The sequence below is a fragment of the Diplotaxodon limnothrissa genome, linkage group LG8, assembly GCF_057381915.1.
Source record: "Diplotaxodon limnothrissa isolate DT_005_m linkage group LG8, D_limnothrissa_male_GT1.1, whole genome shotgun sequence".
NCBI classification, from domain to species: domain Eukaryota; kingdom Metazoa; phylum Chordata; class Actinopteri; order Cichliformes; family Cichlidae; genus Diplotaxodon; species Diplotaxodon limnothrissa.
In genome coordinates this window covers 32,701,819-32,773,907 of record NC_140603.1, presented here as the reverse complement: position 1 = coordinate 32,773,907, position 72,089 = coordinate 32,701,819, and the positions used below count along the sequence as shown (strand labels likewise).

Below are 72,089 nucleotides of genomic sequence, written 5' to 3'. Positions count from 1 at the left end.
AAATGTCAAATATCTGCTCGGTTTATCAAGACATCAAATATTTGCAAAAGTGCTCTGACTTTTTCGGAGACGTCTGTTACCCACCAGCTCCATAGCTGTGTCCGGTGTTGTAGGGAGTTATGAAGTCAGGAAGGCTGTACTGTTTTGCGAGTACTCTCTATATCAGGCATATGGCGGGGGAGTACTAAGCACTTAACCTAGCTCAGCTTTCTCACAGTGACAGAAGGGCAATTTCTTGTTGCTTTAGCTGATTTTATGCTAGCCACTGCTAACTGCTACTCTTTGGTTCTTCTGGTAGGTGAGCGTACTGCTTGTCCACTGGCGTAACTCAAACCTTTCTAAAAGAAGTTAGATTTTATTTAATTTACACTGTGCCAAATCAAAACAACAGTTGCTTTAAGGCTCTTTATATTGTAAGGTAATGACCTTAGAATATCACATAAAGATCATACAAATAATACAGAGAAAATCCCAACAATCAGACAAACGCTTTATGAGCAAGCACTTTTGTGAAAGTGGGAAAAACTCCCTTTTAACAGGAAGAAACCTCCGACAGAACCAGGCTCAGGGAGGGGCGGGGCTATCTGCTGTGATTGGTTGGGGTGAGAGAAGGAAGACAGGATACAGACATGCTGTGGAAGAATTCACTGTGAACTGAACATCTTTTTGTTTTTAATTGTCACTGATAGATGTCACTCTGATATCTATGAACATATTTATACACGATATTCAACACACACATCTCATATTTTTAAGTCTAATTTGACCGATCAACTGCTGACTAGAGCCTCATCAGAACTGCTCTGAGTAGAAGGGTGACTGCCAAGAAGACTGTGGTGTGAATGAGACATGGTGGGTCCAGAGATCATAATTTTGGGTCATCTTTATTTATTTTGGCTGCAGCTCTTGTCTCTCAGCTGCACATCACACCACAAAAACTCCCAACAAACCCCAGTTCCCCATGTTTTAACTCTGCAGGTGTGATTGCGAACGCCGTGCAGTCATGGATCAGCCTCCACAGAGCCCAGCCCTCAGCATTACTGAAGCACTATGGGATCATCTAAAGGCAGAAACATACAAACAGCTCCTTCAAGAAGCCTGGACAACTTTTCCTAAAGAGTTTGGACAATGCTGAAGAATAAAGGTGCTCAAACCATCATATAATAACTTTGAAGCTTATTAGCACTGTACAGACTCTATTTTTTCCTGATGTACAGTAAACCACTACATGGGCTGTGATATATGAACTCTGTTGTTTTCATTTTCTCAAGCCGCTCCTTTAACTTCACCCGTTGCCTACTGGTGGTGGTCAGAGGGCCCGGTGGCGCCAGTGTCCGGCAGCCTCGCCTCTGTCAGTGCGCCCCAGGGTGGCTGTGGCTACAATGTAGCTGCCATCATCAGTGTGTGAATGTGTGTGTGAATGGGTGGATGACTGGATGTGTAAAGCACTTTGGGGTCCTCAGGGACTAAGTAAAGCGCTGTATAAATACAGGCCATTTACCATTTAACTCTTTACCAAAGTTTTCCACTGATGAAACCCAGGAGACACACAGACAGTAGTAGGATCGTTCTTCTTGTTTTGCTAATAAAATTAAATTTAAACTTAAAATAATGGATTACACATTAGTGGGGTGTAGATTTCATGACAGTAGATGTCTTTCTGGAAGTGCTGTATCATCTTCAATGCCCTGTACCAACACAGAGCAGAGCAGCTATCTGAACGCTGCTCCAACAGAGGTCGACCATCTTGTTTTTTGTTTCCTATTTTACTTCTTCAATGTGTTTAACTCTGGATACTGTAGCTCCTGTGAAAACTAAGGCATCAAACCAGAAGTACTTGTGTCACGGTCTGGAGGGCAGACCGTGGGGATGTGGGGAAAGGAGGACCCAAAACGCAGACTCTGCGATGCAAACAGTGCTCTTTATTTACAGTGGAAAGCTGTAAACACAATAACTCCCCGTTGCTCCCTCGAACCCCATGTGCGTGCTTCCCTCCGACGTCTGTGCTCGTGCTCGTGCTCCCCGCTGTTGTGTTACTGCACACCCTGTGCGTGCTGCCCTTCTGGTCCCTCGTTTCACCTGTAGGACAATACAGAAGCAGCCGTTAAACACTGAACCCGCGCGCACACACACACACGATCCGCACTTCCTAATGCTACACACTGACTTGGAGTCTTAGCTTAATGATCCCGCGCCGGTGGGAGCTCCAACTCTCTCCTAAGTAGCTCCCCCGACGAGCCCTGATCACCAACAGGTGTGGCATGAACTTCAGGTGTGGCCAGTCCTTCCGCAGGGCCACACCCCTCAGGCCTGCAGGTGGCTGAGCTCCATCCTCCAGCCACACCCGCAGACATACACACCCATACCCTACCTATACATATGAGTGGGACACAGACTAACACAGCACAGTGCAGAAAAACACACACATCACCAAAATAATAATAACAACAATATCAACGGGAGGTGAGTCAAAACTGCTCACGGACCCCGAGTCCTCCAGAGCTGGGTCCGTGACAGTACCCCCCCTCTAAGGGTCGGCTCCCGACGACCCGAAAACAAAAACACAAACCAAAAACCACAGCACAACCAACCCAGGGCGGGCGGCGGGGGTCCAGGACGGAGGGCCAGAACCAAAAACCACAAAAGAAACAACCCCCCCAAGGTCACAGTTCCAAAGTCCGACCGCACCCCCTGCAACGGAGCAAAAAAAAGAAAAAACACCACAAAACAGTCTCAGGCGGCCCATCATTACAAAAAGAGTTCAGGGGGCCTACCTCGAGTCCAATGGCGGCAACGTTGCAGCTCCGGCGGACGGCCACGGGTCCGGCAGCAGCAGCAAAACTGTTCTGGTGGCCTGCCACTGCTCCAGTGGTGGCGGCACCGCTGTCCCTCCGGTGGCGGGCCCCGGGTCCAGTAGGAGCGGCGCTGTTGCAGCTCCAGCAGACGGCCACGGGTCCGGCAGCAGCAGCAAAACAGTTCTGGGGGCCTGCCACTGCTCCAGTGGCGGCGGCACTGCTGCCCCTCCGGTGGCGAGCCCCGGGCCCAGTAGCGGCGGTGCTGCTCCCCAGGCGGCCTGCCCGGGATCCAGTGGCGGTAGCGGCGCTGCTGCTCCTCCGGCGGCCTGCCCTGGGTCCGACGGCGGCGGCGCTGCTCCCCAGGCGGCCTGCCTGGGATCCAGTGGTGGTGGCGGCGCTGCTGCTCCTCCGGCGGCCTGCCCCGGGTCCGACGGCGGCGGCGCTCCTCCCCAGGCGGCCTGCCCGGTTTCCAGTGGCGGCAGCGCAGCTCCGGTGAACAACAGCGAAGTGTGGTACATGGACGATGACATGCCGGTCGATGACGCGCCGGTCGCTGACGCAGACGCGTTGGGCGTAACTGGCGTGGAGGGCGCGCTAGACGTGATGGTCCATCTGACTCGCTGACCTCCAGTTCAGGCTGAGCGAGTCTCTCCGGACCTCCGAGCTCCTCCGGTGGCAGCGCGGGCTCCACAGGCTCGCTGAGCTCCTCCCGCTCGCCTATCTCCGGCTTGCTGAGCTGCTCCAGCTCACAGGGCTCCGCAGCTGGCGGTGCGGGCTCCTCCGGCTCGCCTAGCTCCTCCGGCACGCTGAGCTGCTCCTCCTCCGGCTCGCTGGGCTCCACGGCTGGCCGTGCGGGCACCTCCCGCTCTCTAAGCTCCTGCTCCGCCTCGCTGAGCTGCTCCTCCCGCTCTCCGGGCTCCTGCGCCGGCTCGCAGGGCTCCACAGCTGGCCGTGCGGGCATCTCCGGCTGCGCTTCAGCCACAGATGGATGATCCGGAGGCGAAGATGGTGACGCGGTGTCCGCAGGTGGGGAAGGTGGAGGTAGAGCAGGTGATGCGGACAGCAAAGCCGAGAGTACTGTGGTTGCTGCAGTCGGACGGAACTCTGGTAAAGAAGTGTCTGCAGAGGGCGGAGGCGACGATGGTGTGGCAGCTACTCCCGGTAGACTGGACAGCGATGCAGGGACAGATGGGTGAAATGATGGCAGAGGTGGTCCAGCCGGCATATCGACCTCCAACTGAGGATGAAGGTGAGAGGCTGACTGGACTGAAGACTGAGCTACCAGCTGGGCAGCAGGCTGAGGTGAGGGTGAGATGGCTATTATGAAGGGTGGAGAGGATGAAAATGTTACAGCTGGCTCAACAAATTCCAGGGGTCCAGAGGCAACTGAGACCTCCAGTTTGGCCTCTGGGGAAGCCCTGGGGAGAACCTCCGTCTCCATACGGTCAGACTGAGCCAAAAAGTCATTTGGGTCTGTATGCTCGGAACTCCGCAGCTCCCAGCTTACAGTCTCAGAGGGAACATTTTCTGAGTCTTTGGAGGTACAGCAAACAGTTTCTATTTTCATGTTTACAGGAAGGGAATTTATAACACCGGCAGAGTCCATTTTACTCACTGTGGCGTCCAGAGCCGCTGGTCCTGAGTCTTCGACCAGCACAGGAGTGAGTGTGGATGTGGTTGAACGCTGCTTGCGAGGACGCCTTCTCCTCCATGAAGGCGGGGCCGCGTGCATGGAAATCCGCTGTTCATCTGTGTTTTGATCGTCAATGACAGGGTTTATTATTGAAACAATATAGTCTGGTTTACTCACTGCGGTAATGAGCGCTGTCGGTCCGTTGCCAGCTGACCGGGCTGAAACCGCAGGAGTGGGTTGAGGCGTAATGGAATGGCGGTGGAGAGTGCGGCATGCCTTCTGTAATGGCGGATCAAACGATTGTGCCGCGAGCATCGACGGGAAAGCCCTCCGCCGACGCGTGAAAAACCAAGCGGCTAGAGTCTCTAGGAGAGCAGCCGAACTGTCCGTGCTCGGGCCACCCAAGCCAAATAATTCAAAACTCGAGCTCTCCCTTAAACTAGTGATCAATTGCCTAAGTTTGTTAATGTCCAAAATGTTCATGGTGAGGGTAGTGGATGTGAGGTAATTGTCAAGGAACACTACCTGTAGGTGTCTCCTGTGTGGGTCTACAGCCTGGATTACGCTCCGGCAGTAATCCCATAGCTGCGCGAGCGATCTCTCCTCCGTGGCAACTCCTGAGTTTGCTGGGTCCATGGTGGTTGGCGGGATCATTCTGTCACGGTCTGGAGGGCAGACCGTGGGGATGTGGGGAAAGGAGGACCCAAAACGCAGACTCTGCGATGCAAACAGTGCTCTTTATTTACAGTGGAAAGCTGTAAACACAATAACTCCCCGTTGCTCCCTCGAACCCCATGTGCGTGCTTCCCTCCGACGTCTGTGCTCGTGCTCGTGCTCCCCGCTGTTGTGTTACTGCACACCCTGTGCGTGCTGCCCTTCTGGTCCCTCGTTTCACCTGTAGGACAATACAGAAGCAGCCGTTAAACACTGAACCCGCGCGCGCACACACACACGATCCGCACTTCCTAATGCTACACACTGACTTGGAGTCTTAGCTTAATGATCCCGCGCCGGTGGGAGCTCCAACTCTCTCCTAAGTAGCTCCCCCGACGAGCCCTGATCACCAACAGGTGTGGCATGAACTTCAGGTGTGGCCAGTCCTTCCGCAGGGCCACACCCCTCAGGCCTGCAGGTGGCTGAGCTCCATCCTCCAGCCACACCCGCAGACATACACACCCATACCCTACCTATACATATGAGTGGGACACAGACTAACACAGCACAGTGCAGAAAAACACACACATCACCAAAATAATAATAACAACAATATCAACGGGAGGTGAGTCAAAACTGCTCACGGACCCCGAGTCCTCCAGAGCTGGGTCCGTGACAACTTGACTCTGTGGTATAATTCTCAATCACGTAGCCTAAAGCAGAGAACACACATCAATTAGTTAAACTGCAGGAATGTCTTAAAGACCCGGTTTACTGAAATTTGTTAAAAACAGACTGTAGATCTGCAGTGGACAGACTAATTAAAAAAATCTGTCACATTATCATGAATGTGAATCTCTTTTTCCTCAATCAGATGCCTGTGGTCTCAGTCTGAATCCAAACAGAGAGGAACTGACTGGCCGCTGTTACTGGGAGGTGGAATGCAAAGCTTTTCTTCAAGCTTGCGTGGATGTAGATGTTTGCTACAAACAACTTGAGAGGAAAGGAAACAATGATGCATGCAGGCTTGGAAATAACACTATTTTGTGGTGTTTTACTCACCATCCAGATCAAGGTTCAGATGAAAACCCTCTAAGTTTCTGTGCAAAACATAATAATGAGTCCAAATATTACCCTGTTCATCCTACTGGCTGTCCAGACTGGGAGTGTTTCTGGACTGGGTTGCAGGCACTCTGTCCTTTTATTGTGTCTCATCTGACAAACTGAGTCACATTCACAGCTTCAGAACTAAATTCTCTGAGCCTGTTTATCCCGCATTCTTCCTCCACAATCAGCCAGAATTCAGTAATACTGCAGGACTCATGTCTGCTTATTTTTTTATTTTACCTTTTATGATAATAGTGAGGTTTCCAACTTCAGTTAAGCTGATGTTCTAATCAAATCAAATCAAATCACTTTTATTGTCACATCACATGTGCAGGTACATTGGTACAGTACATGTGAGTGAAATTCTTGTGTGCGAGCTTCACAAGCAACAGAGTTGTGCAAAATACAATAACGTAAAACAAGCAAAATCTAAGAATGGCTAAATCTGAAACTAATAAATATATATATATATATATATATATATATATATATATATATGCATACAGCATATGCATATATACTTATATATTCTAATATGACAATTAAAAATTGCCTTCCACAGCATAACTGGTTTGTATTAACGTTTCTTTCTTTTTGCTCTTCCTGTCCCATATGGCAAAGAAATACTAAAACAATGTATGAAAGTAATGAGAAAGTGGCCACTTTCATGAGTAAATCACATATAAGTTTTTACTAAGTATCCAAAACATACAAGTTTCATTATATAATATTTCAAGGGATCTTATATGTGTTTTCACTCTTATATGCTTTTCATACAAGTTTCACACAAGACAGATACAAACTTTATAAGATTTATATATATCTTTTCCATATGGGGTGATTTAATGTTGATTTAATGCTTTTAATGTGTTCACGTTTCGTTGAATCTTGCAGGCATTTTCTTCCAGCTGATGTGAGATTAGAATCCAAGTGATGTAAAAATTATGTGTCTGATATTTTATCCAATGTGTTGCATTTGATCAGCTGAACAGCTGCTTAGAAATTATTCACTTTTATATTTGAAGAATTGTAATTTAGTCTGATTGTTACAGATGACTCTGACTTCACATATTTGATGTATTCATATTATATGCTGGTTATTGATTGTTTGATTGTTATTTAGAGTTTTGACTTTAAGGTTGATGACTGATAACAATTTGTTCTGCATAAGTTGTGATTTTAGGAGGAAACTTGTTAGTTAACCATAAATAAAAAAAGTAAAAAGCAGGAATCATATACTATTTATACATTTAGCTATCCATGTGTCCTCAAACATCAATAAAAAATATATGGAAAATGAGTTTGCCTCTTTATTACTATATAGTATAGAGAAAATAAATAATATACTTTTATAAACTAAGATTTTAGACATTTTTATCTGCTGATTGTTTGATTTAACTAATCAATTTTTAAGTCATAAAATGAGGGAAAAATAACTAATTGTAGCTAAGAGTGACATCTATCAGTGACAATTAAAAACAAAAAGATGTTCAGTTCACAGTGAATTCTTCCACAGCATGTCTGTATCCTGTCTTCCTTCTCTCACCCCAACCAATCACAGCAGATGGCCCCGCCCCTCCCTGAGCCTGGGCCTGCCGGAGGTTTCTTCCTGTTAAAAGGGAGTTTTTCCTTCCCACTGTCGCCAAAGTGCTTGCTCATAGGGGGTCATATGATTGTTGGGTTTTTCTCTGCATGTATTATTGTAGGGTATACCTTAAAATATAAAGCACCTTGAAGCTCCTGTTGTTGTGATTTGGTGCCATATAAATAAAATATAATTGAGGTTAAAAGAAATCTTCCTCTAAATTGTGTGGCTGTATCTATCCAAGTCTGTGTGTCTACTATATTGTCTACAGTCATGCTGCATGTTCATAATACAGTGAATGAAAATGTTTCATGAGTTCTGTGTGGACGTGGCAGCAGCAGTTTGTGTCTTTGTGTTTCTTAAAAGAAAAAAGAAAAATACAGAAACCTTCAGTTCTGTTCATAATAAACCTCCCAGCATTTGCACAGGCTGTATGTACGATCTGTCAGCTTGAATCTACAAAGCTGGAGTTCCACACATGATGAGAGAAAAACCAGCAGCAAACACTGTGATCTGTGCTGAGCAACGCCCTCTGCTGAGCAAACAGTGGAACTACAAAAGGTGGTAAATGAAAAGCAGCTCAAAGCACGGCTTTAAAGAGACTCACTGAAACACACAACAGTGTCCACATCTGCACTTTATAACAACATAAAGCATCATTATAGGAATAAAACTTTATTTATAAAGCGTACACAACAAAGAGAAGGACACCAGGAACAAAACAAGCCAATCAATGGAACGACACTGTCACGATTTGCGAAGGCAGATCGTGTGGAGATGAGAGAATGAGGACCCAAACGCAGACACAGATACAGGGGAAGGTTTTAACTGAAGGCGAGCCTTTATTTATGGCTGTACGAAAAGTCTACAACACAATAAGCGAAGGGGAACTGAAAAACACTAACAAAACCTGAACTGGTAGAAGCTATCCAAAAGGAACGTAAAAAACAATGCAAAAGCTGTAAGTCGGGAACGAGGAAGCTGAGACATGAGAACACAGATGAACAGAAGATCCAATGATGGGAAGCACACACAATAAATACACAGAGAGGAACGATGGAAATTCACAACAGGAAGGAGACGCAGCTGAACTTTGTTAGACCTGACGACACAAAGAGGAAGAAAACCTCAAAACACTGAATGTGGGGCACTCTAAAGTAAAACAGGAAACAACACGAACATAGAAACCAGGAACACGAGACACAAGACAATGAACACAAGGGAGGCACACAGACAAAATCTAAGGGCTGGAAAATCATAAAAGTATTAAAGGATAACCAAGGAGTTAGAAATACAAAAGACAAAACCACGAAAAAACACAAAATCCCAGAATATTAAATAAACCAGACAGAGAAAGAGCAAATGAGAGCACTCAGACACACAGGGCTTACACTAACAGAGCACACAGCTGGAAAAGCTTTACAAGCTGACTATGAGTTCACACTAGATAAAGCTGCCTAAGGAAAGAAAGCTGGTTTGGATCAATGAAGCTGCAAAATATAAACAGTTCTGTGAAAAGAAATCAGATCAAACTGACATGATGTAACCTTGATACCAGCATGTTCACTGTTGTGCAACTCAGTCGAGATTATTTCAAACAGGAAAAGTGCAACGAGGAAGAGATTTGGTCACACACACCCTGTCTGTCTGATACAATAAGTTCAACACAGCCAGGCTTTCTTTATGTTAACTCTGGCTTTCTGCTTCAGGATCAAGCTCCAACTACCCTAATCAGAGACATTAGAATAGGTGATAGAGAAAATAGAAAACAGAGCTAGCTAATCTTATGGTCTGATCACCACAAGCACAAAAATAAATACTTGAAGTCAAACTCAGATACTTGCTCTGGACCCAGTTATGGGTGCAGCATTAGTTACCAGGGTGATAGAGCCAGGTAAACAGAGAGCTGCCTTCATGTTCAGGGACCACAGCACTGCCACAATGACACTCTGGTATTTCAAGTTATTTTGAGTATTACTTAATATAACAGATATTTCCTGGTTGGTTCCTTTATGATTATATTCTCAGTGTAATTTATACGTTTTCTTAGTTTTGCTGCCATCTGTGATCTGCTTTCTGTTGTGGTAAGTTATAGTTCCTATTTAATTCATTGAGTTTAAGTTTGACCTGCCTCCCCTGTGTTCCCCCAGAAGTTTCTGTCTCCATATAGGCTTTCCCTTTCATTGTTACTTCCTGTTTTCTTTTGAAGCAGAAAGTTAGCGGCCATCCAGGTCTTTATGTCTTTAAGACATTCCTGCAGTTTAACTCATTGGTGTGTGTTATCTGGCTTCATGGACAGATAGAGCTGGGTGTCATCTGCAGTGAAAATGTATGCTATGTCTTCTAATGATGCTGCCTAAGGGAAGCATGTATAATGTAAACAGAATTGGTCCTAGCACTGAACCCTGTGTAACTCCATAATTAACCTCAGTGTGTGAAGAGGACTCTCCATTTACATGCACAAATTGGAGTCTATTAGATAGAATTTAGAATTTACATTTTTACTATTAGAAAAACCCTGAAACAAAAAAAACTAAAAACCACAGAAAAACAACTAAAACATAAAAAAAAAAATCACAAAGGAAGAACAATACAGTATCCTTAACAGCCAAAGGAGCTTGCAAAGAAAAGCGTCTGGACTTCTTTAAGTTGCTTGAAGACGTTTCACCTCTCATCCGAGAAGCTTCTTCAGTTCTAAGGTCAAATGGTGGAGAGTCCCAGATATAAACCTAGTGGGAGTTTCTCCCCACAGAGGGACAAAAGGACCCCTTGATGATCCTCTAATCGCCTGAGCCAAGGTGTGAAACTGGGTGTGGGTCCCAATCAGCCAGAGTTTCGGGTGAGTTCATTGTGAAACCTGGCCCCACCTTATCATGCGAATTCCTGAGATCAGATGGCCCAGGATGTGAGTGGGCGTTAAGGCGTCTGGGAAGGGATCTCAAAACTGGATTATAGATGGCAGACAGTTGGTGTCGTAAACCCCCGCCTCTGTTCAAAGATGGTCGCTCACAGTGTAGATGGCTTCTTTCACTCCTCTTTCAAACCATCTGTCCTCTCTGTCCAAAATGTGAACATTGGCATCCTCAAAGAGTGTCCTTTATCCTTAAGATGCAGATGGACTGCTGAGTCTTGTCCTGTGGAGGTGGCTCTTCTGTGTTGTGCCATGCGCTTGTGAAGTGGCTGTTTGGTCTCTCCAATGTAGAGGTCTGGGCATTCCTCGCTGCACTGTACAGCATACACCACATTGTTAAGTCTGTGTTTTGGCATTGTGGGCAGTCTGAGGTACACCTGTGCACTACTCATGATGTCAGATCAGCATCCTGATGTGGCACACCTGTGAGGTGGGATGGATTATCTCAATATAGCAGATGTGCCCACTACCACACATTTGGACTGATTTGTGACCACTGTTTGGGAGGGATGGTTATATTGTGTATCTGGAATGAATTTTAGGTCTCTACGTCCATCCCATGGGGAATGGGAGCAGTAACAAAGGTGTTGCGTTTATATTTATGTTGAGTGTATATACCACTGAGCATTGCCGTTATGGGTTGCGTCCTTCTCCCATATGCTCTTCCAGTATTGCTCCGTCTCCAGCCTTGGTGGTGCTGTTCTCTTATTATTATTGTTCCCTTGCCACTGAGAGTACACCTTTGCTGGTTCCGTGGAGAACAGCTGGTTTATTCTCCTGCCTTCTATCTCTCTGGTGTACCTCCTCAAACCAAGGCTGTGAGTCTTTGCTTGGTAGTTTCCAAGGCCTCAGGTATGGACAGCTTGCTGTATTTCTTATGCGCCTTCTTTGTCGCACCTTTCTGCAACTCCGTTAGTTGGCTAACCTCCCTCCGTGCTACTTTGATCTTGCCCTCTAGCCTCCTTCTCCATGGAGGGTACTGCCCCTTGTGGCTGTTCAACTTGTAGCCAAGCATCTCACTGATCACTGCTGCTGTATTGTAGATCAGCTTGTTAGTGTCGGTAATCGTGGTTGTAGGTATTGTCCGTAGTGCTGCATTAACATCATCTAGCAGACCTTCTGAGGGTACTTCACGTAACAGTTAATTAAGTTGTCCTAATAGTTGGTTGGTTTACTTCAGTGGATCAGCATTTAGAGAGACAAGCTGAGGTTTGAGGACAATGACCTGACTGGTTATAGATTCATCATTGACTGTAGATTTAATTCAATATGCTTACATTTTATTGATATACCTGCAAATCATAACAATTGCCTCAAGTTGCTTTATATTATAAGGTAAAGGCCCTACAATCATACAGAGAAAACCCCAGCAGTCAGATGATTCCCTATAAGCAAGCACTTGACAACAGTGGGAGGTTAAAGCTCCCTTTTAACAGGAAGAAGCCTCCAACACAACCAGGCTCAGGGAGAAGCAGCCATCTGCTGTTACCCATTGGGGGTGAGGGATGACAGGACAAAAGGTACAATGTAGAAGGTAGTCATACACAGTGAGGATGGCACACTATTCATACAATACAATACAATTTTATTTATATAGCACATTTAAACACCAGAGGTATGCCCAAGTGCTTCACAGAACCAAATAAGAGCAATAACAATTCATGAGATAATCAACCTCTGTGTGAGTAGCGTCTAAGTAGCTGCACTGTGTTGGTGCACGACTATGAAGGAAACAGCAGTAAAGGATTTATATCCTTAAACTTAGCTACATCACTTTGAGAAGAAATCCCGCATGAAATTAATTCCCCACTATTTTGTAACCAGTGTTGTAAATAGAAATGTTCTTAAGAAATAATCAGACAAAAGTAGGTTTTCTGGGAATTCTGTTAAATGTTCAGTTTATGCCATATGAAAGAACAAGATCCAGAGTGTGATTAAAATCATCGGTGGGCTCTTTTACATTTTGAGAGAAGCCAATGGCATCTAATAATAGATTAAATCCAGTGTTGAGATTGTTATTTTCAGCAACTAAATGGATGTTAAAATCAACCACTACAATGAAATGAGCACCAAATCAGTTAAAAAGTCTGAGAAACTCTGAGACGTAGGTGTATGACACATTACAACAACTAAAACAATTGTTTGAGCTTTAATTGTATACCTCAGACTGTTAAATGAATTAAAACTCCTCCTCCTCGGCATGCGCTTTGAGGATTTGCATAGTTAGTATGACCCAGGGGTGTTAATTCGTTTAGACTAAGGTATTCATCCTGCTGTAACTTAGAAGAGATCTGCAATGGACAGACAGAGGTGTCAGTGGTACTATCGTGAATTGCGAATTGTGATTCAGCCTCATTCTCTCCTTCAGATGCCCGTGATCTCACCCTGGATCCAAACACAGCAAAGAACCAACTCATATTGTCTGAAGGAAACAAGAAGGCAACACGAGGAGAGATGCAGTCGTATCCCGACCTTCCTGAGAGGTTCCTCGGGTTTTGTGCAGAGAGGCTCTAACTGGGTGTTGTTACTGGGAGGTAGAGGGGAGTACCAGCTCTGGCATGGTTGGTGTAGGTGTTAGCTACAAGTGCCTTGGGAGGAAAGGAAGTGGTGCAACATGCATGCTTGGATGTAATGATTTGTCTTGGAGTCTTCACTGTTTACACCTTCCTTTGAGACTGCCTCTGACTTTCTGTGCAAAACATAATATGATGACCATTGAATACCCTGGTCCTACTGGTTGCCCAAAACTGGGAGTGTTTCTTGATTGGCCTGCAGGTACTCTTTCCTACTATAAAGTCTCATCTCACAAACTGAGTCACACCTTCAGAACCAAATTCTCTGAGTCTGTTTATCCAGGCTTCATCTTTGAGGCCTGATAAACGATTACTTGTCCCTGTGTCTGTGAAGCTGGTGGCTGTAGCTCAGGTGGCAGAGCAGGTCGGCCACTAATCAGAAGGTCGGTGGGTCGATCCCAGGCTGCACCCTGGCTGCATGCCAAATATCCTTGGGCAAGATACTAACCCCGTGTTTGCCTACTGGTGGTGGTCAGAGGGCCCGGTGGCGCCTGTGTCCGGCAGCCTCGCCTCTGTCAGTGCGCCCCAGGGCAGCTGTGGCTACAATGTAGCTTGCTATCGCCAGTGTGTGAATGTGTGTGTGAATGGGTGGATGACTGAATGTAGTGTAAAGCGCTTTGGGGTCCTATGGACTAGAAAAGCGCTATACAAATGCAGGCCATTTACCATTTACATGACTCAACTTAAGTTCATTTGATGTCCAAGTATGTGAGTCAGAGAGGGTTAAAGGGAATTTCTGTCATTTTCAGTTTACACAGTGTGTAATACCTTTATCCCTCTTTTCAACATTCATACTTTCATTGATCCTGCAATTTTATATATATATATATATATTTATTTATTTATTTTTTACATTCACTCCCGCACTCACACCTATGGGCAATTTGGATTAATCAATTAACCTATCTGTGATTTGTACAGCCCAGTGCGTGCTCCTACCCAGGGGAAACAAATTCTGTTGGGGAGACCTACCTCGGCACTAGGGCTGGGTCTCCTCACTGATTTATAAAATCGACTGGATTCCGATTCGATTCAGTTTTGCCTCAGACAGTCTGAAATATTAAGATTATGATCATTTATCAGTACTGACACTTGTGAGACTTTATCAGAGGTGTGAGCAACAGAGGGCTTTGTGTCAAAGTAACTGAGGATAAAACACAGAAAAACATAAAGGAGATTTTCCTGGCCTGGCTTTTTATAACAGATAACGTTAAAAATATTCTGCAGTAGTTCAAAAACTGAAGAAAACCATGAATCAACATCTGAACATTACCTGATGCTGCTGAAGTGAAGCAAGCTTACAGTTACAGAGGCTTTATTAGAGACACAGCTAAGAGTTTTGTAACTTGGCATCATTTTAAAAAGTTTACATTTCTTTGGTATTGAACAGCAGAAAAGAAGCTTTATTGTCAGAAGTCATTTTTGAGAAAATTGATTTATTTTGAATTTTGGTTCAGTGGTGGTGACTTCCTGTTTTATTTTGACAGTCCCTCATCGTGTGTGTAATGTTTAGTTTTGTTTCCCCTGTCTCGTCAGTTAGCTTCTGCCAAGGTGTGTTTCCAGGTGAGTAAGTAAAGTTTACTTATTAAGCGCAGACAGGCAATCACAAAGCGCTGTACACAAAGGTTAAAATAAACTCAATACACAGTTAAGTAACAAAACAGACAATATCCATTTCTTCCATTTCTGAATGATGGCTTGAACAGTGCTCCGTGGGATGTTCAAGGCTTGGGAAATTGTAGCCTAAGCCTGCTTTAAATTTCTCAATAACTTCATCCCTGACCTGTCTGGTGTGTTCTTTGGACTTCATGGTGTTGTTGCTCCCAATATTCTCTTAGACAACCTCTGAGGCCGTCACAGAGCAGCTGTATTTGTACTGACATTAGATTACACACAGGTGCACTCTGTTTAGTCATTAGCACTCATCAGGCAACGTCTATGTGCAACTGACTGCACTCAGACCAAAGGGGGCTGAATAATTACGCACACCCCACTTTTCAGTTATTTATTTGTTAAAATGTTTGGAATCATGTATGATTCTCGTTCCACTTCTCACGTGTGCACCACTTTGTGTCGGTCTTTCACCTGGAAGTCCAATAAAGCTGATTCATGTATGTGGCTGTAATGTGACAAAATGTGGGAAAGTTCAAGGGGGCCAGCCACTGTACCTGCCAAAAACTTCAACCTGTTGAGTACGATTTTATGGTCAATGGTGTCGAAGGCAGCGCTGAGATCAAGCAAAATGATCACAGAACAATTTCCTGCATCAGAAGACGTTAATAGATTATTATAGACCCTTATGAGAGCGGTCTCAGTGGAGTCCTGCTTTTTAAAGCCATATTGAAAAGGGTCAAAAATCTGTAATCTGCATAGTAAGGACCTGAACTGATTTTCTACAATTTTTTGACACCCCCCTTTATAATTGTTCAGAGCTACAAGACCTACACCAGACCTACCCAACACCACCTCATCAGCTCTGTTCCTTCAAGTATATGTCCATTGAAGTCTGTGTTTCTTTTGGCACCTTGTTCACAAACAGCACTGGAGGCAGTCGTTGATAATCCAGGCCCCGACCACGCCAGTATGGAGATCTCATTTGTGCTGATCTGCATGTTTACACTGGACGCCCTTTCTGACCCAATCCCAATCCTCATTTATCGAGGCTTGGGACTAGGACTACACTAGGACTACACTATCTTGTGGCTGGGTTAAATAAGTAATCAGGTGTGATCAATTAATATTTTAACATGTGAAGAGAATGGAATATACTTACTTTTGTAATCTAGTAATGCAACTGTGATTACATTAAACATGTTACTATCCAGTTCTGTGCTCATTAGATTCGAATTCAGTTTCTTTTTACTTTCAGCTTAGCCCCTTTTCCATTAGCACTTACACCGATTGACTCGTCATAGCACGATGATATACCTGCCGTGGCTTTTAATCAGACTCGGGGACCATGGCTTTGTTTTTTCTAGTGATTTCCCACGATTTTGATTTCCATGAACGAGGCACTCTCATGACTCATCATTGACGCCACTGACCAGCCAATCTCGGAACATTTGGAGCAATCACTTGGATTGCTTTTACCAGGTATTATGACCTAATGGAAAACCTTGTAACTGTTGCAAGATGATTTGAGTAGGTACTAATGGACTTGTATGTCACTGAGTCACACCAGTGGGAATGAGAATGGCCTGGAAAACAAACCTCTGTAAGACTGCTCTGCAGTTTTAATTCATTGTCACCAGTGTTTATGACCTACATTTCTTGGTGTAATAACAGTCAGATTGAACGTTTGTACTTGAAAATAATCTTGTAGCTCTGAACAATTTTTTTATGATGACAAGGTGTCTTAACCACAATATACTTTCATGTTGGATTGAAATTATACAAACTGCTTTCATATTTGGTTAAACTGCCTACGTGGAATTGCCAGAAGAAACTCCAGAAAATCAAGGAAACACAATCCAGGCAATTTTACAAACATGAATCCTTTCCCTATTTGCCACAGATGAATGAGCTCCATCAGTCAAGCACAACACTGCATTTATTATTTAAGTATAGTTGTTGACAAAAGTTATGTAAAGCACGTTTTAAAATGATAACTTTCAGAGTTTCTGTTTTGTCTGTTTAGCCAGTGCCTTATAAAACAACATTAATTAATGTGGTTTAGGACTGAAGAAGCTTCTTGGATGAGAGGTGAAACGTCTTCAAGAAACTCAACGAAGTCCAGTCGTTTATCTTGCAAAGCTCCTTAGACAACATTGGTTAATATACAAAAATTAGACATCAGTTAAAACATTAACTGAAACATTTAAAGGTTATCTTTGATATTTAGAGTTCATATTTAATGTGGCTATAAAAAAGGCTTATAAAAATGGTAGAGGGGATCGCAAATTCAAAAAAGTCTATTCTGAAGTCTATTCTAAGGTACACGTTTGGACAGAACCAACTGCTGACATGACTGAGTTTTTCACAACATGAACCACGATTTTTAGGTTCCCAGTTCCTTTCAGGTTTTAAATCATATGTACTGCACGTCCTGCATCTTTTTGCCCAAGTTTATAGATCCGTGTTACATGTTGAGTAGGGTTAGGGTTACTCTGTTGTCTTACTTCCTCTTTTAGTTGGTAAAATGACCAACTGTCAGCTGACTGCAGCAAAATCTAGAACCGCATACCATGATGTTAGAGGAATGAGAGCAACACGAAACTGTGGTGACTTTGAGTAAAACAGTGAAATGAACAGAGCTAATCACAGAATTCAGTTTGTTTATACATGGTGTGCTGTAGTTACGAATTCAATCTAATGTTGTTTACACTGAGGACTCAAACACAGGACACAATGGAAAAGAATGGTGAGATTACACAACTAGATACTTCAACCACTCTTAACCTAAGATTAGCTGTTCATAACACTTCCTACGTTGGAATAGACGTCAGCACGAACTATCGCATGTACGCCATTACCTGCCAGAAACCGGAAGTAACGCCATTTTCACAGAAAATGTATTTTTTTAGGGACTTATAAGCCTTTACTGGCGTTTTTAAAAGTCATGTTTGACTTTAGGCTTTTCTGTACAGATTCTGAGATGCTTAGAACTCAAATCGCACTGCTGGAAATAGTTTATTTTGATCCACATGCTGTTTTTGTTTTTTGTTTTTTTTGCAAATTTGCGTTATAATATTTATTTTTGTTTTTCCTGAAGTATATAAAAATTGGTGTGTCTCAAAAATAAAACTATGAAGATACTCAAAATAAATTTCCTGTGGTGGGAAACTATTTTGTATATACAGTTATAAGGGGTTAAACCTCTTAAATTCCTCTAACTCGAAGTATATGTATAAAAAACTACAACAATTTTCTTTTCTTTTTTTTGTAGTTTATTGCACTTTTTTTGCAATTCATATAGTTACTATGGACTTAATAAGTCAGGATTCAGCCACCACTGAATCAGTGGTAGCTGATAATTGAAAGAGGATTCAAATGTTTAAAGGCCAGTAGTCTGTTTGTCTGTTATCTGAGGATGGTAGCTATACAACAGACTCACTTCAGCTCCTAAAGCATATCAGAAAGCTTTCCATATGTGGTTTGCTGTATGACAAGCTTGGCTGTTCCTAGAGACTGGACTGGTGTTGAGGAATCAAAGCACTTTCTCATGTCTCATTCATCGAATCAAACACACATTTATACAGCACTTTAAGCCATGCTAAGCGATTTCTAACATCCAGACTTCAATGGATGCATTAAGGGAAACTCGGGGCACAGTTTGGCATGCAGTATGGAGGAGCCAAGCATCAATTGACCAGCCTTAACCTCCTAGGACCTGGCATCCACATATGTGGACATCACATTTTGGGTTATTTAGACCAAAATACTCAATTTTGCTTTACAAGGGCCTGATATCCACTTACAAGGACATTATACTGCTACTGTTCTATCTAAATTTAAACAAATATCCTCATATGTGGAGCTCATTTTTCTTAGAAATAAAAATTAGGTAAAAAAAAATATGGTAATTCTTTGTTTTTACATTCTTCAGGTCCCAATCAGCCCAAATATCAAGGAGATATAAAAATTGCATGCAGTGGAAGAGTTCGGGACTTAGGAGGTTAAGATTGAGTGACTACTCACTCTACTACTCTTCCATTTAAAGCACAAACAGTAATTGGTAACATTGGTGGGAAAACGTGCACTTGCATCAACCATACTTTAAACTTTTTTCTTACTTTTTTGTCTTTTACTTAGTATTGTAGAGTGTTAGTTTGTTTAAATAGTTTTCGCTCAAAGATCCGAGTTGAGAGAGTTTTTGTTCTCATCATATACCGTATTTTTTGGACCATAAGGAGCACCGGATTACAAGGCGTATTATGCCAAACAAAACAGTCAGATAAGTCAAACTTTACTCAACTCATTCTTCTTGCTTCCTCCACTTCTGTACCATTGATTCATTAATGTTGAAAGCGTCTTGTAGCTGCTCTATTCCCATGTTGTTGCAGTATATGAATGACTAAGTTTGGTCCGTTTACAGCATCCTGCCATGCAATTGCATTTGTCTCTAACCATCAGGAACCCTCACGTTAACTTTTATCGAGTGGAAAAAAGTTAGCGTTCATCCTCCAGCTTCACTGTGTTTATGCTATGCTAACATAACCCAACTACAGTAACCCTACAAACATCATTGCTGTTTAATTTTCTGTCTTCGTTTATGTTGGAAGTGATTGCAGAGCTGTACGTTTTAATTTTTTCAGAAATCTCTCAGTCAGAACATGCTATATTATATATGTATATATATATATATGGTATATTATCTTTAGGTAGAAACTAGCGAGCTAACTTCCCGCTTACTTGTAACTCCCTTAAATGTAATAAACTGTGTTTTCATGGATGCCTGGATGTTACTTAATTAACTTAATTGTTACACCTGGTAAAGCAGCATTGCTGATCACTTTTTTAGTGTGACAAGTCAACCTGAAAAATCATCTGAAACTGTGAGCTGGCCAAAAAACCTCTCAAACTCTTTGAGAAAACAAGCATGGGTTACGGCTTAATTTTTTGCCAGAACTGCCAGCCCAATTTAAAGTAAATTTTCTCAGCAAACTCACTACTTTAACAAAGCTAGAGTACTCTGAAGCGTAGTATTAAGAGAGCCCACCAAAAATTAAACCATACTATACAGGGAGTGCAGAATTATTAGGCAAATGAGTATTTTGTCCACATCATCCTCTTCATGCATGTTGTCTTACTCCAAGCTGTATAGGCTCGAAAGCCTACTACCAATTAAGCATATTAGGTGATGTGCATCTCTGTAATGAGAAGGGGTGTGGTCTAATGACATCAACACCCTATATCAGGTGTCCATAATTATTAGGCAACATCCTTCCTTTGGCAAACCGGGTCAAAAGAAGGACTCGACAGGCTCAGAAAAGTCAAAAATAGTGAGATATCTTGCAGAGGGATGCAGCAGTCTCAAAATTGCAAAGCTTCTGAAGCGTGATCATCGAACAATCAAGCGTTTCATTCAAAATAGTCAACAGGGTCGCAAGAAGTGTGTGGAAAAACCAAGGCGCAAAATAACTGCCCATGAACTGAGAAAAGTCAAGCGTGCAGCTGCCAAGATGCCACTTGCCACCAGTTTGGCCATATTTCAGAGCTGCAACATCACTGGAGTGCCCAAAAGCACAAGGTGTGCAATACTCAGAGACATGGCCAAGGTAAGAAAGGCTGAAAGACGACCACCACTGAACAAGACACACAAGCTGAAACGTCAAGACTGGGCCAAGAAATATCTCAAGACTGGTTTTTCTAAGGTTTTATGGACTGATGAAATGAGAGTGAGTCTTGATGAGCCAGATGGATGGGCCCGTGGCTGGATTGGTAAAGGGCAGAGAGCTCCAGTCCCACTCAGACGCCAGCAAGGTGGAGGTGGAGTACTGGTTTGGGCTGGTATCATCAAAGATGAGCTTGTGGGGCCTTTTCAGGTTGAGGATGGAGTCAAGCTCAACTCCCAGTCCTACTGCCAGTTTCTGGAAGACACCTTCTTCAAGCAGTGGTACAGGAAGAAGTCAGCATCCTTCAAGAAAAACATGATTTTCATGCAGGACAATGCTCCATCACACGTGTCCAAGTACTCCACAGCGTGGCTGGCAAGAAAGGGTATAAAAGAAGAAAAACTAATGACATGGCCTCCTTGTTCACCTGATCTGAACCCCATTGAGAACCTGTGGTCCATCATCAAATGTGAGATTTACAAGGAGGGAAAACAGTACACCTCTCTGAACAGTGTCTGGGAGGCTGTGGTTGCTGCTGCACGCAATGTTGATGGTGAACAGATCAAAACACTGACAGAATCCATGGATGGCAGGCTTTTGAGTGTCCTTGCAAAGAAAGGTGGCTATATTGGTCGCTGATTTGTTTTTGTTTTGTTTTTGAATGTCAGAAATGTATATTTGTGAATGTGGAGATGTTATATTGGTTTCACTGGTAAAAATCAATAATTGAAATGGGTATATATTTGTTTTTTGTTAAGTTGCCTAATAATTCTGCACAGTAATAGTCACCTGCACACACAGATATCCCCCTAAAATAGCTAAAACTAAAAACAAACTAAAAACTACTTCCAAAAACATCCAGCTTTGATATTAATGAGTTTTTTGGGTTCATTGAGAACATGGTTGTTGTTCAATAATAACATTATTCCTCAAAAATACAACTTGCCTAATAATTCTGCACTCCCTGTATAATAATTTCTGTCTTTCATCAATTGGATCCCATTCCTATAAGACTGTTAAAAACGTTGTACCATTAAGTAATGCTTCAGTTTTAAATTGGAACAATTAATCTGTTAACAGGATATGTGCAACAACCTTTCACAGTGGCTGGCAAACAGGGAAATGAATCATGTCTGTGTTTTCCTGAATTTCAGTTTCTACCACGTTGGCAGCTTACTCAAAAGTGGAAGCCAGTTTGCACCATTTCAATTCAACATGAAACTTTAATGTGGTTTAGACCTCCAGTCACCATAGTCCAAAATGACTTGTTCAAGGCTACAAAGTTTTGCAAGTACAAGTGTTTCAGCTACAGTTGTGATTACATAAAGAAATGAATGGCTCATGCACTGCAGTAATGAGCTAAGGCTTTAGAGCAGGCCATTATTATTCCCATTGGGGAGGCTCGGTAACAGAAGATGTGATTTAGGGGAAGGTTATTTGGTGTTGGGAAGATGAGTCAGCCATTCCCAACTTTTACATTGTACAGGGTTACTCAGAACCCTTTTTTGTACGTAAACAAAACCAGTAAGTGAAAGAAAAAGTAACAAGCGAGAGGTTCAAATGGGACCCAAACCAGGATCTCCATCTCAGAATCTCTGTCAGACATGGGTGAGACACAGAATCCAAGCAGAGGAAAAGGTGAGTCTAAAACTTAATAATTTAAATTATATTAAAAATTTACTTTACAATATAAAGTGCTTTTTGATAATTGTGACTGAGTCCTAAATAAATATAAACTGTAGCTGAAACTGAATTTAAATGTAGGCCTGGTTGATTGTAATATATTTAATGTAACCAAGACATGCATAATTGGATTACAAAAAAGTGAATATATTCCACTCTCATTACATTTAAATATTACTTACATTGTCTCTTTAAAATATGACAGATGACAAATATTAAAATATTATTTATGATATATATACACGACACTGATGTTTTATGTGATAAATTGCGATGACCTACTGTAAGTGCCAATTGTGGAAGATGAAATTCTCCCAAGGTGCCGAAAGTAAAGAAATTTAAAAAATATTATGTTAAAAGTTTCAGTACTGATTTATCATTTTTTACTCAAGTAATGGTAAAAGACATACAGACTCTGAAATGTACTCAAAGTTAAAAGAAGTTTTTTCAGGGACATTTCCACCAGCTATTTTTTTTTAAAAGCTAACTAAACCTCATGTTTTATTTATAATAAAATAATAATACAATGAAATATAAACATCATTTTTAAAAACTGAATGAACTGACAAAACTTAAACATCCTTTTTGTAAAACACAAGCAGAGAAAAAAAACACTTCTTCTTTTTTAAAGAAAAAAGGTCATTGCGTTGTAGGCCACTGACTGCCTCCAAACCTAATTATCTTTGGCTGTCATGGTTCATTTCCATGTCTGATACCCTTTATGTAACCTAACACTGTCCATGAGCCCCACAGCTGCTCTGCACCAGTCCAGTACTCCAAACGTACAGGTGCAACATGCCATAAGCTCCCTTTCTATACAACATTTGAAGAACATGCAAGTTAATATAGTTCAATCTCTTTTGTAGGATGTATCACAATATGAAAAAAATAACTTCACGTCTTGTACAGATCCAGTGTCTGACAAACTCTAAAAAGAATGAGGACCTAATATTTAAGCTTTAAATTTGGGGTTTATCAAATGTCACTGAGCAGTCCTTAACTTTAAAATATAACATTTCTCTGTTCTGTCTTTCTTATCTTTCTCCATCTGCGAAGTCCTCTCCCATTCTTTTTTCTCCCTGTGAAACACACTAGCTGTTCGTTTAGCTAGCAGACACACAGTGCAGCAATCTGAACACAAATTGTTTTGTTTTGAACAGATTGTTTGCTGATATTTGTTGAGAAATGTTTTGAAATGTTTGTTGAATTTAAAATTATCTGTAACTTTGAAATAAGTTACTTCCTTTATGCTTGCTTCTCTTCTGTAGCACTAGCTTTATGCTGAAATATTGTACAAGTTATGGGCATCTGCTCAAAAATTACAGTTTTTGCCCATTTAATCCCTGATTATTGCGCTATAAATGCTGTATAAATTGTTTGGTTTTTTTTGTTTTTGTTTTTGCTTTGTTTTTTTGCTTCGTAAATCTCATTGTGTGTTATAAACCCTGGAAATGGATAGACAATCAGGATTTTGTTTTATGTATTTTTCCTGCCATTTAGGTTTAAATTGATTTGATGTCTAGAATATGAATATGAATATGAATATGTTGAGTGACTAACAATTTCCCTCAAATGCATTAAACCAAAAGTAATGAGCCTGTTGTGAAAATTCAGAATGCAGATATGTATCAGCCACCCGGACAGCTGCAGCAACAATCGGTTTGCATAACCAAAGATTTTCTGCACAAACTGTCAGAAACCGTCTGCATGCTTGTCGTCCTCATCAAGGTTGTCATCGTAACCGACTTGAGCGGGCAAACACACATCGATTTGGCACGTTGGAGAGGCATTCTGTTTACAGATGAGTTTTCACTGTTTAGGGCAGATAGCAGACAGCGTGTGTGGTGTCGTGTGAGTGGTTTGCTGATGTCAGCGTTGTGGATCGAGTGGCCCATGGTGGCGGTGGGATTCTGGCATGAGCAGGCGTATGCTATGGACAACGAACACAGGTGTATTTTCTTGATGGCATTTTACCGTACCGTGACAAGATCCTGAGGCCCATTGTTAAGCCATTCATGCACGACCATCACCTCATGTTGCAGCATGATAACGCACGGCCCCATATTGCAAGGATCTGTAGGCAATTCCTGGAAGCTGAAAACATCCCAGTTCTTGCATGGCCAGCATACTCACCAGACATGTCACCCAATGAGCATGTTTGGGATGCTCTGGATGGGTGCATAGGTGTGAGGAGAAAGTTATTAGAAGACAAAGAAATTCGGAACTCAGATATCTATTTTACATGCGCATGGGCGGTCAATGGTCCAATCTGCTTTGCACTGATATGCACAACAGATGAGACACAGAAAAACCGCCCAGGGCTTTCAGAGCTTTCTTTATTTATCCTTCAAAGAGGTAGGAGTGGCATGTTCAGAATACAAAAACATTTCCATAAAAGGAGAAAACTGTTCACTTGTCTGCAGAAATAGGAGGTAGCTTGGTATGTATAGAAAATTCAGACATTCCCATAAAAGGAGAGAGAGAGAGAGAGACCGTTAGTTTGTCCGTTAACACAGGATGTAGTATCATATGTCACGCATTCTTCTGCTCTTATGGCTTCACTCTCTTTTGCTGTGGTGGTTCCAATTCACAAGCTCCTCTTCCTTTAAATGAAGCTACAACTAAACCTAATTCACAAAATTAAAAATCTTTCATCAATAGGACAGCGTGTTCCAGTTCCTGCCAATATTCAGCAACTTCACACAACTATTGAAGAGGAGTGGACCAACATTCCACAGGCCACGGTCAACAACCTGATCAACTCTATGCGACGGAGATGTGTTGCCCTGCGTGAGGCAAACTAACTGCTTTTCTGTCCCTCTTTGTTGTTGCATGCTGGAAAGTGGTTCTGACACTCACTAGTCCTCAACCTCCTTTCTATCACTTAGCGTACATTCTCAGCTTACTCCGCGCCCTTTCACTCCTAGCATTCAGTGCAATCCTCATCCATGTAGCGGAGGTGGCTGATGTTAGGTCCATTCTTTAGTCAGTATTAGTTGCCAGTCTTGTTGATGATCTGGCTTAAATGATTCAGACCTATGCAAAACAGCAGTGAGGACAGAGCGTCTCCTGGATAATTTCCACTTGTGATGGCAACTTGCAGAATTGGCTTGAAGTTGTCCTCTAGTGTTGTTGACCACATCCCCACTGAGTTACTGATGAAGGCTCTTAGGGTCCCATTGAGCTTGTACAGTCTGAGGCATTCCAGGATCCATGTGTGAGTCATTGATCATAGGCTTTCTTGTAGTCAATCCAGATGGTGAACAGGTTAGTCAGCCTGGTCTTACAATCTCAAGTGTCCAACTGTTCATGTTTGATTCCCTTTCTTGGATGTCTGCCACTGTGACAGTTACTGGATCCTGTTCAGGGAGGTTACTATGGTCTGCTCTTAGATCCACTAGCCACTGTTGTTGTGTGTTGCATACCTCTCCCATATGGTCTTCCAGTATTGTTCCATCTCCAGCCTTGTTGGGGCTTTTCTGTTATTGTTCTCCTATCACAGAGTACACCTTCAATGGTTGAATGGAAAACAGCTGATCTATTTTCCTGCCTTCTGTCTCTCTGGTATACCACTTCAAGTGGCTGAGCAAGGGTGTAACTTTGTTTGGTCAGGTACACGCAACTTGTTGTACTTCTTAGGCACCCTTTTTTCATCACACCTGTCTGCAGTTCCAATAGTTCTCCAGAAACTTTCCTGCTGCCTTGGTCTTTGCCTCTAGTCTCCTTTTTTATGGAGGGCACTGCTCCTTGTAGATCAATTGGTTGGTTTCTTGATGATTGGGGTAGGGATTGTCCATGATGGTGCAAACACCTTTTCTAGTAGACTCCCAGAGGGTACTTTACGTAGTCTTGATAGTTGGTCATGGAGGATGTATGTTTCTTTAATGTACGACCTGTTTCTGGGGTTTGATACTTAATCTTGGAGGGTGGGGATGAAGACAGCTTTCCCCTGACCTGACGTCCTGTTATGTATTTTATATACAGTTAAAGGAACAATTATTCCTCAGAGTATAGCCTCAATTCAGTTAAACGTTTGGGATACTGATCTGGTCAGTTAGGAGCTGAATCAGTTCCAGCTTCTCTGTGTATATATAGTATATATTATTAGTATATATTATTCTCAGTGCTTTCAATAGATAAAATAAAAAAAAATTAATCTCAAAATTTTCTGTAATTAATCATGATTAATAGAAATTACTTGATCAATAGCCTGGTTACAATAACAATGATTTTTTCAACTTCATATTTAGGCTTCTAACAGACATTTATGCAATATAATGAACTAAATGCAGAATAAACACAAAGAATTTATGCTTAAATTCAAAGATAATTTGAATAGTTTTCTTCAATCTTTTAACACAGGTTCTCTCCTGTGAAATACAACTTTTTAAAAAACCTATATACTAATAGGTATGTATACACTAATATACAATATATTATTAGTGCTGTCAAACAATTAAAATGTTTAATCAGATTTGTCACAGGGTTACAGTGGATTAATTTTGATTAATCACAATTAAATATCATTCATTTTTATTCTATATTAATCACATTTCATTTTGCATGAGCAAACAGACTAGGAAAAAAAAGGGGAAATATAAGCACTTACTTCCGGTGCTCCCTGTGCGTGGCAGCCTGTTACAGCAGCTCAGCTCATTCTGAGCTTCTTTCTTATCTCCTCGTTATTTTCTCATAATTTTTTGTAACTAAAGTTTTAGCAATTAGATTCTGCAATCATGGAGTACCGTTTTGTGCTAGTCTTGGTTGTCTTTCTCTATTTTTTTCCACCTTTTTCACCCGTGTCTGGGAACCCAGCACATGGATCCTTTGTTTACAGTAGGGATCAACTGTTAGCGCTGCGTCCCGCAGCGGAGCTGCTGGCGGACAGACACGACATTCCCAGCGAGCTGAGGAGGAAAAGACGTGGGTGTCGTGCTGGGAGGGAGCGCCTTCGCCCAAGAAGGAAGCATTATAGACCATCTCTCCCTTCTGCAATCACTGGAAATGTAAGATCGCTGCCCAATAAGATGGATGAGCTCACGTTGCTAACCTGGTCACAGAGGGAATACCGGTAATGTAGCATCATGCTAACGGAGTCCTGGCTAACATCGCTAACTATGGACACAAGCGTGATTGTACCTGGATTCCAGCTGCTACGGGCGGACAGGACGAGAGAAAGCAGGAAGACGAAAGGAGGGGGATTGGCAGTGTTTGTGAATGACAGAGGGTGTAACCCCAGACACATCACTGTGAAAGAGAAACTCTGTAGCAGAGACATTGAACTGTTAGCTGTTAGCATGCGTCCATACTACCTCCCCCGGCATACCCCCCCCCCAACCAACGCGGATTCAGCCTGTTACTCTCTCCACTCTGTGGTCAGCAGACTGCAAACACAATCTCTGAGAGCCCTTCTCCTAACATCATGGGACTTTAATCATGTCTCACTGGACTCCACACTGCCCACCTTCACCCAGTATGTGACCTGCCCAACCACAGACAATAAAACACTGAATTTACTGTACACCAATGCAGAAGAGGAATACAGTCCATCACTTCTCCCTTCGCTGGGCAGATCTGATCACAACCTGGTGCACCTTGTCCCTGGTTATGAGCCCTTAGTGCGCAGGGAGCCACCAGCCAACCGCACAGTGCAGAGATGGTCAGAGGAAGGCGAGGAGGCTCTTAAGGATTGTTTTGAGTCGACTGTGTGGGAGGTGATCTGTGTTGACCACGGAGAGGACATCGACAGCCTTGTGACCTGCAATATGGACTATATTAACTTCTGTGTGGATAACACTGCACCCACCAGGACTGTGCGGAGTTTCTCCAACAACAAACTGTGGATTACCCCAGAAATTAAAGCGTCCTCAAGCAGAAGAGGAGGGCCTTCAAATCCAGAGACAAAGAGGAGTTGAAAAGGGTGCAGAGAGAGCTGAGGGGACTGATAAGGAATGGGAAGGACGGCTATAGACAGAAGATGGAGAACCAGCTTCAACAAAACAACGTTGGTGAAGTCTGGAGAGGCCTCAGAACCATCTCAGGCCACAAACATCGGAACTCTCTGCCTGGGAGGGATGTGAGGTGGGCAAATGAACTGAATCGTTTCTTCAACAGATTTGATTCATATATGAGACAGTCTCCAACATCGGCTGCAGACTCACCCACCCCCACTGCTGGGGGTTCCACATCTGACACCTCAGGCACTTCACACCTCCTCTACCCACCCTGCTCACTCCTCCCCACCCCCAACAACAGCATCCAATACACACTCAACACAAGGCTCCAGCCTGTCTCTCTCAGCCACCCAGGTTAGGAGGGAACTGAGGAGGATTAAAGCCAAGAAGGCAGCGGGTCCAGATGGCATTAGCACAAGGGTCTTCAGGTTCTGTGCAGACCAACTGTGTGGGGTGATGGAGCACCTCTTCAACCTGAGCCTGAGGCTGGAGAGAGTCCCACAGCTCTGGAAAACCTCCTGTGTTGTACCAGTGCCAAAGACTTCACCCCCTATGGACTTCAACAGCTATAGGCCGGTGGCTCTGACATCCCACCCATTAAAAAACCTGGAGCGGCTGGTCCTGGCTCAGCTTCGGCGCCTGGTGAGCTCATCACTGGACCCACTTCAGTTGGCCTACCAGCCTGTAATTGGAGCGGATGATGCCGTCATTCACCTTCTACATTGTTCCCTCTCTCACCTGGAGACCGCTGGGAGCACTGTGAGGATCATGTTCTTTGATTTCTCCAGTGCCTTCAACACCATTCTTCCCACAGTCCTGAAGGACAAGCTGGAGAACTCTGGAGTGGACCATCACCTCACTACCTGGATTCTGGACTACCTCACTGACCAACCACAGTGTGTGAGAATTCAGGGCTGTGTGTCGGACAGGGTCGTCTGCAGTACATGGGCCCCACAAGGGAACGGTTCTGGCACCGTTCCTCTTCACCATCTACACAGCAGACTTCTCCCACAACTCCACCCAGTGCTTCCTGCAGGAGTTCTCTGACCACTTGCCAATAGTCGGCCTCATCACTGATGGGGACGACAGGGAGTACAGAGAACTGACCCATGGTTTCACCAGGTGGTGATCAGTTGACAGCTTAGCCCATCTCTTTACCCGAGTGTCCAAAACATATGGCCTTGGGTTTGGTGATACGATTACAAAATTGATCATCAAGCTGCAGCCTAGAGTGTCCTGGGGCCACGTGCACTTATGGACACTCTTATGTTCGAACATGGTGTTCTTTATGGTCAAACTGTGGTTTGCACAGAAGTCTAATGACAAAACATCGCTCGGTTCAGATCCAGGAGGCTGTTCCTCCCCATCATACCCATCCAGGTCTCACTGCCATTGCCCACTTGAGCACTGAAGTCTCCCAGTAGGACAACAGAGTCCCCCAGGCGGGGCACCCAGCGAACATCACAAAACAGACATCAGTGATAGGTTAGGCATTAGAGGGTTAAAGGCCTACAAACAAAAGCCTACAAACAACATAATTTCACATCCACATTTTATATACAGACTGTGTTCAAAGTGGGTTTGATCACATGTTTGATCACATAAAAGAAGCTGAGTGGTCACATTGTATTTATGACCACATGTTTTTATTCATGTAGGACCATCATCTGTTTTGGAGGTGGCTGCTCTGGGTCAACCTTTCAGTTTAGGGATGCTCTATGATGCCCGGAGAGGGAAACTCATCCCAGGTAAAATGTGATTTGTTGTTCAAGCAATCAGCCGTATGGCCAGCAAAAACCCACACTAATTTGTTTCTTAAATGACCTATCTACTTATAGGGTAAGTAGATGCATCAAAGAAATATTTGCAATCAGCAATGAAATATTGATGACCATTTAATGAAAATACTGTATGAAGAAAATAATAGTAAAATGAAAAGGGTGAGTAAAAAAAGGAGCAAAAAAACCCTTTAAAGAACAGACAACCTTAAGATTAATTCATTTGGAAATCTCTGAAAGAACAGAATAGATTCTGTCTCAAAAAAAACATTAATAGAATAAAAACTTTGAAGCATGTTTTTTGCAGAGTAAAAACCATGAGATTTCTAACTCTCTAGAGCTTTATGAGTGTTACAGTTTCACTAAAAGTGTTTTGAAATTAAGTTTTACATTTTTTAGTACATTTCAAATACAATTTTAATCTATTTTGTTTCTAAACTTTCTAAAGACTTTTTTTTCCATTTTGTGGATTTCGTGTCTTAAAGGTGTCACACTGTGGAATAGTAAAACTCTGCAGAAGAAGCCAGTGGAGCATAATCAGCACAGCAGTGAATTTCACATCAATGCAACGGATTCCATTGAAAAAAAGTCGGCACTGCTGGATGTTAATGGTTCTCTGAAGGCCAGTTTCCTGGGTGGACTCATTGAAGTTGAAGGATCAGCCAAGTATCTGAATGATAGGAAGAAATCACATCATCAGTGTCGAGTCACACTTCAGTACAAAGCTACCACCAAATTCAAACAGCTGATATTGACTCCTGATGAAACCAAAAACTCTCAAGAAGCAAAAAATGTGAAACGCTTGGCGACACATGTAGTCACAGGAATCCTTTATGGAGCAAATGCTTTCTTTGTGTTTGACAGTGAGAAGTTAGATGATAGCAACATTCAAGCCATCGAGGGCAGCATGCAAGCAGTGATAAAGAAGATCCCCTCATTTAATGTTGACGGGAAAGTTGACATCAAGCTGAGTGATGAAGAAAAAGCTGTGACTGATAAATTCACCTGCAAGTTCTATGGAGACTTCATCCTTGAAAGCAACCCTGCAACATTTGAAGATGCAGTGAAGACATACATCCAACTTCCAAAACTACTGGGAGAAAACAGAGAAAACTGTGTTCCACTGAAGGTCACACTGATGCCTCTAAAGAAATTCCATCCAAAAGCTGCTTACATGATAAGCAGTGGATTTATTAGTAAGGCTGAAGATACCTTACAGGAGCTTCATAACCTTGACATAAGATGCAATGATCTGCTGGAGGACAGAGTGGTGAGAAGCTTTCCACAGATACAAGAAAAGTTGGGCAGATTCAAGAAGCTCTGTCAGTATTTCAGATCTTCACTCCAGGAAACAATAGCAGAGAAACTTCCCTCCATCAGGGCAGGTGAGGAAAATGAGCAGGAATTAGTGGAAGTGTTTGATGACAGAGACAAGTCACCGTTCAGTCAGGAGAAATTAACCAAGTGGATCAAAGATGAAGAGAGAGAAGTCACCATCATCAGGTACTTTGTAGACATGATGGAGGGAGCAAAGATCATCTCAGATCAGTCTGAGCTGGACAGAGAGGTGTTTAAACCAGGAGTAGAGGAAGTTCTCTGCTTTGTTTTCACCTCCCTGAAATCCATTGACCCATATCTGCAGAACATGTCTGACTACTTGGAGAAAAAGAAACTGGAAGGTACTGATGGTAACACTCCACCTACCCAGGACCAATGGTACTTCTCAGATGACGTGATAAAGCAGATGACAGAAAAGGCCAAAGTTGTCCATGACCATGCCAAAGCTCTGAAGACCAAGAACAGTTTCCATTTCCTAGTAGCAGCCATTTCAAATGATAATTACAAGGGAGGAAGTATCTACCACTACAGGAAGAACTTCCTGATCACTGAGAATTTCTCAGGGTGTATATCAATGATGTGGAAAATGAAATGGATAGGAGAGATCTGATGTGGTGTAAGTACTTACAAAATAATATTCTTCCAGGTTCATAGTGTTAAATTTTCAACATGAAATTGCTGATTATTTTATTATATAGGGTCACATTTTTCTCAGGTGGCTGCTAAAACAGTAATTATGTACAGAAAAATATTTCAAGTCAGACTGGTTTCTGTTATTGATATTGTCCATAAACTGTCCTTAAATATATGCCTTTTTAAAATAATTAAAATCTTAACTTCTTAAAATATCTTAAACTTCTCTCATTTCTGTGAAATTTGTCTTTGAGTAAAAACCTTTTCATGCATGTTGAAAGAGTTTTCAGGGGTTCCAAAATCAAACCGTAAAAACCAGTCTACTTGATGCAGAAAAATAATGTACGTCAACAACAATTAATCTGACAGAGTTATAAAGAGCAAAAGTAAAGTAAGCTCCAACTGAATGAGACATGAAGCAACTCCAGGTCAGGGACAAGTTCCAGCTCCAAGTGGAGGAGTTTAAGTATCTAATTCAATTCAATTTTATTTATACTGCGCCAAATCACAACAACAGTCGCCTCAAGATGTTTTATATTGTAAGCTAGACCCTAAAATAACACATAAAGAGAATAAACCCAACAATCATATGACCCCCTATGAGCAGCACTTTGGCGACAGTGGGAAGGAAAAACTCCCTTTTAACAGGAAGAAACCTCCGACAGATCCAGGCTCAGGGAGGGGCGGGGCTCCACCCCTCCCACTCACAGCAGATTGAATTCTTTTTCAGTCACCACTCTCTCCCCCTTGAGGACACTCTCTACCACTTCATCCAAGTTAAACCATAATTCCTCTCACTTTTCAAACTGACATCCACCCTGTGGGACATGCACAGTGACAACATTCAACATCCCTACTTTGATCTCCAGCTTCAAACTCATGATCCTGGCTGGCACTCCCTTCAGCCACACTGTACATAGTCACATACTCTTCCTTCAAAATGACTCGTATTCCATTTCTTTACATTTACATCCCTTTACTAGTCATCGGCCCTGCATTTAAAGTATCTACTTTCCCCTCCAAACTCCTGCCTTTCCTTTTCTCTTATTGCCTCCTAACACACCTTCCACATCTCCTCTTCTTTTGTCTTTGGCCACCAGTAGCAGTTTCCATTGGTACCTTAATAAATAATAATAATATTAATAAATTTTATTCATGAGCGCCTTTCAAGTCACCCAAGGACACTTTACAATAGCATAAAACACATAGTAAAACAATGGCAGAATAAGAACAATAAAACAAAAGCACAAGATAAAATTAACAAACAGTGGGTTCACAGTGAATATGCAGATTTGAACAGATGGACTTTGAGTTGGGATTTAAACTGGGGGAGAGAACCAGTGTTTCTTATTTCTGGGGGTAGAGAGCTCCACAGCCTGGGAGCAGAGGAGCTGAAAGCTCTGCTTCCAATGGTGCTGAGGCAGAAGGAAGGCGCAGCAAGCTGGATAGAAGGAGACGATCGAAGTGAGCGGGTAGAAGAGATGGTGCTTAACAAGTCAGAAAGGTAAGAAGGAGCGAGGTTATGAAGGGCCTTGAAGGTGAGCAGAAGAAGTTTGAATATTATCACAGGGAGCCAGTGAAGTTCCTGAAGGACAGGTGATGTGCTGGTAGGAGGGGCTCTGGTGATAATGTGAGCAGCAGAGTTCTGAACCAGTTGCAGCTTATGGAGGGATTTTTGGGGAAGACCATGCAAAAGAGAATTGCAGTAGTCATATGGGAGGTAACGAGACTGTGGAACAGAATGGACGTAGACTGGGTGGAAAGTGAAGGACGTAATCTCTTAATGCTGCGTAGATGGAAGTAGGCGGAATGGGTGAGATTATTGATGTGAGATTTATAGGAAAGTGGCTGTAGCTCAGGTGGTAGAGCAGGTCATCTACTGATTGGAAGGTTGGTGGTTCGATTCCCGGCTTCCCCTAGTCTGCATGCCAAATATCCTTGGGCAAGATACTAACCCGAAATTGCTCTCCGATGCATTCATTGGAGTATGAATGTGTGTGAATGTCAGTTGTGCTTGTGCGAATGGGTGAATGCACAAGTTGTGTAAAGCGCTTTGAGTGCTCAGAAGAGTGGAAAAGCGCTATATAAGAACCAGTCCATTTACCAAAGTGAACTGTCTAGGATGACACCAAGGCTCTTAACCTGAGGAGAGGGGAAAACTGAGGAGTTATCGATGGTGAGTGAGAAATGGTTCGCCTTCAAAAGGTTGGATTTGGTGCCAATAAGGAGGATCTCAGTTTTATCCTCATTGAGCTTTAGAAAATTAGAGCTAACCCAGGATTTTAATTCGGATAGACATTCTGAAAGGGAGGAAGGTGGGAGGGAGGAATCAGGTCTGCAGGAGAGCTATAACTGGGTGTCATCAGCAAAACAGTGAACCTGAAGATCAAATTTGCGGAAAATGGTACCTAGAGGGAGGATGTATATTATAAAGAGAAGAGGGCCAAAGCTGAGCCTTGAGGTACACCAGAGGTGACGGGGAATAGACGAGAGTGGAATGATCTTAGTTGAATAAACTGGGAACGGTCGAGGAGATATGATTGAAACCAGGCGAGGGGTGTGTCAGAGATGCTGAGAGAAGAAAGTCTGCTTAGAAGTACAGAGTGAGAGATGGTGTCGAAGGCTGAGCTCAGATCTAAAAGGACGAGAATGGTGAGAAGACCAGAGTCAGCTCCGATTAGAAGATCGTTAGTGACTTTAAGTAAAGCAGTTTCTGTACTGTGACATGAGCGAAAACCAGATTGAAATCTCTCGTAGATGTTATTATTAAACAGGTGTAAATGAAGTTGAGCTGCAACCACTTTTTCGAGTATCTTAGAAATGAAGGGTAGATTGGAAATCGGACGGAGGTTGTTAAAGTTGTTAGGATCTAAAGGTTTTTTCAGTATAGGAGTGACTAGAGCAGTCTTGAATAAGGAGGGAACGATACCGGTGGTGAGAGAAGAGTGAATGATAGCAGAAATTAGTGGGAGTAAAGAAGAGAGGCAGGATTTCACAAGCCCCGTGGGCATGGGGTCAAGATGACATGTGGCAGGCTTTGATTTACATATGAACTTGTAAATAGCAGATAAATCAGGAAGATGAAAAGTGGAAAACGGCTCAAAAAGGAGAAAAGGTTCTGGAGAGGGAGTAGACACAACATTTGATCTGAGTTGCTGGTGGATGTTATTGATTTTCATAGTCCAGAACAGCATCAAGGAGTTGCAGGTTTCAGAGGAATAGAAGTGCGGTGGTAAAGCGTTGGGGGGTTGAATTAGTTTGTTGAGAACTGAAAACAAAGTCCTTGCATTACCCTCATAAGAACTGATAATACCAGAGTAGAAGCTTTGTTTGGCCTTACTGATGGAGTCTTGGTGGTATTTATAGATTTCTGAATCAACAGTTAAACCACATTTCTTATATTTACACTCTAGCTGCCGAGCTTTGGCCTTCAGAGCTCGGAGGTCAGAGGTAAACCAGGGAGCAGAGCGAGCGAAGGAAACAGAGTGGATTTTTACAGGAGCCAGAGAATCAAGGACAGTGTGTAGACAATTATTATAATATAATAACAAATCATCAGGAGTAGAATAGAAGTCCTTGATCTGAACATTGTCCAAACTGGTAGTGAGAATGTCCATATCAATGTTCCTGATGTTGCGGAATAAGATGAGACGGGTTGGCTTGGTAGAAGAGCAGTCCTGTTTGTGGCACATTAGTATATGTGAGGGGGCAAACTCCTCAAGATGGGTGGTGACTATGGTCGCCATTTAGAAGTCGGCCATCTTGGATACAACTCTTGCTTTTTCAATAGGAAGAGGGCCATGTGACACATCAAACTTATTGTTAATATCACAAGAAAAACAATGGTGTGCTTGGTTTCAACGTAACTTTATTCTTTCTACCCACCAGCTCGATAGCTGTGTCTGGTGTTGTAGGGAGTTATGAAGTCAGGAAGGCTGTACTGTTTTACGAGTACTCTCTATATCAGGCATATGGCGGGGGAGTACTTAGCACTTAACCTAGCTCAGCTTTCTCACAGTGACAGAAGGGCAATTTCTTGTTGCTTTAGCTGATTTTATGCTAGCCACTGCTAACTGCTACCACTCTTCTTCTGGTAGGTGAGCGTACTGCTTGTCCACTGGCGTAACTCAAACCTTTCTAAAAGAAGTTCAATTTTATTTAATTTACACTGTGCCAAATCAAAACAACAGTTGCTTTAAGGCTCTTTATATTGTAAGGTAATGACCTTAGAATATCACATAAAGATTATACAAATAATACAGAGAAAATCCCAACAATCAGACAAACGCTTTATGAGCAAGCACTTTCGTGAAAGTGAAAACCTGTAACATTATCATGAATGTGAATCTCTTTTTGTCCATCAGATGCCTGTGGTCTCAGTCTGGATCCAAACACAGCACACTGTGAACTCCTTCTGTCTGAAGGAGACAAGGAGGTGACAAGAGGAGAGAAACAGCAATATCCTGACCTTCCTGAGAGATTCAGTGAGGTTCCTCAGATTCTGTGCAGAGAGGAACTGACTGGCCGCTGTTACTGGGAGGTGGAATGCAAAGCTTTTCTTCAAGCTTGCGTGGATGTAGATGTTTGCTACAAACAACTTGAGAGGAAAGGAAACAATGATGCATGCAGGCTTGGAAATAACACTATTTTGTGGTGTTTTACTCACCATCCAGATCAAGGTTCAGGTGAAAACCCTCTAAGTTTCTGTGCAAAACATAATAATGAGTCCAAATATTACCCTGTTCATCCTACTGGCTGTCCCAGACTGGGAGTGTTTCTGGACTGGGTTGCAGGCACTCTGTCCTTTTATTGTGTCTTATCTGACAAACTGAGTCACATTCACAGCTTCAGAACGAAATTCTCTGAGCCTGTTTATCCCGCATTCTTCCTCCACAATCAGCCAGAATTCAGTAATACTGCAGGACTCATGTCTGCTTATTTTTTTATTTTACCTTTTATGATAATAGTGAGGTTTCCAACTTCAGTTAAGCTGATGTTCTAATATGACAATTAAAAATTGCCTTCCACAGCATAACTGGTTTGTATTAACTTTTCTTTCTTTTTGCTCTTCCTGTGATTTAATGTTGAAAAGCTTTTAATGTGTTCACGTTTCGTTGAATCTTGCAGGCATTTTCTTCCAGCTGATGTGAGATTAGAATCCAAGTGATGTAAAAATTATGTGTCTGATATTTTATCCAATGTGTTGTATTTGATCAGCTGAACAGCTGCTTAGAAATTATTCACTTTTATATTTGAAGAATTTTAATTTAGTCTGATTGTTACAGATGACTCTGACTTCACATATTTGATGTGTTCGTATTATATGCTCTTTGATTGTTTGATTGTTATTTAGAGTTTTGACTTTAAGGTTGATGACTGATAACAATTTGTTCTGCATAAGTTGTGATTTTAGGAGGAAACTTGTTAGTTAACCATAAATAAAAAAGTAAAAAGCAGGAATCATATACTATTTATACATTTAGCTATCCATGTGTCCTCAAACATCAATGAAAAATATATGGAAAATGAGTTTGCCTCTTTATTACTATATAGTATAGAGAAAATAAATAATATACTTTTATAAACTAAGATTTTAGACATTTTTATCTGCTGATTGTTTGATTTAACTAATCAATTTTTAAGTCATAAAATGAGGGAAAAATAACTAATTGTAGCTCAGAGTGACATCTATCAGTGACAATTAAAAACAAAAAGATGTTCAGTTCACAGTGAATTCTTCCACAGCATGTCTGTATCCTGTCTTCCTTCTCTCACCCCAACCAATCACAGCAGATGGCCCCGCCCCTCCCTGAGCCTGGTTCTGTCAGAGGTTTCTTCCTGTTAAAAGGGAGTTTTTCCTTCCCACTGTCGCCAAAGTGCTTGCTCGTGATTGTTGGGTTTTTCTCTGCATGTATTATTGTAGGGTATACCTTAAAATATAAAGCACCTTGAAGCTCCTGTTGTTGTGATTTGGTGCCATATAAATAAAATATAATTGAGGTTAAAAGAAATCTTCCTCTAAATTGTGTGGCTGTATCTATCCAAGTCTGTGTGTCTACTATATTGTCTACAGTCATGCTGCATGTTCATAATACAGTGAATGAAAATGTTTCATGAGTTCTGTGTGGACGTGGCAGCAGCAGTTTGTGTCTTTGTGTTTCTTAAAAGAAAAAAGAAAAATACAGAAACCTTCAGTTCTGTTCATAATAAACCTCCCAGCATTTGCACAGGCTGTATGTACGATCTGTCAGTGTCACGGTCCTGGGTCTCCTGACCCAGCGTTTTTAGTTCTTTGTGATTTTTCGTATTATTGTACTTGTGTGTGATTTATTCTATGGCTTCTAGTTTTGATCCCTTGCCCTTCATGTCTCCCTGTGTGCCCCTCTGTGTATCTGTGAGCCCTCGTCTCTCCTTATGTTTTATTCCATGCTTCCCCTGCCCATTATGTCTAAGTTCTCCCCGTGCTCTCTCTTCCCCCTGTGTGCCCTCTATGTATTTATGAGCCCTCGTCCCCTTTCGTGTTTATTCCGTGTCTCCCCTGCCTGTTACGTTGGTGTTCTACTCGTGCTCTCTCTCCTCCTGTACTTCCTGTTCCACCTCTCCCGTCAGTGTTCAGTTCACCCCCGCCCTGTCTCGTTATGATTATCAGTGTCACCTGTGTTCCCCGTGTGTTCCCACTTCCCTCGTTAACCCTCTGTGTATTTCTGTCTGCGTCTCCCTCTGTTCAGTGTGACGTCGTCCCTCATGCCGTGTGTGGATCTCCCTGTGTCTCTCTGTGAGTTCTTAGTTTGTGGTTTCCCAGTTCAGTTTGTATATTTGTTCTGCCAGCGAATAAAGCTGAGTTTTGAGTTCATTCCCTCGTGCCTGTGAGTCCTGCATTTTGGGTCCTACTCCTGCCTGCCGCACGGCGATTCATGACAGTACGACGTCACCAGTAATGGACCCAGCAACTCACAACCCCTCCGCTGAGCTCCGGGAGGATTTGATCTATACGGTGGAGTACCACTGTCAGGAGTGGGAGGCGCTGCCAGGAGACGAACACCGGGAGGTCGTAGCCGCCCGTCTACAGCGGATGGTGTCCGGACTCCCGTGGCTGTTCGGCGCGCTGCACCCCCACATCCGGGACTTCCTTGTTTCCACCGTAGGCGTCCGCCCGGAGCTGCCTCTCCAGTGTGAGGGGTCGGAGGACGTTCAGCCCGGTCCGCTGGAGGATTCGCGGCCCGGCTCATCTCCTCCCCCCTCTCGGCGAAAACGGCGCTCACGCCGCCGCCGCCCTAACGTTTCTGAGCAAACTCCGGTGGTGAGTGACACTAACTGTTTCTTCCATGCCACTTCCAAGTCGGACCAACTCGGACAATATTCTGCTCTCCAACATATATATATTTAGAAACCGTTTGTGTGAATGCTCCTGTGTCCGCAACGGATCCCTTTGTGCTCGGTATTACTGACTCTGCTAAACCTGGATCTTCCTGTGCTGTGACTGTTTTAGAGACTGCTACTCCTAACATGGACTGCTTAAGGCCTACAGAGTTGCCAGGAGTGACTCGCCATGAATCTCTGTTAGCCGCCCGGCCCGAAGCTCTGTTAGCCGCCCGGCCCGAAGCTCTGTTAGCCGCCCGGCCCGAAGCTCTGTTAGCCGCCCGGCCCGAAGCTCTGTTAGCCGCCCGGCCCAAAGCTCAGTCGCCACCTCCACCACATTCAGCCTCGCTTCCCATAGCACAGTCACATCCACAGCCTGACTTACTACAAACCTTATTTCAATCCTTAGCCCAGTCAATAGCTCAGTTGGCAGAGGAATCATCAGCCTTATCGACAGCTCAGTTAGCTCCCTCGCAGCCCTTCACAGCTCAGTTAGCTCCCTCGCAGCCCTTCACAGCTCAGTTAGCTCCCTCGCAGCCCTTCACGGCTCAGTTAGCTCCCTCGCAGCCCTTCACAGCTCAGTTAGCTCCCTCGCAGCCACCCTCAGTGCAGTCTCCAGTGTCCCCAGTGCAGTCTCCAGTGTCCCCAGTGCAGTCTCCAGTGTCCCCAGTGCAGTCTCCAGTGTCCCCAGTGCAGTCTCCAGTGCAGTCTCCAGTGCAGTCTCCAGTGCAGTCTCCAGTGCAGTCTCCAGTGCAGTCCCCAGTGCAGTCCCCAGTGCAGTCCCCAGTGCAGTCCCCTTTAGCACAGTCACCCACTCAACCACCAGCACCACAACCATCACTACCTCTAGTTCATTCCCCTGTGAAGTCATTAACTCCACCACCTACTCCACTCTCACCACCACCGTTACTACAGACATCAGTTCAGTCCCCTGTGCAGTCGTTTACTTCTCCACCGTTAGCAGCTCAGGTCCCCGTGTGTCCAGCAGCTCAGGTCCCCGTGTGTCCAGCAGCTCAGGTCCCCGTGTGTCCAGCAGCTCAGGTCCCCGTGTGTCCAGCAGCTCAGGTCCCCGTGTGTCCAGCAGCTCAGGTCCCCGTGTGTCCAGTAGCTCAGCTCCCACTCTCATCCGCATCTCCAGTAGCTCAGCTCGCACCTGAACCATTGGCCCAGTCCCCGATAGCAATACGGTCTTCTGTTCGGCTTAACATTCAGCCAGGGGTCCCAAACCTCTCTGGCTCTACATCAACTCCTGCTGGAAGCTCGGATGAGCTCATCCAGGACTCCGTGGCTCCCACGCCGCCATCTACCTCATCCGCTGGGGGTTCCAGTGAGCCCGGCCAGCACCTCCTCGTCTCCGCTGGAGGGTCCGAGGGGCCCGTTCAGCCTCCTGTCTCCGCTGGAGGGTCCGAGGGGCCCGTTCAGCCTCCTGTCTCCGCTGGAGGGTCCGAGGGGCCCGTTCAGCCTCCTGTCTCCGCTGGAGGGTCCGAGGGGCCCGTTCAGCCTCCTGTCTCCGCTGGAGGGTCCGAGGGGCCCGTTCAGCCTCACGCCGCATCAGCTGGAGGGCCCGAGGAGCCTGTCCAGCCGCCATCTGCGACCGCTTCGTCATCGCCTGGGCCGGCCTCTGCTTCTGCTCCGCCTGGTCCGGCCTCTGCTTCTGCTCCGCCTGGTCCGGCCTCCTCAGAGCCTTCGTCTGCTGCGGCCTCCTCAGAGCCTTCGTCTGCTGCGGCCTCCTCAGAGCCTTCGTCTGCTGCAGCCTCAGCCTGTGCTTCGCCTGGTCCCGCCTTGACTGGTCCTGTGCCCACCGGGCCTCGGCCAGTACGCCTGACACTGGAGTGCCGCCGCCGTCGCCTTCCGCACGGCCGGCCCCCGGACCGCCTTCGCCTGGGTGGCCGCCGTCGCCTTCCGCACGGCCGGCCCCCGGACCAGCGCTGTCATCGTCGCCGCCGCCTCCCGCACGGTCGGCCTCCTGAACTGCTCCGTCGTCTCCTTCACCGCCGCCGTTGCCTTGCGCACGGCCGGCCTCCTGAACTGTTTCCACGTCGCCGCCGTTGCCTTGCGCACGGCCGGCCTCCTGAACTGTTTCCACGTCGCCGCCGTTGCCTTGCGCACGGCCGGCCCCCTGAACTGCTTTGTGTTTGGGTTGTTTTCTTGGGCTCCGGTGTTTGCTGTGCTCTTTTGTTTTCTGTTCCGAGCCCTCCGTCCTGGGCCCCCGCCGCCCGCCCTGGGTTGTTTTCTGTTTGGTTTTGTTTTTCTGTGTTTGGGCTGTCTGGAGCCAGCCCTTGAGGGGGGGGTACTGTCACGGTCCTGGGTCTCCTGACCCAGCGTTTTTAGTTCTTTGTGATTTTTCGTATTATTGTACTTGTGTGTGATTTATTCTATGGCTTCTAGTTTTGATCCCTTGCCCTTCATGTCTCCCTGTGTGCCCCTCTGTGTATCTGTGAGCCCTCGTCTCTCCTTATGTTTTATTCCATGCTTCCCCTGCCCATTATGTCTAAGTTCTCCCCGTGCTCTCTCTTCCCCCTGTGTGCCCTCTATGTATTTATGAGCCCTCGTCCCCTTTCGTGTTTATTCCGTGTCTCCCCTGCCTGTTACGTTGGTGTTCTACTCGTGCTCTCTCTCCTCCTGTACTTCCTGTTCCACCTCTCCCGTCAGTGTTCAGTTCACCCCCGCCCTGTCTCGTTATGATTATCAGTGTCACCTGTGTTCCCCGTGTGTTCCCACTTCCCTCGTTAACCCTCTGTGTATTTCTGTCTGCGTCTCCCTCTGTTCAGTGTGACGTCGTCCCTCATGCCGTGTGTGGATCTCCCTGTGTCTCTCTGTGAGTTCTTAGTTTGTGGTTTCCCAGTTCAGTTTGTATATTTGTTCTGCCAGCGAATAAAGCTGAGTTTTGAGTTCATTCCCTCGTGCCTGTGAGTCCTGCATTTTGGGTCCTACTCCTGCCTGCCGCACGGCGATTCATGACAGTCAGCTTGAATCTACAAAGCTGGAGTTCCACACATGATGAGAGAAAAACGCAGCAGCAAACACTGTGATCTGTGCTGAGCAACGCCCTCTGCTCAGTAGTGATGTGCGGATCGATCCTGAAATATCAATTCCTCCGATACCAATCATTTATGTTCTAGAATCGATTCTCACATTAAAATATCGATATTTTAGTAATTTAGGGTAAATTTGTAGTTTATCATTAACAGGAACACAGTGGAAAGAAACTATAACATTCGGATTGTCTACATTCAAAGGAACTACTTCCTCTCCCGCCTTTCATAGTCATGTGCGAAATACAGCTGTATAAATGTCTCGCAGCTGCTGGCTTGCGCACTCACAACAATGGCTGAACGTAATTGGAGTGATGTGTGGACGTATTTTACCTCCACAAACAGCTGAGACGTGGTTTGCGATACATGTGGCAAAAAGTGAGGTGTTGTGGCCACACTTGCCAACCTTGAGACCTCAGAATTAGGGAGACATTCAAAAAGGCTGTTGGGGGGGGGTCGATAAATACATTTTACAGTGTTTATTTATCGGATAGAATACGTTAAATGTCACCGTTATTATTGGCCGGCCCAGAAACAGCGGGGGTGTCCAAATTCAGAGGCTGCTTCCACCTGAGGACCGGCCTTCGCGGTCTAAAGAAAGCCGGGTAGTACGTCACGAGCTCCCTAGGTGGAGTGAAACTCTGCCGTCTGCTCCTTGCTCTCTAAAATATAACCGGGCGCTGACGTAAACTCTCGACCGTCTCACACTTCTGTTTAATCATTTTCTGTTTGACATTTATTCAGCTGTGTGAAAACCCCGGAGGAACCCTCCCAAGGGATTAATAAAGTTACATTTAATTTAATCTAATCTAATAACTTTAATCTCAGCCAAACCGATTTACTCACGAACAAATAAAACACTGAAAAAGCCAAACAATAACATTTTTAAGTTCTCAAAGTGACTTGTATATCATGTTTAACCCAAGTAGCGAAAGACCGCGGGGGTTTGAAGATGATGTGTCGGCTCAGATATTTGGAGTTTACACAGCTACATTCTCACCTGAAAATATGTTAAAAGTTTTTTTGTGACCCAGAAAGAGAAATAAGAGTAATATTAAAATTATCTGGAAACTGGAATTGGCTGGGCTGAATTATGAATTCTGCAACATGGTTTTTCAACTTTGTTGTCCGGGTGGAAAATCTGGAGAAATTCGGGAGAATGGTGGCTCCGGGAGATTTTCGGGAGGGGCACTGAAATTCGGGATTCTCCCGGAAAAATCGGGAGGGTTGGCATGTATGGTTGTGGCAACATCACTAACCTTGTCAAACACCTCAGAGTAAATCATATCACAGAATATGACGAGTGTATGTTGAGGCAAACTGAAGAGAAGGACAGGGACAGGTGCTGCTAGGGCGAGACAGACGTCTCTCACGGAGTCCTTTAGTGCTGCAGGCAGGCAACGTGCTCAAATAGCACAACTTCAGTTTTTTTATTTCTATGTGATGAACTCTGCATTATTAAGTCATAAGAACAAGAAATCTGATGTCCTGTAATCATTATGACGCTATAACTTGAGATCCAATAAATAAAATACATTTTTGTACAAAGTATTGGTATCGGATCAGTATCGTCGATACCACCCTGAATATTACTTGGTATCGGATCTGAAAGGAAATCAGTGGTATTGCACATCACTACTGCTGAGCAAACAGTGGAACTACAAAAGGTGGTAAATGAAAAGCAGCTCAAAGCACGGCTTTAAAGAGACTCACTGAAACACACAACAGTGTCCACATCTGCACTTTATAACAACATAAAGCATCATTATAGGAATAAAACTTTATTTATAAAGCGTACACAACAAAGAGAAGGACACCAGGAACAAAACAAGCCAATCAATGGAACGACACTGTCACGATTTGCGAAGGCAGATCGTGTGGAGATGAGAGAATGAGGACCCAAACGCAGACACAGATACAGGGGAAGGTTTTAACTGAAGGCGAGCCTTTATTTATGGCTGTACGAAAAGTCTACAACACAATAAGCGAAGGGGAACTGAAAAACACTAACAAAACCTGAACTGGTAGAAGCTATCCAAAAGGAACGTAAAAAACAATGCAAAAGCTGTAAGTCGGGAACGAGGAAGCTGAGACATGAGAACACAGATGAACAGAAGATCCAATGATGGGAAGCACACACAATAAATACACAGAGAGGAACGATGGAAATTCACAACAGGAAGGAGACGCAGCTGAACTTTGTTAGACCTGACGACACAAAGAGGAAGAAAACCTCAAAACACTGAATGTGGGGCACTCTAAAGTAAAACAGGAAACAACACGAACATAGAAACCAGGAACACTAGACAATGAACACAAGGTAGACACACAGACAAAATCTAGGGGCTGGAAAATCACAAAAGTATTAAAGGATAACCAAGGAGTTAGAAATACAAAAGACAAAACCACGAAAAAACACAAAATCCACTCAGACACACAGGGCTTACACTAACAGAGCACACAGCTGGAAAAGCTTTACAAGCTGACTATGAGTTCACACTAGATAAAGCTGCCTAAGGAAAGAAAGCTGGTTTGGATCAATGAAGCTGCAAAATATAAACAGTTCAAACTGTTCTGTGAAAAGAAATCAGATAAAACTGATATGATGTAACCTTGATACCAGCATGTTCACTGTTGTGCAACTCAGTCGAGTTTATTTCAAAGAAAAAGTGCAACGAGGAAGAGATTTGGTCACACACACCCTGTCTGTCTGATACAATAAGTTCAACACAGCCAGGCTTTCTTTATGTTAACTCTGGCTTTCTGCTTCAGGATCAAGCTCCAACTACCCTAATCAGAGACATTAGAATAGGTGATAGAGAAAATAGAAAACAGAGCTAGCTAATCTTATGGTCTGATCACCACAAGCACAAAAATAAATACTTGAAGTCAAACTCAGATACTTGCTCTGGACCCAGTTATGGGTGCAGCATTAGTTACCAGGGTGATAGAGCCAGGTAAACAGAGAGCTGCCTTCATGTTCAGGGACCACAGTACTGCCACAATGACACTCTGGTGTTTCGAGTTATTTTGAGTATTACTTAATATAACAGATATTTCCTGGTTGGTTCCTTTATGATTATATTCTCAGTGTAATTTATACGTTTTCTTAGTTTTGCTGCCATCTGTGATCTGCTTTCTGTTGTGGTAAGTTATAGTTCCTATTTAATTCATTGAGTTTAAGTTTGACCTGCCTCCCCTGTGTTCCCCCAGAAGTTTCTGTCTCCATATAGGCTTTCCCTTTCATTGTTACTTCCTGTTTTCTTTTGATAGTCTTTTTTGAAGGAAGCCAAGATTAAGAAACTACAACTTTACATTGGAATGTGCAGACTCCACCCTTTCATAATCAGTGCATAGGTAGGAGCCAAAAAGGGTGTAGTTTGTGGGTGTGATCACCCGTGTGTACACCTGTGAGCATGGACGCGCTTGTTTTTAAAAGGTTCCTTCATGTAATGATCTGCTAGAGGGTGTGGGGGGCCACAGCCCCATCCTCCAGGGCATGAAGCAGGTATGGAGGAGATCAAGACTCCAGACATCCAGAGGCCCCCAGAACACAAGAGACCAAGGAAGAACAACAGAGGGGCAGCTGCGCCACTGTCCCAGAAACAGCTGAGGAGAGTCCCGGATGAGGGCTCACTCAGCAGCCGCGGAGCAGAAGCCAGGGGGGGTTACAGTGACGTGCCCGTGAGCTCCGCCGGCAACCAGCTGCGCCAGAGTGACCGAGCCCCAGGCTGAGAGGCCGAGAGGCCGAGGGCACCCCACCCCTGAAGTGGCCCAAGCGAGCCCCAGGATCCAGGCCCCGACAAGCAGCCACCAAGGAGTGAGCCGGTGTGTACCCAGACGCCCATCCCCGGACACAAAGAACCACCAACGCACCAATGTCTGATGGCGTCTGGCACTGGCAGGGGAAGTGGTGGGGGGAGATAGGTCTCCAAACCTTGGAGGGCCTGAGATGTCCCCAGAGAGGTGGCGTCTGATACCCGACCTGACATATAGACACAGACATACAGGCACACACAGATACAAACATCCATTCCCACCCTCATGCTCTCATATGCACTTACTCCACACTCAACCGACGTGGAGACAGACATAAAGAGACGCTGTACACACAATCACACTCCCCAAGCGTACTCTAAGAACCGGGTCTAGGTACCCTTGCCCCTGGAGGGGGGAACTGCACCCAGACCCAGGTGGTGTTACCCTTTTCCCTGCGGTGGGGAGAGGCAGACCGCCCCGACTCCGCAGCAGCAGGGAGGCCCCACACTCCAGACCGCAGTCGGACGGCCAACTCCTCCCCCCCGCTCCAGCAGGCCGCAGAGAACGGGGGTGAGAGAAGACTCCAAACCTCCCTCCACCCGCTCATTGTAGTGTTGATGCATGTGTGTTCTAAGGTGCATTTAAAACCCAGGAGGGCATGGAGCTACGTGCCAGAGAGCAGCAGGTAAGCGCATGGTCCCTCCTGCTAGCCCTCAATGTCTACGTGTATTTAAAATTGAGAGGTGGGCAATGACGCCAGGGGTGAGGTGTACACCCTGATGGTCTTTTGGAGTCCGTGTAGCGTGCCCACCCCCAAGATCCTATATGCATGTGTAATGAGAGTATGAGTGATGTGAATGTCTAAGTTGTGGGATAAAATTGAGGCACAAGAAGCCAGAAGGGGACAGGGGGGGGGGGGGGGGGGGTAGCCTCCTCTGCACCCTGGTGACATATCCCTACTCCAAGGCCCTGCATGTGTGGGTGGTTGTGGTGGAGCGGGAAGAGGGAGGCAGCTGGAGATGGGGAGGGAAGGAAGGGAGGGGCAAGTGACCCCTCCCTGGGCCAGCTCCCCCGCTGACCGCAGTACGCACCCCCATACTCCACAAGCCACCAGGGAAAGGGGGCCCAGGCCCATCTGGACCGGGGCCAGTACAGCAGCGCCGCCTGCCCCCACAGAGCCCGGGACACCCCACCCGACCCCACCACAGAGAAAACTGCACCCACTCATCTTCGAGACTACACGAGACAATAGATGCCCAGGCTAACATCTTCCTCCACCTCTCCTGTATCTCCCCCTCCTGCAGAGTGAGTTCCTAAAGAGAGGAGAGCTCCTGCAAGATGTAACAACCTCCCCCACCAGTCAAAGAGCCCCTCAGGGGGCTCGATGCACTGGCGGCACCCTGCGCCAGGGCCGGGCCCCCATACACCCACCCGCCCACAACCCCGGCAACATACCAACTGGGACCAAACCCCCCTAGGCCCAGCAAGGGCCCCAGCCCAGAGACGGAGCACCCCCACAACTCCACGCCCGTCCCGGACCCACCCCGGGGCAGCCAGGCTACCAGGTCAGCAACCCACGTCCATCAGCACAGACCCTCCCCTAGCCCCGCTGCACGCAGCCACGAGGAAACCATCACCTAAGAGCCAACAGAGCCCTTAATAGGCCATGACCGCTACCTCGGGTTGAGCCCTCCAAAGAAGATGCTCCTGGGGAACCCCCAATGCCCTAAGCCTGTCCCTACCCCCACACCAATCGCAACAGCGAAGGTGGGACCAAACTATGCCCCCCCCACCCCCACTAGGTGATGGAGCTGATCAACGGAGCCCAGAGCAATTGATCTGTAGTGGTGGCAGAGGCTGTATCGAGACTAATGTAATCTAATAGATAATTTCTATATTGGTTAGAATTAAGATTATTTTTATTTTTCCAGTTCATGAGGACTGTTTTCTTGGCTATGCATAGAGCAGTGAAGACCATATGGGCTATATTCTTTTCTGAAGTGACATTATCTAAGCTGCCCAACAAACACACTAAGGGGGAAGTTGGAATGTTACATTTCAGACACTTTGATAAGTCTTCACATATCTCGCGCCAAAACTTCTGAACTGGTGGACAGAACCAAAGAGCGTGGATATAATTGTCCGGTGAATTGGTTTGGCAGTGTGAGCAGTTGTTGGTAGACGTGAAGCCCATCTTGAACATCCGATGACCTGTATAGTGCGCTCTATGTAGTATTTTGTATTGAATTAATTGAAGACTGGGATTTCTGATTAGATGAAAGGTTTTTAAGCAAATCTGAGACCAGAAGTTTAGGTCTAAGTTAACTGATAAATCCGCTTCCCATTTTGCAATAGGAAGTGATATTGATTGATCTGTTTTAGAAAGCATTCTCTATATTTTGGATAGTAATTTGGGGGTTTTAAGAGTAAGAAATTGACCCACACTTGGTGGTGTTTGTAGTTCAACTTGACCTGGTTTAAATTTCTTTTTTACTATGGATTTAATTTGTTGATATTCTAAAAATCTTTTCTTGTTGATCCCATATTGTGTAACTAGTCTGTCAAATGGAATAAATTCTGTTCCTTCTAATATTTGTTCTAAGTATTTGATTCCTTTACCACTCCAATCTGAAAAGTTTATCATATTATTGTTTTGTAATATGTCAGGGTTGTTCCAGATAGGTGATAATCATGGGATTAATGAAGACTCTGTCAATTTTAGAAACTCCCACCATGCTGTCAGAGAAGAGCTGATGTTGGCACATTTGAAGCATTCATGTCGTTGGATGTTTGAGCTGATAAATGGTAGGTCTGAGATCTCTGGATTATTGCAAAGTGCTTGTTCTACATCTAGCCAAGGTTCATCTAAGAGGGTATGTTTTAGCCATCCTGAGATAAACTGAAGCCTGTTGGCTAAGAAGTAGTGCTGAAAGTTAGGCAGTTCTAGTCCTCCTTTATCCTTGGTCTTTTGTAGTGTTTTTAAGCTTATACGTGGGGGTTTATCTTTCCAAAGGAATTTGGACATACATGAATCTAGAGATCTGAACCAATCTTGTGGTGGTTTAGTTGGGATCATTGAGAATAAATAATTAATTTTTGGTAATACCATCATTTTTATAGCGGCAACCCTTCCCATGAGTGATATGGGCAGACATTTCCACCTAGCCAGATCACCTTCTACTTTCTTTAAAAGTGGGATATGGTTTAATTTAGTCAGATCTGCAAGCTTGGGAGAAACATTAATACCTAAATATTTTATATCTCCAGATTGCAGTGGTGTAGAAGAAGAATTATGGAAGGAACAATTAATCGGTAGGACTGTAGATTTTGACCAGTTAATTGGGTAATCTGATATTCTTGCAAAAGAGTTTATCAATGCAATGACCCCAGAGATATTGGTTTGTTAGTTTTGGAGAAAAAGTAACACATCATCCACATAAAAGCTGATTTTATGTTCCACGTTCTTGCATTTTATGCCCTTAATTACTGAATTCTGTCTAATTGCTGCTGCTAGTGGTTCAATAAAAATTGCAAACAGTGAAGGGGAGAGTGGGCATCCCTGCCTGGTGCCCCTCACGAGACAGAAGCTGGAGGATGTCTGGTCATTTGTTCTGACACAAGCTGTTGGGGAATTATATAATATTTTTAACCAGTTAATGAAAGAGGATCCAAAACCAAATTTGTGTAAAGTTGCAAATAGAAATTTCCAGTTAACTCTGTCAAATGCTTTTTCTGCATCTAAAGAAAATATTGTAGTTTCTAGGTTTTTACTGTATGAGTAGTCTATCAAATTAAGTAATCTACGTGTATTTGTTGATGAGTGTCTACCTTTTATGAAACCAGTTTGGTCAGGATGAATTAAGAGGGGGGTTATTTTCTCTAGTCTCTTTGAGAGAGCTTTGCAGATTATTTTAAGGTCTACATTTATAAGGGATATTGGACGATAGCTTGAGGGATATACAGGGTCTTTGCCTGGTTTTAGCAGGAGACTAATGTTGGCAGAATTCATATTTGGTGGTAGTCTGCCATTTTCCTCGATTTCCTGCAACATTCCGTGGAATACTGGTGCCAGAATTGTCCAGAATTCTTAGTAAAATTCTGCAGGAAAGCCGTCTGGACCTGGAGCCTTATTATTGGGCATGCTTATCAGGGCTTCCTGGAGTTCGCCTGGTGTCAGTGGTGAATACAGTGCCATTGCTTGAGTGTCTAATAATTTTGGAAGAGTTATGTTGTCCAAAAACTGATCAATTTCCTTTTTAGATGGTTTATTTGTGGTGAATACAACGTTTTATAGAAATCCCTGAAAATGTTGTTTATTTGTTTCGGGTCATATACTGTGTTCCCAGATAAATTGTCACGGTCTGCAGAGACAGGCCGTGCGGTGGTGTGTGTAATGAACCCAGGAGCGTACACAAGTGAGTAGACGGGAGTGAACTTAACAGAAAGCGAGCCTTTATTAGGGCTGAAGACAACGTGGACAACCAAAGCAGAGATAGCGTGACTAGACTATAACTACACTGGGAAAACTAATACTGTGACAAACTAAGAAAACTCAGAGACGAAGATGATCACTGAAAAGACTGACCGTGAAAACATGGGGGTGAGAACACAGACGACGCGACACAGACTGCATGAAACACCGAGACTAAATACACATGAGGGATGATTAGGGGAAGTGGCCACACATGGGGGCACAGCTGACACACATGAACCTAACGACAGGACAGGAGAAGTGAAACTGAATACACTTGACATTGAATACAGACTTTCAAAGTAACACAGGAAACATGGAGATTAGACATGATCTGAACTAAACATAACCATGCAGACATGACTCATGACAGGAAGACGCACGAACCAGGGAGACGGAGTACAGGGGAAGATGACAGAAGCGACAGCATGAACTTAACACAAGACACACAGACATAAACACATGAAGGGCAAGGGAGGCTCAATACAAGGGTAATATAATTACAAATGAGCTGGAATAACTTAATGAACCTAACAAACAATAAACATCAAAATAGACTAAACACAAAACACTGGGTCGCACGACCCAGGACCATGACATAAATCTTGAACAACAAGTAGGCCTGCAGAGCGAGAGCGAAGTGCTCTAATAGGGTGATATGGTACTACAAGGTCATTAAGATAAGATGTGGCCTGATTATTTAAGACCTTGTATGTGAGGAGCAGGATTTTGAATTCAATTCTGGACTTAACAGGAAGCCAATGAAGGGAAGCCAAAACAGGAGAAATCTGCTCTCTCTTTCTAGTCCCTGTCAGGACTCTTGCTGCAGCATTTTGGATTAGCTGAAGGCTTTTCAGTGAGTTTTTTGGACATCCTGATAATAATGAATCACAGTCGTCCAGCCTGGAAGTAATAAATGCATGAACTAGTTTTTCAGTGTCACTCTGAGACAGGATATTTCTAATTTTAGAGATGTTGCACAAATGGAAGAAAGCAGTCTTACATATTTGTTTAATATGAGCGTTGAAGGACATGTCCTGGTCAAAAATGACTCCAAGGTTCCTCACAGCGTTACTGGAGGCCAAGGTAATGCCATCCAGAGTAAGAATCTGGTTAGATACCATATTTCTAAGCTTTTCAGGGCCGAGTACAATAACCTCAGTTTGATCTGAATTAAGAAGCAGAAAGTTAGCGGCCATCCAGGTCTTTATGTCTTTAAGACATTCCTGCAGTTTAACTCATTGGTGTGTGTTATCTGGCTTCATGGACAGATAGAGCTGGGTGTCATCAGCATAGCAGTGAAAATGTATGCTATGTCTTCTAATGATGCTGCCTAAGGGAAGCATGTATAATGTAAACAGAATTGGTCCTAGCACTGAACCCTGTGGAACTCCATAATTAACCTCAGTGTGTGAAGAGGACTCTCCATTTACATGCACAAACTGGAGTCTATTAGATAGATATGATACAAACCACTGCAGCGCAGTACCTGTAACACCTACAGCATGTTCTAATCGCTCTAATAGGATATTATGGTCGACAGTATCGAATGCTGCACTAAGGTCTAGCAGGACAAGCACAGAGATGAGTCCACTGTCAGAGGCCATAAGAAGATCATTTGTAACCTTCACTAAAGCTGTTTCTGTGCTGTGCTGAGCTCTGAAACCTGACTGAAACTCTTCAAATAAACCATTCCTCTGCAGATGATCTGTTAGCTGTTTGACAACTACTCTTTCAAGGATGTTTGATATGAAAGGAAGGTTGGAGATTGGCCTATAATTAGCTAAGACTGCTGGGTCTAGAGATGCTTTTTGAGTAAAGGTTTAACTACAGCCAGCTTGAAGGCCTGTGGTACATAGCTGATTATTAGAGATAGGTTGATCATATTTAAGATAGAAGAATTAATTAATGGCAGGACTTCTTTGAGCAGTTTTGTAGGAATGGGGTCTAAAAGACACGTTGATGGTTTGGAGGAAGTAATTATTGAAGTTAACTCAGAAAGATCAATTGGAGAAAAAGAGTCTAACTTAACATCAATGGTACTAAGAGTAGCTGTAGATAATATTACATCTGTGGGATGATTATTGGTAATTTTTTCTCTAATGATAAAAATTTTATTTGTGAAGAAGTTCATGAAGTCATTACTAGTTAACGTTAAAGGGATGGTTGGCTCAAAAGAGCTCTGATTTTTTGTCAGCCTGGCTACAGTGCTGAAGAGAAACCTGGGGTTGTTCTTATTTTCTTCAATCAGTGATGAATAGTAAGATGTTCTGGCTTTGCGGAGGGCTTTCTTATAAAGCAGCAAACTATTTCTCCAGGCTAAATGATGATTCTCTAGATTTGTGACACGCCATTTCCTCTCCAGATTACGAGTCATCTGCTTTAGGCTACGTGTTTGAGAATTATACCACGGAGTCAGGTACTTCTGATTAGAGACCTTAGTTTTCACGGGAGCTACAGCATCCAGAGTCGTACGTAGTGAGGAGGTGAAATTATTAACAAGATAATCTACCTCTGTTGGGGTAGCGTTCAGATAGCTGCTCTGCTCTGTGTTGGTACAGGGCATTGAAGATGATAACAGTGGGTGGACTATATTCTTAAACTTAGTTACAGCACTTTCAGAAAGACATCTAATTTGATAAAGTCTACTCTCCACCGCTGTGTAATCAATTATTGTAAATGTAAATGTTATCAGGAAATGATCAGACAGCAGAGGGTTTTCAGGAAATACTGTTAAATGTTCAGTTTCTATGCCATATGATAAAACAAGATCTAGAGTGTGATTAAAGTGGTGGGTGGGTTCTTTTACATTTTGAGAGAAACTAATTGAGTCTAATAACAGATTAAATGATGAAATGACTGGCTTCAGGACCAAAATTAATAAGTCAGCATTGGACAAACTGATATATTCTCTCACAAAATTGATCGCTCTGGACTGTAGACTAGCGGTGGGCGGATCAATCCAAATATTGATTCTATCGATACCAAGTCGGTATTGGTTCAATACAAGCCTGGTGAGATCTATTCTTTACTTTCAGTTCCGCTCTTGTTTGCAATGCTGTGCTTGCGGCAAAGAGAAAAGAGCCAGGTCGCCAGACTCGGCGCTTGTGTTTAGGTGTTGCGCTGTCAGGTCACGTGACTTAGACGCTTTGAGGGTTGTTAAGTTGTTTACATATTATATTTTCAGTAGTTGTTTTTGTTGTTGAGAGTTTTTATTGTAATTTTTGTAATATAGTTTCTCAACAGTACTTGTTTGTTATAATTTGTTTACTGATTTGATAACTTTAAACCACCACGGCAGACCCGATGATAATCACGCGGTTGCTGTAACAGAATCAGAATCAGAATACTTTATTGATCCCTGGGGTAAATTATTTTTTGTTACAGTGCTCCATTAAATGGTAAATGGCCTGCATTTGTATAGCGCTTTTCTAGTCCATAGGACCCCAAAGCGCTTTACACACCCAGTCACACACACTGGTGATGGCAAGCTACATTGTAGCCACAGCTGCCCTGGGGCGCACTGACAGAGGCGAGGCTGCCGGACACATGCGCCACCGGGCCCTCTGACCACCACCAGTAGGCAAACATGGGGTTAGTATCTTGCCCAAGGATATTTGGCATGCAGCCACGGTGCAGCCTGGGATTGAACCACCGACCTTCTGATTAGTGGCTGACCTGCTCTGCCACCTGAGCTACAGCCATTATAAACCAACATTAAGACAAGACAGACAATACGCTAACTAAGAATAGTACAATATATACATATATGTACATACATACATACATACATAAGTCACTCATAAATAAATATTTGGAAAAGAAACATGTGTAGTTGTAGCAGCAAACAGTGTGTTAAGTGGATGCGTTGTACAGGGAGATGGCCACAGGCAGGAATGATTTCCTGTGTCGTTCAGTGGTGCTTTTCGGTAATCTCAGTCTCTCACTGAACGTGCTCCTGTGACTGACCAACATGTCATGGAGTGGGTGGGAGGTGTTATCCAACATTGTCTTTATCTTGGACAGCATCCGCCTCTACAACACCACCTTGAGGGAGTCCAGCTCCATCCCCACAACATTGCTGGCCTTACGGATTAGTTTATTGAGTCTGTTGGCATCTGCTACCCTCAGCATGCAACAGCATAGAGGATGGCACTGGCCACAACAGACTCGTAGAAAATCCTCAGCATTTTCTGGCAGATGTTGAAGGACCTCAGTCGCCTCAAAAAATAGAGACGACTCTGGCCCTTCCTGTAAAGTGCTGTGGTGTTTTTAGCCCAGTCCAGTTTATTGTCAATGTGTACTCCAAGGTATTTATAGTCCTCCACAATGTCAACACTGACCCCCTGGATTGAAACAGGGGTCAAGTGTTTCCTGGTCTTCCTGAAGTCCACGATCAGTTCCTTGGTCTTTGCCACGTTGAGCTGCAGATGATTCTGCTCACACCACATGACAAAGGAGTCGACCACAGCCCGGTACTCTGTCTCATCATCCCTGCTGATGCATCCAACCACCGCAGACTCATCAGAAAACTTCTGAAGATGGCAGGTCTCTGTGCAGTGGCTGAAGTCTGTGGTGTAGAGGGTGAAGAGGAAGGGGGAGAGGACAGTCCCCTGTGGTGCCCCTGTGTTGCTGATCACCTTGTCAGACACACACTGTGGGAGACGTACATATTGTGGTCTTCCTGTCAGGTAATCAACAATCCAGGACACCAGAGAAGCATCCACCTGCATCGCTGCTAACTTATCACCCAGGAGGGTCGGCCTGATGGTGTTGAAAGCACTGGAAAAGTCAAAAAACATGACCCTCACAGTGCTCGCCGGCTGGTCCAGATGGGTGTAGACACGATTGAGCAGGTAGATGATGGCGTCCTCAGTTCCGAGACGAGGCTGATAAGCGAACTGAAGGGGATCCAGGTGTGGTCTTACTATGGGTCGCAGCTGGTCCAGGATGAGCCTTTCCAGGGTCTTCATGATGTGGGAGGTCAGTGCCACGGGCCTGTAATCCTGGGGGCCACTGGGACGTGGCGTCTTTGGTACAGGGACGAGGCATGATGTCTTCCACATCACCGGGACCCTCTGCAGACTCAGACTCAGCATAAACAGTTTATGAAAGACTCCACACAGCTGGGGGGCACAGGTCTTGAGGACGAGGGGACTCACTCCGTCTGGTCCAGCAGACTTGCCTGAGTGAAGTCTCCTCATTTGCATCTCAACCTGGTATTGAGTGAAGGTGATGGGTGGGGGAGGGGTGTCAGGAATCTCACAGGAGGCAACATGTGAAGAGAGAGGCTGGCACAGTGGTGTGGCTCTGGATTCCAGGCTGACTGCAGGTGAGGTTGTGGGGGTGGGAGCAGACACTGTGGTGTCGAATCTATTGAAAAACAGATTCAACTCATTGGCTCTATTCTCACCTCCCTCAGCTCCCCTGCTGTTGGTTGGCCTGAATCCAGTGATGGTCTTCATGCCCCTCCACACCTCTCTCACGCTGTTCTGCTGGAGTTTCCACTCCAGCTTCCTCCTGTAATTGTCCTTAGCCTCTCTGATCTTGTCCTTTAGTAACACCTGGATCTTCCTCACCTCCTCTTTGTTGCCCCCTCTGAAAGCCCTCTTCTTGTTGTTGAGGAGGGCTTTGATGTCCTTAGTCACCCACGGCTTGTTATTTGGGTAACAATGAACAGTCTGAGCTGGAACAATGGAGTCGGTGCAGAAAGTTATGTAGCCTGTGATACACTCAGTAAGCCCATTGATGTCCTCGGCGTGAGGCTCACAGAGTGTTTCCCAGTTGGTCACCTCGAAACAGCCCTGTAGTTCTGCTAAGGCCTCCTCTGACCACCTCCTAACAGTCCTGGTGGTCACAGGTTCCCTCCTCACAGTTGGCACATAGCGGGGGGTGAGGTGAATCAGGTTATGATCTGACCTACCAAGTGGGGGGAGGGAGGAGGAGCTGTATGCATCCTTGACGTTAGCATACAGTAAGTCTAAAATTTTCTCTCCCCTGGTGGGACAGTCCACATATTGTCTGAATGTTGGTGTATTGTCCAGTGATACATGGTTGAAGTCACCCGAGATCACAATAAAGGCACTCGGGTGCTGAGTCTGTAACCGAGCTATGGCAGAGTGGGTAGTGTCACATGCAGCTGTGGGGTTAGCAGAGGGGGGAACATAAACAGCCACCAAGATGACGTGAGAGAATTCCCTGGGTAAGTAATACGGCCTGAGTCCAACAGCACACAGTTCAGTGTCCGGGCAACAAATCCTTTCTTTGATTGTTATGTTGGCAGGGTTACACCACCGGTTGTTAACTAAAACAGCAAGCCCACCTCCTTTCCACTTACCGCTAGCGATGCTGTCCCTGTCTGCCCGAACAGTGTGGAAGCCTTCCACGGAAGCATTCTCATCAGGAATGTCCTGGTGCATCCATGATTCGGTGAAACACATCAGGCTACACTCTCGGTATTCCCTCTGACTCCGTACCAGTGCTGAGAGCTCGTCCATTTTATTTGCCAACGATCGCACATTTCCCATCACGATAGACGGCAGACACGGTTTATACCTCCTCCTCGCTTCGAGCCTCCGCTGTCTCACCGTCTCCTTTTTTCTTCTCTTCTGTCCTTGACCTCTGCATCTGCAAAACTCTCTCAATCCACATGATTGAGTAAGAGATAATAAGCGGATGAAAATACAAGTCAAAAAAAAAAAGAATACGTAAGAAAAAAAGAGCTACACTAAGAGAAAAGCAGGAGCGACTGTAACACGCTGCACGCTGGTTGGCCCATGCGCACTATATAATAGTAACAGTACATTAAACGGCTGCAGCTCTCCTGCTGCCAACTGTGCACATCACCACCAACAAAAACAACACAAGCAGAGCACAGGTTTCAAGCTGGAGAGGCGTGATTGTAGATGCCGTGCAGGCATAGCTGGACTGCCCATCATGCATAACGGGCATTTGCCCAGTGGGCCGATGGTGATTTTTCGTTTTTATGGGCCGATGATTTTTTTTTTGTAATGGCATGAACAATGAAAGGTGGTGGATTGTCCAGATGCTGGCCGATGTGTAAAAATAACTCAGTTGTTTGGTGGTGGCTATGGCGGAGCTTCCACTGAGGCCAGCAGGTGGATGAGAGAAATGGGAGGCAGGAGGAGCAGAGACCCGAGGAGGCCGCCGGTCCGAGTGTCAGGTGAACTGAACTTCAGGTAAGAAGTTATGAGCTGCAGTCTATCTGGATCAGATATAAACCAAGTTTAGTTTATTTTCGTTGTGCTGACTTTTTACAGTCAGTTACAATAACTCGTACTGCGTACTAGCTAGCATGACAGAGTTTCTATACAGCTGGGTGGTGCTATGATGTTACTGATAGTGAACTTTATTTTATTCATAAGGTTAGTTAGTAGAGTTGCTGTAAAAAACGTAATCTTCCCGCATTCAGAGAAAATATTACGCGTTTCGTATTGAGCTGAGAAGGAGCACAGTTTGTCCCGGACTGCTGTTGTACGACACTACGTTGCCTGGCGGAAGGATCGGGGTTCAAGAGTGGTATGTTGGTCACATGTCCATCCGCCAGGCCACGTAGTGCCGTACAAAGTAGCGCGAAAAACAAACTTCAAAGTAGCACTATGCGTTCAGCTGGAGGCGTGGATGATGAGCGGCGATAAACGTGCAAAAAGCAAGTTATGCTCAACTCCACCATTGGATTCTGACAGCGTGGAAAAGTGTGAAAACATCCACGATCACCAACGGATTTCGAAGGGCTGGACTGCTGCATGATGGAGAGGACACCGCCATTGCCCTTCAGAGGGTGTTCGACTCTGACACTGACAACGAGGATTTGTTTGGTTTTGTAAGTGACAACGAAGGAGAGAAGCGGAGAGTGGATGATGAAGCCACCCTGAGCCTGTTCGTATCCGACACTGGAGGAGAGGACTTTGGTGGTTTTAGTGCACAGGAAGACGAGGAAGATGGTGAATGACTGACTTTTCTTCTTGTTAAAGCCGTGTCACTGCACCTGAGCCTAAAAGGTAGTCCAATCTATTTTTCTGGTGTGCTGTAGGTTATTGTTATGTACTACATTTGTTACTCATTTATGAAGCACAGTACATGTTTCGTACTTGTAATTACCGCTACTTGTGCATATACCTAAAAAGTTATGCAAATATGTACCCATAACTTGTTTTTCAAAATATTAATAAAAGTGATGTGTCTCCAAACAGCCATCGCTTTCCTGACAATTCGATTTGTGCATATTCTCTTACATATGATAAGTCAACATTGAAACACCTGCGGCTTTTAGTCAGGTGCGGCTAATGTATGTACAAAACAGGATTTTCCCCTAATATTCAGGTGCGCTCTGTAGTCCGGGAAATACGGTAATTTCTAGTATCAGCTGATGTTTGCTGGAGCCACAGCTGTAAAGCTGCTGGTCATGATGTGGGTTTGGATATGTGGTGAGAGGGAAACATGAAGATGAAACCAGGAGATGTCCTTACTGAACCATCAGAGCTGTGATGGAGAAACAGGTTTACCTTTTAGGTGACATGAATGAGTTGAAGTTATGAACTGTTTCTGAGAGACAAATAACACCAGCATCCTTTTCTAATTTCATAAAATGTTATTTAGCTGCATTCCTACAAGAGGGAGAAAATCTTTCATCAATATTTCAACAGCTGCAGTAACTCTTTAAAATACAAGACAGAGTCAGCTGGATTCTACTTTTAACAGTTTACTGGCATTTAAAATTCTGCTTTGCTTTGTTAGTTGAGAATTGTAATTATTATTATTAGTAGCAGTTGTAGTATTTCAATCAAAACTGAAGAATAAAGGATGCAAAATTCAGTATACACCAAATAACTTCTTCTGGCTGTAGTGGACGCATCTTAATGAAAAAAATGAGTATATATGTAAAAAAAAAAAATTCCTCTTAACCATTTTGTGGATCTCATGTCTTAAAGGTGTCACACTGTGGGATGCTAAAACTCTGCAGGAGAAGTCAGTGGAGAAAAATCAGCACAGCAGTGAGTTTGAAATCAGTGCGTCGGATTCCACTAAAACAAAATCCTCTCTGCTGGATGTTAATGCTTCACTAAAGGCCAGTTTCCTGGGTGGACTCATTGAAGTTGGAGGATCAGCCAAGTATCTGAATGATAACAAGAAATCTCACCATCAGAGTCGAGTCACACTTCAGTACAAAGCTACCACCAAATTCAAACAGCTGATGTTGACTCCTGATGAAACCAAGAACACCCAACAAGCAGAACATGTGAAGAATTTGGCGACACATGTAGTCACAGGAATCCTTTATGGAGCAAATGCTTTCTTTGTGTTTGACAGTGAGAAGTTAGATGATAGCAACATTCAAGCCATCGAGGGCAGCATGCAAGCAGTGATAAAGAAGATCCCCTCATTTAATGTTGACGGGAAAGTTGACATCAAGCTGAGTGATGAAGAAAAAGCTGTGACTGATAAATTCAATACTGATAATGCAGCAGACTGTGACAGCACTGAGCAGCTCCTTCAGTGGGAGACTGCGGCACCCACGGTGTGGGACGGAGAGATTTCGCAGGTCTTTCCTCCCCACTGCTGTCAGACTCCATAATAAAGACTTTAACTGATCAAGCACACACATCCATACATATGCAATAATACTAAGTGCAATAATCCTTTCTGTCATCGTTGTATTTTTACTCAGTTGTATATAGTATTTGTATTTGTATTCTATTTTTATCTTATTGTATATTTATTTTATTTTATTCTACTGTATATAGTATTTTATTTTATTCTATTCTGTACAGTTGTGTACTGTATTTATTCTTATTGTATTCTAATTTTTGCCTCATAACTTTTGCACTGTCCACTTCCTGCTGTGACAAAACAAATTTCCCACGTGTGGGACTAATAAAGGTTATCTTATCTTATCTTATCTTATTCACCTGCAAGTTCTATGGAGACTTCATCCTTGAAAGCAACCCTGGAACATTTGAAGATGCAGTGAAGACATACATCCAACTTCCAAAACTACTGGGAGAAAACAGAGAAAACTGTGTTCCACTGAAGGTCACACTGATGCCTCTGAAGAAATTACATCCAAAAGCTGCTTACATGATAAGCAATGGATTTATTAGTAAGGCTGAAGATACCTTACAGGAGCTTCATAACCTTGACATAAGATGCAATGATCTGCTGGAGGACAGAGTGGTGAGAAGCTTTCCACAGATACAAGAAAAGTTGAGCAGATTCAAGAAGCTCTGTCAGTATTTCAGATCTTCAATCCAGAAAACAATGGCTGAGAAACTTCCCTCCATCAGGGCAGGTGAGGAAGATAAGCAGGAATTAGTGAAAGTGTTTGATGACAGAGACAAGTCACCGTTCAGTCAGGAGAAATTAACCAAGTGGATCAAGGATGAAGACAGAGAAGTCACCATCATCAGGTACTTTGTAGACATGATGGAGGGAACAAAGATCATCTCAGATCAGTCTGAGCTGGACAGAGAGGTGTTTAAACCAGGAGTAGAGGAAGTTCTCTGCTTTGTTTTCACCTCCCTGAAATCCATTGACCCATATCTGCAGAACATGTCTGACTACTTGGAGAAAAAGAAACTGGAAGGTACTAATGGTAACACTCCACCTACCCAGGACCAATGGTACTTCTCAGATGAAGTGATAAAGCAGATGACAGAAAAGGCTTAAGCGGTGAAGAACTGCAGCAGACTGTTTATAACAGCCATTCAAAATGACCAATACAAAGGAGGAAGTATCTACCACTACAGGAACACAAACCTGGTCACTGATGATTTCTCAGGACCTGATGTCACTGATGTGGAAAAGGTGACGAACAGGAGAGATCTGATGTGTTGTAAGTACTAACAAAATAACACTCTTATATCTTAAAATTATCTGAACTGTTTAAAGTGAAATTATTCCCATTGATCCATCCATCCATCCATCTTCTTCTGCTTATCTGGGGCCGGGTCGTGGGGACAGCAGCCCAAGCAGAGAAGCCCAGACCTCCCTCCCCCCAGTCACCTCCTCCAGCTTGTCCAGGGGAACACCAAGGCATTCACAGGCCAGCTGAGAGATATACAGTGGGGCAAAAAAGTATTTAGTCAGCCACCGATTGTGCAAGTTCCCCCACTTAAAATGATGACAGAGGTCAGTAATTTGCACCAGAGGTACACTTCAACTGTGAGAGACAGAATGTGAAAAAAAAATCCATGAATCCACATGGTAGGATTTGTAAAGAATTTATTCGTAAATCAGGGTGGAAAATAAGTATTTGGTCAATAACAAAAATACAACTCAATACTTTGCAACATAACCTTTGTTGGCAATAACAGAGGTCAAACGTTTACTATAGGTCTTTACCAGGTTTGCACACACAGTAGCTGGTATTTTGGCCCATTCCTCCATGCAGATCTTCTCGAGAGCAGTGATGTTTTGGGGCTGTCGCCGAGCAACACGGACTTTCAACTCCCGCCACAGATTTTCTATGGGGTTGAGGTCTGGAGACTGGCTAGGCCACTCCAGGACTTTCAAATGCTTCTTACGGAGCCACTCCTTTGTTGCCCGGGCGGTGTGTTTTGGATCATTGTCATGTTGGAAGACCCAGCCTCGTTTCATCTTCAAAGTTCTCACTGATGGAAGGAGGTTTTGGCTCAAAATCTCACGATACATGGCCCCATTCATTCTGTCCTTAACACGGATCAGTCGTCCTGTCCCCTTGGCAGAAAAACAGCCCCATAGCATGATGTTTCCACCCCCATGCTTCACAGTAGGTATGGTGTTCTTGGGATGCAACTCAGTATTCTTCTTCCTCCAAACACGACGAGTTGAGTTTATACCAAAAAGTTCTACTTTGGTTTCATCTGACCACATGACATTCTCCCAATCCTCTGCTGTATCATCCATGTGCTCTCTGGCAAACTTCAGACGGGCCTGGACATGCACTGGCTTCAGCAGCGGAACACGTCTGGCACTGCGGGATTTGATTCCCTGCCGTTGTAGTGTGTTACTGATGGTGACCTTTGTTACTTTGGTCCCAGCTCTCTGCAGGTCATTCACCAGGTCCCCCCGTGTGGTTCTGGGATCTTTGCTCACCGTTCTCATGATCATTTTGACCCCACGGGATGAGATCTTGCGTGGAGCCCCAGATCGTGGGAGATTATCAATGGTCTTGTATGTCTTCCATTTTCTGATGATTGCTCCCACAGTTGATTTTTTCACACCAAGCTGCTTGCCTATTGTAGATTCACTCTTCCCAGTCTGGTGCAGGTCTACAATACTTTTCCTGGTGTCCTTCGAAAGCTCTTTGGTCTTGGCCATGGCGGAGTTTGGAGTCTGACTGTTTGAGGCTGTGGACAGGTGTCTTTTATACAGATGATGAGTTCAAACAGGTGCCATTCATACAGGTAACGAGTGGGGGACAGAAAAGCGTCTTACAGAAGACGTTACAGGTCTGTGAGAGCCAGAGATTTTCCTTGTTTGAGGTGACCAAATACTTATTTTCCACCCTGATTTACGAATAAATTCTTTACAAATCCTACCATGTGAATTCATGGATTTTTTTTTCACATTCTGTCTCTCACAGTTGAAGTGTACCTCTGGTGCAAATTACTGACCTCTGTCATCATTTTAAGTGGGGGAACTTGCACAATCGGTGGCTGACTAAATACTTTTTTGCCCCACTGTATTCTCTCCAGCGTGTCCTGGGTTTGCCCCAGATCCTCCTCCTGGTGGGCGAACACCTCATGAAGGAGGCACCCAGGAGGCATCCTTGTCAGATGCCCAAACCGCCTCAACTGGCTCCTTTCGATGTGGGGGAGCAGCCACTCTACTGGCCAAACTTCTCACCCTATCTCTAATGGAGAGGCCAGCCACCCTTCAGAGGAAGCCCATCGTGGCGAAGGCGATCGTGGCTCACGAGTTGGGAGTTCGCCTTGTAATCGGAAGGTTGCCGGTTCGAGCCCCGGCTTGGACAGTCTCGGTCGTTGTGTCCTTGGGCGAGACACTTCACCCGTTGCCTACTGGTGGTGGTCAGAGGGCCCGGTGGCGCCAGTGTCCGGCAGCCTCGCCTCTGTCAGTGCGGGTGGCTGTGGCTACAATGTAGCTGCCATCACCAGTGTGTGAATGTGTGGATGACTGGATATGTAAAGCGCTTTGGGGTCCTTAGGGACTAGTAAAGCACTATATAAATACAGGCCATTTACCATTTCTGCCGCTTGTATCCTCAATGTCATTCTTTCGGTCACTACCCACAGCTTGGGATCATAGGTGTGGATGGGGACGTAGATCGACCGGTAAATTGACCCTCTTCACCACAACAGACCTGTACAGTGTCTGCATCACTGCAACCGCAGCAACAATCTGTCTGTCGATCTGTTGAGCTTCCTTCTCCTGTTACTCATGAACAAGACCCCAGGATACTTAAACTCCTCCACTTCGGTAAGAACTTGTCCCTGAGCCAGAGTGGGCACGCCACCTTTTTCCGGCTGTGAACCAATCCAAGCTGAGCTGGAGGCCATCACCTGATGAAGCCAACAGAACCACATCATCCATGAAAAGCAGAGATGAGATCCTGAGACTACCCAAGTGAAAGCCTTCCGCCACTTGGCTGCACCTAGAAATTCTGTCCATAAAAATTATGAACAGAATCTGTGAGAAAGGGCAGCCCTGGCGGAGCCCATCACCCACCAGGAACCAGTCCGACTTATTGCTATGCGGCCCAAGCTCTTGCAACAGTTGTATAAGGACTGAATGGCCCATAGCAACGGGCAAGACACCCCATACTCCTGTGTGGAGTTTGCATGTTCTCCCCGTGTTTGCGTGGGTTCCCTCCGGGTACTCTGGCTTCCTCCCACAGTCCAAAGACATGCAGCTTGTGAGGATAGGTCAATTGATTAATCCAAATTGCCCATAGGAGTGAATGTGAGTGCAAATGGTTGTCTGTCCCTGTGTGTTGGCCCTGCGACAGACTGGTGACCTGTCCAACATGTACCCCGCATCTCGCCCTATGACAGCTGGGATAGGCTCCATCCAGCCCCCCCCGACCCTGAAAAGGATAAGCGGAAGCGAATGGATGGATGGATGAATGAATTAATGAACTGAATGAATTTACCCCTATACATCAGACAGGCTCCCACTGTCAATCTTTTAAAATCTTATCTTAAAATGCATTTTTATTTACTGGCTTTTAATACAGCATAAGAGTTATTTGTTATTAGAGATGGCACGATACCACTTTTTTATTTCCGAAACCGATACCGATATCATAAATTTGGATATCTGCCGATATCCGATATAGTGTAATTTTTAAAATACCTAAAAGAAATTTACTGAATATACCTTTAATTCAATTTAAACTGGTAAATTATAGAAACATTTTAAGCTGACTTATGCACAGAGACCAAAACAGTTTCAGTATCAGGCTGTAAACATATTTTCTTCTGCTGCAGTTTAGCATGGTACTCTATGGGGACTGGCTCACTGCTGGAGCCTCTGCTGGATGTCAGAGGAACTGCAGGTTTTGAGATCTCAGTGATGTTTTTTTATTTCTGTTTTTAAAATATTTTTTTTAATCAAAATAAAAAAATATAAAAAACAAAAGACAAGGCTTAAAACTTACATTTAAAGAGTTCAACAGGAAAAATATTTCAAACTTGACTGAATATATGTTTACATGGTTATGCGACAGATTTTCAGATTCATCATAAAACAAGCCAAAGATATAACTTTATGCAAAATTATACAAAAATAAAGGAAATCAGAGCAGGGAAAAGGTTTCACTTCTTTGATTAGTCTTTATTAGCAAGGAGCAGTTTACTATTTCGCCTCGCTTCCTCAATCAGTCCTCATGGATTTCATCTCCTCCTGGGTGGTCGACTGAGTTCCCGAAGAAGACGTCTTGTTGTCCTCCGCGTCCTGCCCACAGCGAAGTGCACAGGGCAGCGCACCCACCAGGGCCTTCCTGAACATGGAGCTTGAGAAGATGTAGATGATGGGATCCAGGGCCGAGTTCAGGAAGTTCAACCCCAGAGACACGATGCTGAGCTGGGTGAATCTGTAGAAGCTGGTGCAGTCCCACGGGCGGTACGAGCGGATGATCCACACTCCGATGGTTGTCACCGTGGTGGGCAGAAAGCATACCATGAATACTGCGACGATGGCGATGCACACTCGCATCGCCTTGTGCACTTTGTCGGGTTTGCCCATACATCGTTCCTTCAGGAAGCTGGAGATCCGGATGGAGCAGAACAGCAGCATGGCCATCGGGAAGATGAACTCCAGCACGGTGAGGATGCGATGCATGGCCACCAGGATGATGATGGCTCGCGACGCCTCTTTGTAAGACGTGAAGAAGAAGCACTGGGTTGTGTTGCCGCTGCCCTTGATGTGGTTGTAAGCCAGCATAGGAACCCGGGGCGTGATGACCAGCAGCCAGACAAACAGCGACACGAACACCGCCTGTCGCTTGGTCATGCGGTTGAAGCGGTGGTGAGGATGGACCACCTGGAAGAAAACAGCACTGGTGATACTGGTTCTGAAACTTCCACCTGAATACAATTATCTGGATAAACAAGTAGGAACTTCTGTTCTACATCATCTAGTTTGGGGTCTCCTCCAGTAGACACACAAAAAAATCAGATTTGGGATTAAATTACAAACTAGCTCAACATTTCTCTCGCCAGTTGGTAGACCCACACCTGAAGTTATTTTGGCACACCCTGCACCGTCACATGATGGGTTTTTCCTGGGTTTTAGGGGCAGAAGAACATCAAAACATGTTCCTATTTTCGGTATGTCGGGATAGTGCCGAAACTAAAGCAGCAGTTTCTGTTTAAATCATCTTTTGAATCTTGAAAATGTTTGATGGTGAAATTAATTGTGTGCCTGGCACTGATTGGCCAATCATCATGGTTCCTGCAGCGTTATTGGACCATTTGTAAACAGGAAACCAGTTTTCATGTCACAGTGTCAGGTGATGGATGGATGGATTTAAAGATCTCAGTCAGGTAAAGGTCCTAACTTCCTAACACAGTTTCAGTCTTCCTTCCTTCAGCTTCATTTATAAATGACAATGTAGAATATGATTACAGCTATTTATCCATTAATTTAGCTGAGTGGGCTACTCTTTATACCGCTACCTAACCATACCAGCTGTTTACCCATGTTGGCTTAACTTTAGTTTTACCCAGTTATGTCATCAAGCTATTTACATCAAGCTATTACTACCAACTTTTCCCTGTTTGGAGCCCCATGAATAAAAACAACCTGTATCACTTTAACAGACCTGCAGCACACGAGTTTCCCGTGTTGGAGTGATTCAAAAATATTAGAAATGCAGTCAGAGGTTTGTTCTCTTTACCAGGAATGTGGCCCAACGAGGTGCAACAAAAAACTTTGTTAAGCATTTTTACAACTCCATCACCACGAGGACTCTCTCACCTTAAAGTAGCGATAAATTGCCACCACGGTCATGAGTGCGATGCTCGCCGAGCGGTTGGAAAACATCAGGAAGAGGTTGATCCGACACATGCCGTCTCCAAACACCCAGTGACTCCTGAGCAAGGCGTCGATCCTCAGAGGTAGACTCACTAGAGCGAGGAAGTCTGCGATAACCAGGTTGAAGAGGAAGAGGCTGTTGGGGTTCCACGCCTTCAGTTTGAAGCAGAAGATCCACAGAGCGACCAGGTTTCCCAGCAGCCCCAGAATGACGTCGATGATGAGGACGGGTGGCATGATCTTACCTTGAAATGGGAGACGGAGCAGATAAAGTATCTTGGAGTAAATATTACTAAAGATCTATCTAAGATATACAATGCAAACTTTAATCCTTTAAGTTATAAAATAAATGAGGATATTAAAAGATGGAATTTATTACCATTTTTAAATTTTGAATCACGTATAGATACAGTTAAAATGAATATCTTGCCTAGGATGCTCTATCTGTTCCAAACACTCCCTGTAGAAATAACTGACAAACAATTTCGGGAATGGGACAAAATAATCTCTAGGTTTATATGGCAGGGGAAAAAACCACGGATTAAGTACCAAACTATTCAGTTGGCTAAAGACAAAGGAGGGTTGGGGTTCCCATGTTTGAAAGACTATTATATTTCTGCTCAATTGAGAACATTAGTGTGTTGGTGTAATGTAGATTATCAAGCGAGATGGAAAGAACTACAACTAGAAACAGTGACTATAAAAGATTCTCCAATTCAGGCAATTCTAGGGGATGTGACACTTATTAAAAAACAAATTCATCAAGGAAGCCAATGGATTAACCTACCCTTAAAACTCTTACAATTTCTTAATAAGAATGATTGGATTGAAGAGGTTAGGATTTTAAGATGGTGTGCTTTTGACAGTGATTTTTTACCTAATGAATTAGACGTAAGATATAAAAAATGGGCTGGACAAGGTTTAACGGCATATTGTATGTTTTACGATAAGGGAATTCTTAGGGACTTCCAATCAATAAAAGATCAATACCAATTAAGTAAAACGGACTTTTTTAGGTTCTTACAAATTAGGCATCATATAATCATCATATAATCATCATCATATAATTTTATACCTAAGAGAACAGATCTTTTTTCTTTACCTGTTCTGAGTATATTTGTCAAGGCCTATCAGGCTGACACAGGCCCTAAGGTGATTTCAAGATTGTACAAGGGTATACAAGAGGTTAAGAAGTGGAATACTACCTACATCCAAAAAAAAAATGGGAAAGTGAAACAAATATAGCAATATCAGATAACATTTGGTATGAGCAGTGCGCTTTTCAGTGGAGAATTTCTAGTTCTAATACATGGAGATGTTATGGTTGGAAGAGTATCTGTAGGTTTTTTATTACCCCTGCACAAAGTAAACATTATTTTAATCACTCTAATTGCTGGAGAAATTGTGGGGCCCAAGGAGTAAAACATTTCCATCTGTTCTGGTCTTGCCCAAGGATCAACATTTTTTGGGTATTGATCCACTCTGAGTTGCAGATTATTTTTGGTATGCAGCTTCCCTTTAATTGGGACGAACTTTTGTTTGGATATTTATACTCAGTAAATGTAGATAAAATGTCTAAGCAGTTGTATGGTATCCTGAGTTTGGCTGCCCGTAAAATTATTACCAAGAAATGGCTTAGTGCGAAAATTCCATCACTGGGTGATTGGCATGAGAGTGTATATGGGATGTTTAAAATGGAAAGAATTACCTTCATTAAAAGACTCCAGTTTGATATATTTAGTGAAATTTGGGGTAAATGGAAACACTACATCCAGTTAAGGAGACCCGATCTTGTTTGAATCTCTGTAACTATATATGCCACATTTTTGAATCGTTATGTGTTTATATGTATATGCTAGTATGTATGAGACTATAAGTGAACACATATGTAAGTAGGTATGTGTATGTATGCCTAAGAATATGGGTGTGTGAGTGAATATGTGTGTGCGAGTACATACACACTAGAGGGTACACCCGTCTGTTTTTGGTTTTTTTGGTTTTTTTTTATTTATTTATTTATTTATTTATTTATTTTTATTTACATCTGATCTTGTTTATATGTTTATTTTGGATTATTTGTGTTTATATAGGTTGTTTAATAAAAAGAGAATAACAAAAAAGATCTTACCTTCCAGCCCAATACCGACAGGTGGGCAGCCACCATTGGCAGAGGGGGTGGTGAGGTTTGAGGCGGTGGTGAAGTTTGGCTCTGAGGTCATTTTGGTGACTCGGGCAGAAAGTCCTTGAAGTTTATTGAGGATTATTCTTAAGTTTGACTGTTAAAAATATCTGTGGGTTTGGTGGTTAAATCTGAGCGAGGGGGAAAGTCTGTGTGACCACACCTTGGAAAGTTTCCAAACTCTTGAAATTTGAAGCTTCCTCTTGTTCTTCCTTTTTTTCTGTTTTAAAACAGCAGAATTTAGATTTTTATCAAAGATGACATGAATCACTTCCACTCTTTCACAAGTCCTGGACATGCTGGGATCCAAAATATTAAACAAACAGAAGAAAGACCTAAAAAATGTTTAATTAAGTCAAAATACTTTCTTTTACAGTGAAACAACAAATGACAAAGTTCACAAGTTAGAGTCAAATGTCAATCAAATACATTCTCACGTCTGATATTCTTTTCAATATTCTTGATATTTATAATTGACTGATTTGTTTATTTTAGTGCAATTTCTTAAATTTGTAAACAATGTAACATATTATTAAAATAGCTGAGTCTGTTACTGTCTTGGAGCAACTGTAACCCACACAGTTTCCTTAAGGATTAATAAAGTATTCTGATTATGATTTAACAAAGAAGTGTGCCATTACGGTGTTATTGTGCCATATAATATTCAATCAACATGAAGTTTTAATGGCCTGAAGTTCCCAGCTACAGGATTCAGTTATTAAATTACAATAAACACAGATAGCTCTATCATAGCATCACAGCTGTTCCAGGAAAAATAAACATTTTTTAAAATATGCATGGAAGGTTATTTATTTTTAGTTTACATGTGGCACTTTTAAGGAGTTTACACTGAGAATATATGTCAGCACACGCGGATTAAACAGGCCTGTGTATGTTTCCACATCTGATCCAGAGAATCAGAGGAGATTAGATGAATCCAGTACTCACCAGTCCCGACGCGAGACGTTCATCCATAAAGTGTCCGAGGAGGAATGATCTTTGTCGGGTATTTATGTCTCCCGCGGGAGGATCTTCCTCGTCAGCCCGTTGCCCCACAGAGGCTGGTACAGAGTGTGAACGAAGTCAGAGTCAAAAACATTTCACAACACATTTCACAAACTGAGGGGCCGAGGAAAACTGAAGGAAATTGCCTTCCCGGGTTTCCTCCGTGGCGTGAGCGATAAGCAGAGTTCTGTCCTTTCCTTCTAAGATTCCTAATTATTTAAAGTAACACTCAGGTATGCCATTCAGCTGGGTTAGTTACGACGTCGGGAGCAGCTTGGGAGAACAAGGAAACACAGACTGCTTCAGGTTGTCTTCCCAAATCGACTCAAAGGTTTATTTAGTACATAACAGCTTATATAGAGGAAAAAAAAGGTTCGTGTGTCAGCTTTCCCAGTTCAAACCGGTACAGACCAAATAAGGAAACGTCTTCCTGCCTTGTGAGCAAAGAAGTATCCTGTGTGTAGTTTATCAGCTCAGCTACAATTTATGATCATCCCAGCAAAATACACAGAATACAGAGTTCTTTCATTAGTGAATTCTGAAACAAACCACCTGGCCTTTAACGAGCCTTTTTCTAAGAGATAAGGAAAAAGGGAGGATGGGAGTAAGGAAGTGGTCTCATCTCTGTGGTGTTTTCGACCTTGAGGTACCAGCTTGTGAGTCTTACACCTTAATTCTTGGGTCACAGAGAAAGAGAAAAACAACTATTAAATGGGCCTTATTGATTAACAGTTTTCCTGTATAAAACAATCTCCTGTAAATGCTACTATGGTATCAAAATACCTAACAGTTCCCCTCTTTTATTATTTTTAAAAATAATAACTCAAATAGAAAGGAAAAATCACAAATGTAATAACATAATATAAAAAGCAAATCATAAAATGTAATAGTTCACAACCTAATGTTCAATATACACATCAGGAACATCATTGGTGACATCTGACACATAATCTGGGTCAATTTGTGCCAATTGCAAATACATTGAAGTAGCTGTACTAGTAGCTATACGGGTTATCATTGAACGTACACAGGGTACCACACAACAGACAATAATCATCAAAAACATGCTGCAACGGTTACAAAGGCTACAATTAGTTCCTTCCATCTCCCAAACGTGTCCTGTAGCCACTTATGTAGCCACTGACCGTGACCTGTATTGGCAATTAGTTCTATCTGCAATTCTTCAAGTTTATTCATAGCTTGTGTGAATGAACCGTTAGGAGCGGTATTATTGGGAATGAAAGTACAGCATACATCAACGGTTACTAGACCACAGGTACCGGTCCAATTAACAGGTAAAGCTAATCTAAGAGTATTATTGCACATCCAATAAGCATGTGGGATTGGTCTGGTCAGGCGCGTGACCATGTGTGATTTAACTAACTCCCCCCAGTCAGTATCATTTAAGACACCCTCTGGGGGAACAATGATCGATTCTGCGCTCGAACTTGAACTGTGTGTGTGTTCCTCCAGATATGATACAACTTCAGCCATAGAGACAGCTAGCCATGTCTCATTACAGCGTGCACCTGGGGAGTCAGAGAAGAATGTATAGTTATCCTTTGTATAATCTATGTGTGTGTCTGGGCCAGTTAACTTTAGTCTGCGCAGGCATATCATACTAGTATTAAAATGGAGAGGGATCTGTCCTAAGGGCAGTGAGGGCTTTAACCTATTCTTAGGGCGTTTCATTGGGGCGCAGGTCCCTGCGGTGTCATTAGATAACTTCAATAATTCGCCTAATGGAGTCTCAGGGTTAGTTGGTGTGTGTGTGTGTCTAAGTAGGCAGTCGAGAGGGCTCAGAGTCAACTGTAAAGCGTCTTTAAAGAGAGCATTATCTCCGCCGATTTTCTCTAGTCCCTCAGTGAG

General features: G+C 43.8%; 2 protein-coding genes and 4 pseudogenes across 2 annotated transcripts; 3 read left to right on the top strand and 3 right to left on the bottom strand.

The window, feature by feature from the left end:
• Positions 1–2,748: 2,748 nt before the first annotated feature.
• LOC146627481 (uncharacterized) lies at positions 2,749–5,082 on the bottom strand. The gene is made up of 3 exons (XM_085360297.1): positions 3,212–5,082; positions 3,029–3,121; positions 2,749–2,941 (listed from the first exon to the last, which is right to left on the bottom strand). The coding sequence occupies exons 1-3, from the start codon at positions 5,080–5,082 to the stop codon at positions 2,749–2,751; spliced, it is 2,157 nt and encodes a 718-aa protein (XP_085216423.1).
• Positions 5,083–12,885: 7,803 nt separating this feature from the next.
• Positions 12,886–13,561, top strand: LOC146627480 (stonustoxin subunit beta-like; annotated as a pseudogene).
• Positions 13,562–23,843: 10,282 nt separating this feature from the next.
• On the bottom strand, positions 23,844–24,946 carry LOC146627479 (uncharacterized; annotated as a pseudogene).
• A 4,499-nt stretch (positions 24,947–29,445) lies between these two features.
• On the top strand, positions 29,446–37,068 carry LOC146627478 (neoverrucotoxin subunit alpha-like). Its single transcript, XM_085360296.1, is given in 6 exon segments — positions 29,446–29,506; positions 29,828–29,917; positions 30,433–31,842; positions 31,845–31,901; positions 36,283–36,828; positions 37,046–37,068. Coding segments are annotated over 6 exon segments (2,187 nt in total).
• A 1,787-nt stretch (positions 37,069–38,855) lies between these two features.
• LOC146627477 (neoverrucotoxin subunit alpha pseudogene) lies at positions 38,856–61,228 on the top strand (annotated as a pseudogene).
• Positions 61,229–65,356: 4,128 nt separating this feature from the next.
• On the bottom strand, positions 65,357–69,255 carry LOC146627476 (hydroxycarboxylic acid receptor 2-like; annotated as a pseudogene).
• Positions 69,256–72,089: the final 2,834 nt, after the last annotated feature.

Bases quoted from the DNA above. Each gene is read 5' to 3' on its own strand.
- LOC146627481 (XM_085360297.1), bottom strand. From the start codon at position 5,082: ATGATCCCGCCAACCACCATGGACCCAGCAAACTCAGGAGTTGCCACG. The intron at 3,122-3,211 runs GCCGCCGGAGGA...GACCCAGGGCAG, and splicing joins CGCCGTCGGACCCGGGGCAG to GCCGCCGGAGGAGCAGCAGC. The intron at 2,942-3,028 runs ACCGGAGGGGCA...CCGTGGCCGTCT, and splicing joins TACTGGGCCCGGGGCTCGCC to GCTGGAGCTGCAACAGCGCC.